This window comes from Lygodium microphyllum, chromosome 16, assembly GCF_053477565.2.
Source record: "Lygodium microphyllum isolate KBCC chromosome 16, Lygodium_microphyllum_v1.1.10, whole genome shotgun sequence".
Classification (NCBI taxonomy): Eukaryota; Viridiplantae; Streptophyta; class Polypodiopsida; order Schizaeales; family Lygodiaceae; genus Lygodium; species Lygodium microphyllum.
The window spans coordinates 127,343,338-127,415,426 of NC_141150.1; the positions used below are offsets into that span (position 1 = coordinate 127,343,338).

General features: G+C 41.1%; 1 protein-coding gene across 1 annotated transcript; it reads left to right on the forward strand.

Annotated features, from left to right (window-relative positions):
• Positions 1 to 4,638: 4,638 nt before the first annotated feature.
• LOC148023414 (uncharacterized) lies at positions 4,639 to 54,635 on the forward strand. The gene is made up of 9 exons (XM_087696360.1): positions 4,639 to 5,779; positions 26,382 to 26,511; positions 51,366 to 51,808; positions 51,921 to 52,001; positions 52,112 to 52,210; positions 52,928 to 53,077; positions 53,165 to 53,251; positions 53,819 to 53,890; positions 54,049 to 54,635. The coding sequence occupies exons 1-9, from the start codon at positions 4,943 to 4,945 to the stop codon at positions 54,340 to 54,342; spliced, it is 2,193 nt and encodes a 730-aa protein (XP_087552486.1). The 5' UTR covers positions 4,639 to 4,942; the 3' UTR covers positions 54,343 to 54,635.
• Positions 54,636 to 72,089: the final 17,454 nt, after the last annotated feature.

Below are 72,089 nucleotides of genomic sequence, written 5' to 3' on the forward strand. Positions count from 1 at the left end.
ATATGCACGTGGGTGATTCCATGGTGGGTGATTCCGCAAAATACATATTTAAATTAATGGATGTTTATGAGTTTAGAGTGCACTCATATTAAATTAAGGTTAGGACAGAGTTCCAACCTATTTATTTATTTTGTAGTTGAGGACTACTAGGTATTCACTTTTGTCGGTTTAATTTTATTATTTTCTAACAATTGTGAATGCTTCAGTTGATGTGTAGAGCATGTGGTGGTGGAGTTGGGAAGCACCGAGCAATAGCATGTATTCAAATTACCTAGAAGAAATTATCATTTTTTACGAGCGCGCGTCTTATCATTAAAGGTGTGGCGCTAATATTTATTTAGGCGTGCTTATTTATTGAAGTGCTTGATAAATATTTATTATTTTGTATGAACATGGACACACTGTTTAAATATTTCATTATGGGACATTGTATTTGGGCACAGCCCGACTTTTGGGCCGCGCAACTGCTTTATTCTTTATTTGGACAAAAGCAAACACAAAAGCTAAAGCATGCTTATTGTAAAAATTGGGCTATTTTTGAGCTTTGAGATAAATAAATTTATAAATACATGCCTTGTGAAGTGCTCACACAAGGCATGGGGGGAGATTGTACCCAATTTGTCTCTTCTCTTCGTATTGTGCAAGTCTATCTTCTTGCTTTTTGAGCTTAAGTAGTGTTCTTTTGTTCTTGGGACCTTCTAGCACTTGCTACATACGCATCCAGCATCCGATTTGCGCACCAGATAGTGCCATGCACAAGAGGGTAAGCCTACCTACAAACTCTATTGTAAACGGGAGTCTAGAGGCAACTTTAGCTAGAATGCTTGCCAAATACCATTCAAAGCACTATTCCAAGGTAAGTCCAACACCTAAAGAAGCCCCAGTGTAACAAATTATGCGACCTTTAGGAATTTTAGAAAAGCCAAGATGAGCCAACCATTGAGGGTCCTCACTCTAAGACAAATACAACAATTTAGATTTATGTTTGTTAATTCTAGATCTAGAGAGGATAGAAAATTCGTCACAGATATCAAGAAGAGATCTCATTAAAAGAGGATCAACATGGATGATATTTGAATTATCATTTGCAAACATTTGAGAACACAAGTATTGTCCATCAAGAAGCACTAAAGATTGGATCGAACTAGCTTTGATAGCTTGATCAACACAACACAAATAGTGGATGTGTCATAAGGGCAAATAGTAAGGAGCAACTATGTGCCCTTGCTTGATAGTTCTTTGTAGCTTAAAGTTGCTCATTGCATAGCCATTACTTGAGATAGTGGTTTAGGAATTTGAAAAGAAAGCCATAATCATATGACACAATTATATCCAAATCCTCCCTTCTACAATATAGCTAAAATAAATTCATGATAGACCTTATCATATGCCTGTCGACATCTATATTAATTAGGTAATCATCTTTCAAAGATACAACATAATCCATGCCAAGTAGAATATTTAAAATAGCATCGTAAATATGTCTTCCATGAACAAAAGCATATATATTCCTTTTCAAAATATATTGGATACAAATTACCATTGCCTTAGCCATGACCTTATAAGAGACATTAAGCATTATAAGAGGGCACGAATGGCTAGGCCTCACCTCTTCGATGATTCTAGAATGAGCTTAATGATATCTTTATTGATTGTAGAGGACAAAGATCTAGAGATTTTGATTTGATTGAGCATATTGCATAGATCATCAGCCCAAATGTCCTATATAGCAATATGGAACTCAATAGGAAATCCATCAGGCCCTAGAGCATGACCCTTCTTCATGGTCTTCATGGCATACAACAATTCCTTAGTATAGTAAAGGATGATAATAAAGATAAAGCAATATCCGAACTAAGAAAACTCGGCATATGTTGTAGAAAGCCATCCATTCTCTGCTCCCAACCATAAACATAATCAAAAGGTGAACTAATAATAGAAGATAGATGTTTCTTGAAAACTTCAAAAATCCATCTTTCCTCAGAATGGTTCTTCCCATAGCCATCTTCAACCATGACCAACAGTTCTTTCTTCTTTTTCATTTCAAATGCATTAAGGTACATGGGGGTAGGAGCTTCATGCAAAAATAACATATAAACCTTCAATTGTACCAGAATCCTTGCAACTCAATAAAGTTCGCTTCCCTAATAAAACTTTTAACATCTTGCAAGAGATGAAGAAGAATACGATCATCATGTGTGTAAATCAAAACATCAAGAATACCATTTCTACATTGCTATGTTGCATCAAATTGCATTTGCCCCAATTGAGCTTGGCACTTCCCATGATTCTTCGTAGAATGTAGTAATTGCTTGCAAGCACTAATCCCACCATAGTGAAGGAATAGTAGGTGTAGACTTGGGAGAACCTCCAGCTTTCTGAGCATTTCTTATGAAAGTAGCATTAGTAAGAAAACTTGCCTTGAACTTGAAGCCTAAAGTAATCATCAAGGGGAAATGACAAGAATCTAAACAATGACCAAAGACTTAATACCTAACATTAAGGGAAGCCAACTCTACATCATTATTAAAGTGAAACCTATCCAGGTGATCACATCTCCATGATGCATCTATATGTATGCTATGCCAATGAATCCATTTACCATCATTATTAGACATCATGAAAGCCAAATCAATTAGATCAAGTGAGACTGACATGTCCTTCGAGGACTCTCTTTCTTCTTCAATCATATTGCTTAATTTATGTGAGAGATCATTACTGCTAATGTTCACTTTCTTCTTCAATCATATTGCTTGATCTATGTGATTATTGCTAAGTGTCATGTTCCAATGCCCTAATGATAATGTTCTCTCACCACACACATGTGATTTAATCCATTACCATATGTATGCCCTTATCTGAGAGATATTGGGAGTGTCAACAACAAAATGGTCAAGTGTCTCTCCAAAAATGGTAATCCTTGTACCAATAACATTGGCAAATTGATCTTTAGCAATGAGTTGAGCCTTGAGATTCTCTTGACAAAGGTCAGCAAAACTCCTTGACCACTTTTGTATGTACTTGAAAAACAATAGCAACTAGGAATGTTAATTGATGAAGCATCATGCTTATCTAACTTAACCTCCTGCACATTGACCACATTTGGCTTGCAACTTCATAGCAACGTTCGAAGTGCATTTTTTCTAACCTCAAAGCAAAGGCTATGCACATTCTAGGTAAGGATTGATATCCTACATGAGACTCAAATAGATTAAAGGGATACCTCCGCCTTGCAAGTTTCTTAAGAGATACCTTTGAATTAGCATCCTTGTGCTTGACTTCCTACATGCGATTACTTGGTTGATTCTCCTTGCCAATAGCTTTATCAATCTCGACATGTCTCTTTTTATCAAAATCCCCTAGTTATAGTACCCTATTATAAAAATAAGAATCAATAGTTTTGCCTTTCTCACTTGATGTTGAAGCAGAGGGACTTCCCTTCTTATTTGAATTAGAGGTAGAAACTTGAGGAACCTTATTAGCAATTTGCTTCTCATCATCAACCTTTTGAACTTCATTTTGAGTCTTGGAATCATATGAAATTCTTTCCTTGGTAGATGTGAGATCTTTAGTAACATCTTCCTTATTAGACCTCTTTGGGCACAACTTAGCAAAATGATCTGATTGATTGCATATATAGCAAACATTTGGGAAATTTGAAAATCGAACTTCACATACCAGATCAAAACCCCTCTTATCATATATTTCAAGCACATCAAGAGGCTCAATCCTCCTATCCCAAAGAATACAAGCATGCCTTTCACCCTTAGGATTAGAAGGCAAGGGGAGGGACATAGAGTACCTTACCAAGGGTAGAAGCAATAGCTCGCATGTCAGTTCCAAACATTGTGTTCAAGTGAGGAAAAGTAACCCAAATTGGACAGTGCAACACTAACACATCCTTAGGAGAGAATGTTGTAGGGGCCATGGGAGGCAACAAACCAAGTTACCTGCAAAACCAATAGAATAGGCTAGAATCCAATTCCTTTTAGTTGGCGAACCAACAAGGACTTGATAAAAGCCCTTCCCAACAAACTTGAAATACACTAGATTGTAGTGTGCTTGGTAGGTACTAATAAACCAATGAGAAAATTCATTATTTGTAGGAACTTAGCGAAAATTCATTATCTGTAGGAACTCAACTCATGAAATAAAGGAATAGACCAAAACAAGGAAAATCAAAACATATTTTCCACAAATGCTCCATTGGTAGCTCCATTTCAACCTTATGGATTTTCTTAGCATTAGTAGAAAGAGCTTGCTTTCTAGCATTGTTAACCTTAAACATATTAGAGGTGAATGCATTTGCTATTGCTTGCAAGTTAGGGCCCTTATCCTTGGCATGAGAGGCACAAGACTCTACCTCCATGTGTTTGCTATTGCCTAACCTACATGACACTTCTCCTTGGTACGAGGCATAAGAGTCTACCTTTATGCCTCCATGACTTCTTGCCTTTAGGACCTTGGAAGGCTCCCTAGCTGCAATGTCCTCTCCGCCATGCTTGGCCTACATGCACGACAAGATAGGACTCAAAAGTTTTTTGCGAGCTCTCTTATCAGAGACCATCCACAACTTCTCTCAAATGTAAAATCGTGTTGATAAGTTGTATTCGAAGACTTATAAGGGTTGTAAAGTCATATTAATCTTCAGACTTTAGCCTCCCTATTTTCCGATGTGAGAACAGCGTCGGTGTAAAGACGAGTCGATCTCCTGCGTTTGCCTACCCAGAAATTCTATTTCATTCATGCAAGCTTGACAAGGAAGCAATATCTACCTCAGAGGGGCGTGGAAACGCACGGTTCTATCCCAGCTCCGAGCGAAACGATGGCGGGATGAACTTGATGGTTTGCGTTGATTGATGATCATTATGGCTTTGCAGCACAGGGATGAAGGCGAGTGAATGTCGCCATCTCCTCCTTCAGTAGGGCAGCATAAGACGCGATGGGCCGATCTGTCCAGAATGCAGAATGCCCTTCCTGCTCCAATTCGCCGTCCTCCCCTGCCGGCACCGAGTCAGTCGACCGCAAGAGCAATCGCAAAGGAGGCCGCCGCACTGCACCAGCTTCCAGCAGAGCCTCCTCCGGAGCGGGTGATGGTAAACAGGGAGAAGCTGCAGCTTCCAGCAGAGCCTCCTCTCGTAGGGCAGCAGGTGATGGAAATGGAAAACGCAGAGATGCCACAGCAGCAATGAATAATGTCTCCGCTCCTGGCCTTTCAGCAGGCCCCCAGAAGCTCTCAGATACAGCCAGTCCTGCAGCCGAGCCTGAGCCTGACTCAACAAGGGTTTCGAACCTCCAAAAGTCTAGCAGAAGCGTCCAAGCAGAGGAGCAAACCGTCAGTCTTGATGCAGAGTGCAATGGCAAAGAGAGGAATGGAGCTGTTAATATTTCCTTTCAATCTTCCAATGATGAACACAGGGTGAAGAGAGCTACAGAGGCTATAAGTCATGCTCTGGATGCTTTTTTTGCATGGTGTCGGCTGCAATTTATCACATTTTATCGGCAGAAGAAGCCTTACATGGATGCATTAAGTGCATGGCTGCTTGTTTGTAGTCGAAAGCTACAATCGTCTGCACTGTGTGCTTGGCCGCCTTTGCGAGCTTTCTTAATGATTGTCATTGGGATCACATTAACTTTGGGTCTTATGTGGCTTGATTGCACCATTCGAGGAGTCAAATCTCTCGTTAGACTGGGATCTGCAGCTTTGTTCCTGCTGGTTTGTTGTGTAGCACTCAATCTTGGTATCCTGGCAGGTTTTATCAAGCTTTTTGTAGCTTTGGTGAGCTTTCTGAACTTAGAAAATAATGACATTTTTCAGCTGTTTTTACCCTCTAAATTGCGTTGTATCTGTAATGGAGCATTGATTCTACAAAGTAAGAGATCTTTGAACTGTTGTCTCATGCATGCATAAACAAAGTACCATTAGGATTGTATCATGTAGATGTATTGAGCTAGAGCCTTACAATGGTTGGTAATAAGTTCAGAGGCACCAGAGCACTCATTTTCTTTTGTACATATGCAGATTTATGCATAGAGTTAAGAGCATTTACTAATAAATGTGGTTAAGCTTATTGTAACTCAAGTAGTAAGTTGGTCCAATCCCCTATGTGTTAGCCTAATTGCTAAACCGTGGACAAGGCCATGGTGATGTTGCTCACCGCAATATTACTCCTTTTGCTGTTTGAGGGACAATATCGTGCAATGATTTCTCGTGAGGTCATGTTGTTGTTGCTCAAGTAGTGAGTTGGTCCAATCCGCTATGTGTTAGCCTAATTGCTAAACTATGGATAGGGCCATGGTGATGTTGCTCACCACAATATTGCTCCTTTTTCTGTTTGAGAGACAATATTGTGCAATGATTTCTGGTGAGGCCATGTTGTTGTTGCTCAATGTTTTATCACATGCACTGGTCATTGTGCTTGTGTGACCCCAGCCAATGTTCCTAAGTAGCAAGCACCCCATTGTGAACATTCCTGCCTAGTAAACGAAAGGTTGTTCTGGCACTCACATTTCACATTGCCTTGAAATTGGAGAGAGAGAGAGAGAGAGAGAGAGAGAGAGAGAGAGAGAGAGAGAGAGAGAGAGATCCCTTTTTTACGAAAAAAAAAGAGAGAGATCCACTTTATGCTCTTACCCACTTGATTGCCTCATGGCAAGAAATTATTTGCTCCATTGTTTGGTGCTTCTTCCTGATTCTAGAAAGGAAGCAAATTTCTTGTAAGCGAAGGTTTTGGCCACATGCAAGTTGCTCAATTGATATGAGAAGTACATGTACAGGGATAAGTTCAATTGGATGGTAAGATTGGGCTTGAAGACTACTTAGGATGCTATCATTCTATGTTAGTTTAGGGTTTATACATATTTGTTAGTACTTCCAAGCACCTTGAGGCTACAAGTTGATTTGGTTGACCTTGGAGAATTGGCTTCAGCGGCATTCTCCCTTGCTAGCTTTTTGGCCCTTATCCCCATAGTTGGATTGGGCTTTTGTGAAAACGGAGGAATTCCTGAAACAGTCATCGTAAAATGGCTGAGGATAAGAGATGGGTCACTAAGATAGCACATAAAGTTCGGTTAGTTTGTGATAGTAGAGCTAACTTCTAAGTGGCATGGTTGGCTGCTTCAACTGTGGAAGTCTAAGCTTCCTTATTGGGGGCAAGTTTTCATATGGAGGCTCTTATGGGGGTCTTGCTACTGGGGATGTAGTGCGTGGTGGTAGGATCTCTCGCGGTAGATGTAACTTCTATACTACATGTGATGAAACCCTTGCTCATCTTTTCATCTCTTGCCTGGTTGCTAGACAAATTTGCACTTCATTTCTTGAATATGGACCTTGCTAACACGTCAGAGAATACTTGTCTGATCCTAGGGTTTGGGCAAGATACCGTCCATGGCTATGTTACAATCCCATCATCCTTGTCTCTTTCATTGTATATGATGGATTGGTCTTTGGCACGCTTGTTGGACTTGCAATGCTTTTATCTTTGATTCGGCCTCTAGCATCCACGGTCATGTAGTTCATGTGTAAGGATTGCGTTTATGACAAATTACTTCCATGTTTTCGGTTGGCTTGATACTTGGAGAGGTGGCTGCTCCATGCATGGATATCATTTGCTCTGCCCTTGTTGTGCCCACTTCATGATCCCCTTCTTTTGCTCCTATAGTGTTGTGTTTTCATAGCCTTTTGGCTTCACAAGTGTTTGCTGCTTGTCTTTGATCATGCTTGGCTAGCTAGAAGGCTTGATGTAAATACTTCAATACATCAATTTAAACTTCTTGAGAGAGAGAGAGAGAGAGAGAGAGAGAGAGAGAGAGAGAGAGAGAGAGAGAGAGAGATGGAGCATAGTCTACAGTACAATGCAGAGCAAAAGGAAACTTGCAGCCAGTTTGCTCACACATGCTATACCTCCTTAGCTCTTGGGCTCTTTTTAGTGTAGCAGTGAAAGCAATGGATAAGTTGGTTGACTATTGTAGCATAGGTGGCATAGTTGGGTCCTTCGTTTGGACTTTTGCTCTTGTACTTGTCGATTTGCTTACTTACTTTTGTGGTATCATTAATGAGTTTTTGGGTAGGGGGACAACTCCACACAAGATCCTTTACCCAAAAGATTGAAATGCCAACTTGCTTTGTGAAAGCTCTAAAAGTATATTGGACTTATTGAGGATGAATGCGTCTTGCAGTCCTCCAACCTAGGTTAGCATAGCCTTTAATTGTGAGAATGAAGGTGGATCATGGGAAAAAGAGAGGAAGGATAGACATCTAAAGCATGAGAGGGAGGGATTGACTGTGTTTTAAATATAGCATTTTGTGGCATAAGTCAATGCGTATCCTCAACTACCACATTGATAAATACTATACATGAACGCTGGATATAAAAGAAAAAGTATAGAAAATATATATTGTCATTGTTTGAACATAATCTTACCTTGTAAACCCACTTTGTGCCTATAGAATTCTTGCTAGGAGGCAAGTCATATACCTTTCTTCCTATCATTGGAGTCCAACTCTGATTGCCCGGATGCCATCCAATGCTAATCCTTTGAAGCTTCCCAAAGAAACAGGTTCCTCATTGCATGCAGTAGCTAGAAGTGCTTGGTGCAATGAAGTTGCCTTGTGCATGGTGAGTGGTGTCAGAAGTGGTGCAACAATGGAAGCATAGACAAGTGCTGAAATAAACTGCTGAACACAAGACAAGAAAAAGATAGAGAGAACACTGCAAAAAAGAGAACTCAAAGATGTGCTTGGGAAATGGAATCCATATTGCAAACATGAGACAATCGCGTACAACAGTGAGTCATTGGTTGTGTGGGCTCTAGCACCAGCTCCTCCCTCCAACAGAAAGTCCACTTGAAGAATGATGATGACCGTATCACCGAGGAGGAGGAGGAGCCCAATAAATAGGCAGAAAATAGGCCATAACCAGCAGCTGGTCAGCCAGCATTAAATGCTGGCTGATTGGCATAAAGACCAATCTAGCATAAAATGCCAAGCCTATAAAATGCTTGAAAAACTAGTAAATGTGCTCAGCCCATTATGTATGCATAGATTCACACATGAGTTGACAATCCTACGAACATCCTCTCTCAGATCGTGGGTGATTTGATACAATAGAATGATACAATGATAATGACTCATCATAGCCCATACAACATAGAACCACTGGAGTAGAACCATGGATGCCCAAGTAGTGGGTGATCAAGCCACCACCAAGGTGCCTTAGAGAGAACCTAATGTTGATGTTGATGGTACCAACTCTTGAAAATAGAGAAGAACCATAGTATGTCTCTGTGTCCGTCATCAATGTCTTGTAGTATCATATGAGATCATCTTGTAAAAAATGTCTTTGAACATATGTGACCATGGATTCCCCAACTTCTGGCTAGACCACTGAAGTGTCCCCTCTGTTGAGCTAAGAAATGCATTCCATGCTGATTATCACTTAAATAGCCCCAAAACAAGCTTAATTTAATGAAAACCCTAAAACGGGGAGCGGTTCAAGAGAGTTTAGTGAAACCCTAATTTGGGAGGGTCCATCCTCATCTATAAATAGACATGCTGCCCCCATTCAGTCCCATCTCTTTCGTGCAGGTTTCTCACTCTTGTTTGCAGATCTTAGCCATTAGTCTCCCACCACGTGGCGGTCCAACCTTCGCGACTACTGCCATCACCTCGTTCTACTGCCACGTTTTACTGCTGCATTTTACTGTGGTGTTCTACTATAGCATTTAACTGCGGCATTCTATTTCTACGTTTTGTTGCTTCGTTCATATTATTAGGCGTCATCCTCTGTAGTCGCCTCAGTCTCCTCACACTTTGGCAATTAGCGTTTGATGTTTCTCTCACTCCGTCACTCCAACTGGTGGTCCCAATACTTGGGATTCATCTCCGGTGGATGTCACTCTCCGACAGGCTACTCTGCCCTTGGGCACACTATATACTCTTACATTCATTCACTTCAGAGTTGTGTTCTTTCTATCCCTTCTTTTGTTTGTGTTTGAGTTTTGAGTTTTGCGTTTAGGGTTTGAGTTTTGTTTTCTGTGTTTGTGTTTGTCTTGTTGTGCTTTTGTCGCGGTTGTATACTTTGTGTTTCCTCAGTGCAAACCCTAGTAGTGCCTCCGCACTCTTCTTCACATGGTATCAGAGATGGTGCACTTATAAAGAGTATCGTGTGGATATTGTGGAGTGCTAGTCTTTGCACAAGGCACACAATATGACTCATAACCCAAATCATAATGTCATAGACACCTTCTTCTCGTGATCCCATGATGTCTTATCAGTCTTCTCCATCACTGGAGGCCCTAAGGAGGCATTATGGACTTGGCAAGAAAGACGGCACTCCATCACCCTCTACGTTTACACCCATACCAAATATTCTAGATTTCATTAATCTCACATAGGAGTTTGAAGAGTACCTATGCAACAAATGCAAACCTAAAGACATTCCTTCTTCTAGTTTTGCTACTCCTTCTAGATCGGCTGGTGAGGTTGGCTACCTTTCTAATCATGGAGGCAATACGATATTTGGAACGACTGGTGATCCATCTTCATCATCTTGGCTAGGCCCTGTGTCAGGTTCGTTCAACCCTTTTGAGTTGTTCGAATCTAAACCCTCTCTTGTTTTGTCTTTTGGTGTGTAGGAGCTAGATGGTCAAATGTATGTAAAACTTAATAGAGGGGGCTCAAGAAGTAGATATTCATCACGAGGTATACCTACATCTTTGCTTCATTTGAGCAAGTCAATTACTCTTCTTCTCTCTCTCCCATCCCACCCTCTTCTCTTGAAGCCATCTCACACTCATTTCAAAATCTCGGTTTACATTCCACATCCGCCTCTACCACACTGGGAGTTGGACCTTCTGTCTCCTCTCCTAGCACATTCTCATTCTCTATTCCATATTTACATCATGGTGTCTCGTTAGGATATCGCTTATCCTTTTCCACAAGCCATTTCACACTATGGGACTTTGTTACAGGGAATGCTATCCTCTAACACAGTTTCCTCAACCTTTCCTCATGTAGGTAGATCTTTTTCTACTGGGACAGCTGTGATAGGCATCCCCCTCACTATCCCCAACTACACACACTCCATGACCTCTCAAATGCAGGGACTTTCTTCCTCCGCTTATGGTACATCGTCTCACTTTCCATGGGTCACTCCTACGTAGGGATTTGCATCCTTTGCTTCACGTGTCCCTATCCCTCCAACATGGGGTCCTCATGCGGCGACAATGCCCATGCCTAGTCATGATTCATCCTATGCACACATTTGGATCCATCGTGCACACTTCTCGAATGCTTGGGTGGCACTATGGGACCCATTTCCAAGTGTAATCCTTTCCACCACAATATCCACTCTATCCACCTTATCCGAGCACTATCGCTCCTATTGCCTTGGCCAAGAATGCCTTCATGGATAAGACTCGTTTCAACGGGTCAAATTTCACTACTTGATCGAACTATATGCAACAAGTGTTTGAGTCTCAGGGTCTTTGGGACCTTGTTGTTGGTCTTAAGTGTATGCGTGACCCTCACCTAGCCCACCTTGATTACATCCGTCTATGGAGAGCTTCCTGAGTTTCACTCTCAGTTATAGCATTTTTCTCTTGCATCGGAATGTTGGAGTCATCTCATTGATAGCTATGCGGCCAGAGATCGTACTCGGCGTATAAATATCGACTTTGAGCTTTAAGAAATTTCCATTAAGGAAGGGGATGATCTAAAAGTCAAGTTGGCGGAATATTTGAGGTTACTGGCCAAGTCTGCCTCTACTAGCTTTCCGAAGTTAGACACCAGGTCACATTATTCTTGAACAAGTTGCTTGACAAATACTTCCATTTTATCCAACACATTATCTCATTGCCTAGATTGCCAACCTTCTATGAATTTGAGTGTTAGTTCTTGCGTTACATGAGGTTGCATGATCAAGTCCACAAGAAGTCCTCCACTTATATCTATTTAGAGGGGTGCGAGTTGGTTGCCTCTTCTTCTTCGAGAGAAAATCAAGAGTGGCTAGAACTTGCAAGATGCGAAGGCAAGCCAAAACAATGGTGATACCACTTCCTCCAAGGGAAACAAAGAACCTTGACCCCCTTGATAGTGAATTCCTAAGAAAAATAGATTTTGCACTCACTGTCAGAGGTTGGGCTATGTGGACGAGGAGTGTTGTACCAAGTCCCAAGTGTTGGGATAAAGGCCCTTTTTCACCTCTGTGTATAGTACATGTGTATTATTTAGTTGTACATGTGAATGCACCCTTGCATGCCCTAAGTATAAATACATTTTATTCTTTGTGTAGCAACAGTTTGTTGGTACACTCAAATCTAATCGTACTTTCACTCACTCACACACTCTCTCTCTCTCCGTCACTCTCACTCTCACTATTGCTCACTCCTCCGGCTGAGCTCCAACAATTGGTATTAGAGCACAGATTATGCACGCTTTTGGAGACCACTGACTGATAGGCAATAGTCAGCTTGTGAACATGTCGAGCTCACGACGGGCCACAGGTAGACGTACAGCAGCAAGCGTAGCGTGTATGTGACGAGGCAGTGAGAGGCGTGATGTGACTAGGCTGCAGCGGGCAACGAGACAGTGGCAGGTGCCAGCACGACCAGCAGTCAGGACTTGTGGGGCATGTGGGCACTAGACATGATGCGCTAGCGACTAGCGCAGGGGCAATGCGACTAACACAGTCAGGTGTGACTTGCGGCAGGCGATTGGCGACTGGCGGCAGTAGGCGGTGAGCAGGATGTGTGATGTGGTGGGTCAACAAAGCCTTTCTCCCCCCCGGTCTCTTCTTTTAAAAATCAGGAATTTCTCTAATTTCTGAATTTTCCTTTTGTGCTGATGGGAGTCGCGCTTGGAAGCACAGGTCTTAGACACGTGCAAATTCAAGCCAAAAAATTTGGGGATTTTCTTGGATTTAATCTCGTCTGTGCCTTGCAACGACATTAAGGTCAGAAATTGCAGACATTGTGCATGTTGACCTCAATCAAATTGGGGATTTTGGTAAATTTGTCGGAATTTCACTCTTTTGAGTAAAATTTCCTGACATTGGCCTCCGGAAAATTGGGGCTTTTCGTGCATTGGTAAAATTTTACTCAATTGGGTCAGATTGGCTGACATTTATGCATTGGTGGACCTGAAATTTTGGGGCTTTGTGCAGAATTTGGTAAATTTCTGTAGTTTTTTTGTCTGTGTGGTGGCTGATTCATGTACAAACAACAGAGATTTATCACTATTTGAGGAAGAACAGCAGTGTATTTGCTGGTTTAGCTTGTGCTTCTGCAGTCCAGGCATTTACTCTTGTGTTCGTGATAAAATGGCTGCAACCTCTTCCAGTTTAGACATCAAGAGTTTGATGGAAATCAAACAGTTTGATAGTCATGGCTTTGACCTTTGGAAAGATGGTATGTAGGGCATATTGTTCCTAAAGGATTGTGAGGATGCTTTGTAGGAAGATAAACCCGCACAAATGTCTGATGCAAATTGGGCCAGAGTTAACAAAAAGGCTGTGGCTTACATTAAGATGGGTGTCATTGATGATATTTTGACAGACATTAAGGGTTTAGATATAGGTTATGCAATATGGAAGAAGCTGAAAACTACCTATGAGATCACCACACCCGTTAATTAGGTGCATTTAATGCGCAAGTTGGTGAATATGCGACTGGATGAGTCAAAGCCTACAGCTGAGCACTTGAGTGCATTTACTGGCATTTTAAATCAACTCAAGGATGCAAAATTGGATTTTGATGATAAGTTGAGGGCGATCTTTTTGATCACGACACTGCCTAATTCTTGGGAGACCTTGGTGGTTTCTCTCACCAATAACCCCAATCTCTCATATGATGGGGTGAGGGGTTCAATCTTGAATGAAGAAATTAGACGAATGTCTAGTGGAGAAGGCAACAACCTAGCTTGTAATGTAAGAGGTAGGGCTGAAAAGAAAAATGCAAGTAGTGGACAGAGAAACAGAAGTAAAAGCAAAGGAAAAGAAAGGAGTGACATTACTTGCTATCACCGTGGTCGAAAGGGCCACAAGAAGCCCTATTGTAGGTATTACAAGAAGGAACAAGAGAGAGAAAAATGCAGGAGACAAAACGAAGAAAGAGGATAAGACAGATGTATCTGAGTCAGCCAAAGGCAAGGAAAAGGCCAATGTGACCTCCAGCGTAGTCATAGAGGAGCTTTCGGATACAGAAGCTGATGTATATTGTGTCGTTGATTATGATGCCCTTATATGTCACATGCAGGATATGCAGATTACCAAGATTGATGTGATTGATGCACTTTTGTCAGTTGATGATGGTGTCACTCAGACTTGGATTGTAGACTTTGGTGCCTCTTTCCATGTAACTCCTTGCTTGGAGTGTTTTGCTATGTTCAATGCAAGCAATTATGGAAAAGTGCACCTTGGAAATAACCATGCTTGTAGCATTAATGGGGTTGGCAATGTACACTTGTCTTTAGATAATGGACAAGAGCTTGTGTTGAAAGATGTCAAATATGTGCTTGGCATCAAAAAGGGTTTACTATCTGTTGGTCAGCTTGACATGCATGGTTACACTACACTATTTGGTGGTGGTTTGTGGAAAGTGAAAAAGGGTTCCATGCTGATTGCAAAAGGATTCAAGAAGAGTACTTTGTATTTTTGCACTGTAAAGCTTTGAATTGCAAGTTTCTTTTAGTTGCTGAAATTGGTTGTCATTTGGAATTGTGGCATAAGAGACTAGACCATATGAGCGAGAAACGACTTGATGTTCTTACCTCTTTGAAGAGGGTGTCAGAGTGTAGCGATGCGGAAGCATGGGACCAAGACTGAGAGAGAGAGTGAACAGAGAGAGAAGAGAGAGAAAGAGACAGTGGAAGATGAAAATCTGCTGTATAAGGTGTGCTGTGTACAAAGATATGCAGATATATACACGGGCGCAGTGCGCGGGACTGCGTGTCTCCACCTCGACGATGCAACCTGCTATCCACCTCGACGATGCAACCTGCTGTCCACCTCGAAGTATGCTGCAATCTGCACAAATCTCCAGCCTGAAATCTGCAAAATACAAGTGTGGAATAATGTGTAAGCTGCTTGGCTATAAATAGCCAGGAACAATGCGAAAAAATATGGCAAGTCGGCTGCATTAAATGCAGCTGATTGGTACAGATTTGTCCGACTGTACCAGATTGCCACGTGGCTGCCTGCTCCGCTAGGGGATGATTGACAATTGCTAACACCCCCTCTTAGAGCCTGGACAGGGCAAAAGCTTGAGGGATCTGGCATATCTCCAAAGTAGAGCCTGGGGAAGCGCCTTCGTAAACAAATCTGCAAGATTGTCCTCCGTCTTGCAGTACTCCACAGCTATGGTCTCATCCAGAAGCTTCTCCCTGATGAAGTGGTACTAGATCTCTATGTGCTTCGTCCGGGCATGGAAAACAGGATTCCGTGCCAAGGCAATGCAACTCTCATTGTCGCATCGCAGAAAAGTAGGACGAGTCTAGGGGCATCCAAGCTCCTCCACAATCGCCGAAGCCACACAGCCTTACATGTGGTGGAAGACGTGGCCCGATACTCCACCTTAGTAGACGAAAGGGCTACCGTGGGCTGCTTCTTGCTACTCCATGAGATAACACCTGCACCCAAGGTAAAACAGCAGCCTGTAGTAGACCGCCTGTGGTCCACATCGCCAGCACAATCCGAGTCGCTCCAACCTGCAAGTACAAGATCTGAACCACCTGTGCTTGCTGGATAATGAATCCCTAAGTCAGAGGTCCCCCTCAAATACCGAAGTATCCTCTAAGCAGCTTGCCAATGCACTGTCTGAGGATCACTCATGAACCCCGCCAAGAGACCTACAGCAAAATAAAGATCAACACGAGTGTTGAGGAGCCAAATCAATGATCCAATCAACTAACGGTAGCGGGAAGCATCCGCCAAGGGAGAATCTGAATGTGAAATGGCCTTTCAGATCGAATCCATAGGAGTAGAAATGGTCCGACAATCCTCCATCGCAAAGGAAACCAAGAGCTCATGTACATATCGTTGCTGAGAGATGAAAATCCCCCTCTGAGACTGATAAATCTCATGGCCCAAGAAAAAGTGGAGTAGACCCAAGTCCGTCATCTCGAACGTTTGATGTAAAGCTGCCTTCGTCTCTTTGACCTTCTGTGCATGATCACCTGTGACAATCAAATCGTCAACATACAACACAAAAAGCACACAACCAGCCTCGGAAGTGTATACATAAAGCTGCGGATCGGCCTTGGAACGCCAATATTCCAATTGTGACTGAAGGAACGAGTCAATCTTCTCGTTCCATGCACGCGGAGCCTGCTTGAGGCCATACAAGGCCTTCTTTAACCTGTAGACTTGTCCATCTGAAGATCCAAAGCCAGGAGGCTGCTCTACATAGATCTCCTCTTTCAAATCACCATTGAGGAAGCCCGATTTCACATCCAACTGGTAGACAGGCCATCTCCTATGGCCAGCTAAGGCAAGAACAGCGTGAATAGTCGCCATATGAGTAGCGGGGGCAAAAGTATCATGACAGTCAATCCCAGGGCGTTGTGCAAAACCTTTAGCAACAAGGCGAGCCTTGTGCTTGTCCAAAGAACCATCGCTAAGGTACTTGGTCTTGAAGACCCATTTGACGCCAATCACCTTCTTATGAGAGGGGCGAGGCACGAGGTACCAAGTGCCATTCCTCTCAATAGCCTCCAACTCGGCTTCCATAGTTTTCTTACATGGTGCGGATTGTAAAGCCTCCTTCACCGAGGTGGGCTCTCGATCTTGCATAACATGGGTCATCAAACAATAGTTAGAGCAAACAAGCTCTGTAGAATGTGCTTGGTGCCTCCGTGACTGCCCCGGACCATCCTGCGGTTCCCACTTCTCAGGGACCCCCTCGATCCCTGAATCTCGGAGTGTATCACGGGCCCAACGAGGAGGAGGCCGGACCTCTCCTCGTCGCTCTCCATCAGCTGAAGACTCTGGGATATCCATCGGTGGTAACTCCTCGGGGGTGACCGGTGGAACAGTAGACTCTGTATCGGAAACAAAATCGGAATCAAAAGGCGCTGGCTCCAAAGGAACTGTCTTGGGAGCCCAACTCTCCCCTGGATCTCCAAGAACGGGATGCTCCTCACCCGCTGCTATGGCCGGAACCTCCATGAACCGCACATCTCGACTGGTGTACACATCCCGCTTTACAGGATCATACAAACGATAGCCTTCGGACTGAGAGCTGTAGCCAACGAACACTTGTCTTCGGGAAGCCGCTTCAAATTTATGACGATGAGTCTTGGGAATGTGAACATAGGCATCACACCCAAAAACTCTAAAATAAGAAACATCGGGCTTAGTCTCAAGGTAAGTCTCAAAAGGTGTCATCCCATCAACAGCCGAAGTGGGGGATTGATTGAGGATGTGAATTGCAGTAGCCATAGCCTCGGCCCACAGAAACCGAGGTTTCTGTCGGTGCTCCATCATGGTGCGCGCCATCTCGATCACACTTCGGTTCTTCCGTTCAAGAATGCCATTTTCTTGAGGAGTGTTGGTGTTAGCAAACTCCTGGTGAATGCCTTTATCTGCACAAAAACGAGCAAACTCATTAGAAACAATTCACCACCCTTGTCGGAGCGCAAGGTCTTCAATCATCGGCCCGATAGCTTCTCCTCAAAGAGAAGCCAATCCTTGAAGTGGGAGAAAGCCTCCGACTTCAACGCCACCCAAGTCATCCTGCTGTAGTCATCTACGATCAACATGAAGTACGAGCTTCCTTTCAAGGACTCGTTCCTCATAGGGCCACAAAGATCCGTAGATACCAGCTCCATCGGGGAAGTAGATCGCCGCGAAGCTTTGTTGGGAATCGCATCCCTATGCTGCTTCCCACGAATACAGGAGACGCATGGCTGCTGGCTCACCACTATGTCCGGCAACCCTCGAACAAGCTGTCCACGTGACGCCCTCCGAAGATAATCATAGTTGAGGTGACCAAACCGAGCATGCCATAGCTCTGACTGTGTCTGAGAGGTAAGAAGAAGAGTAGGGAGAGCAGTAGAAGACGTCAATTTGTAGATGCCATCCTCCTCATATCCGGATGAGAAAACCTTCCGGGATCCACGATCAAGGACTGGTACCGAATCACTGTCAAACTCCACCAAAAGTCCAAGTGAACAAATCTTATGAACCGAAAGTAGATGATACCCTAAATCTGGCGCAACACCTCTGAGGTATGAGTACCACCACGTCCATCTGGAATAAGCTGCATCTCACCCCGTCCTGTAATAGACACCGAAGAGCTATCTCCGATGAGAATCTGCCCACGCGAAGGTCGCAACTGGGCAACACCAACTGATGAAGGAGTCATGTGCTGGGGGGCACCACTGTCTACGATCCACTCTCGAGCCTGGGGGGCTGTCATCACAGCATCAGAAGCCTTCGGTGTAGAGTCCTCAATGACTGCTAGATGAAGAAACGCAGTTGATGAGGGTGCAGCCACCGCTCCAGAATCCTTCGAGTCCTTGTTGGTGTCCTTCTTGTCTTTGTCGGGGCAATCCTTCTTCCAATGGCCGGTCCTACCACAAATATGGCATGTGGATTCTTTTTCCTTGGCCTTCTTTGACTTGTTGTCCTCCTTCTTCTTCTTTTGGTCCTTCCCCTTCTTCTGAGAGGCTTGACCTGTCAAAGCTTCCGACTTGGAAGCATTCTGTACCTTCAGTTGTTCCTCTTGGTCCAAGACCATAGGAACCAGCTCTTCCCACCGAAGAGTGGACTTACGCCCCGAAGCAATAAGGGCAGAGTAAAAAGCACTAAATCGTGGTGGCAACTGGGACAAGAGTGTGATCGCCATGTCTTCGGAGGAAATCGGCTTTTCCGCATTTTGAACCTGCATCTGAAGCTGTCTAAGCTTGTTGATGTGCTCCCGCAACGAAGAAGACTTATTCACGGACAAGGTCCGCATTTGCACCTCCAAAGAAATCCTCTTCATAAGGGTCATCCGGTTATACATCTGGTCAAGCTCCAGCCATAGCTCCCGAGCCACCGTCAAGTGCTCAATGTGGGCTATCACGGCTGTAGTACAAGACAGAAAAAGAAGAGAACGAATCCGGGCATTCAGTTTGTCCCAGTGAGATTGGGCCTTGGCCAACTCCGCACGAGCATCAGAAGAGAGTTTGGACTCATCTCTCACCGAGAGCCGGTCGATCTCCTCCTGTACAAGATCCGCCAAATCGTAAGACTCAAGGATGGCCAACATCATCACGCGCTAGATGCGGTAATTGTTGCCATCGAGCTTTTGATCTAAGGGAAGAGCCGGTAAGACAGGCACCTTCCGATCCATGATCGTTTGGAATTCCAAGTCAATCTTTGTAGACATCTTCACCTGTAATGCTTGCACAAACGCAAAAGCAGCCCCCTCTGACTGTGAAAATGCAGCCTGCTAGGGCTCTTTCTTCCGCGTCCTGAACCTTTTTCACCCGCCGGAGGCGATGAAAAAGTAAAACCTGCACTTGAAAGCTGAAAACACAGCCTTCCTCCTCTTCAAACAGCAGCAAACAGCAGCAAATCCACCAACTGGACTCCTTTTCCGTGCGCCCACGCTCGCTTCAGCCTTGTTCCGATGCGCAGCCTTCCCGCTCGCCCTCGAACGTTGGAAACGCAGCCTTGTGTCGCGATGGAATCTCCTCTTCAGGCAGGTTCTTCACTCAGTCAGCCCTTCTTCACTGCTCTGATACCATGTCAGAGTGCAGCGATGCGGAAGCGTGGGACCAAGACTGAGAGAGAGAGTGAACACAGAGAGGAGAGAGAGAGAAAGAGATAGTGGAAGACGAAGATCTGCTGTAAAAGGTGTGCTGTATACAAAGATATGTAGATATATACATGGGCGCAGTGCGCGGGACTGCGTGTCTCCACCTCGACGATGCAACCTGCTGTCCACCTCGAAGTATGCTGCAGTCTGCATAAATCTCCAGCGTGAAATCTGCAAAATACAAGTGTGGAATGATGTTCAGGCTACCGACTATAAATAGCCAAGAACAATGCGAAAAAATATGGCATGTCGGCTGCATTAAATGCAGCCGACTGGTACAGATCTGTCCGACTGTACCAGACTGCCACGTGGCTGCCTGCTCCGCCAGGGGATGACTGACAATCGCTAACAGAGGGTTGATGGAAAAGGCTCAAATCTAGACTTTTGTAATGAGTGTCAGTTTGGAAAGCAAATGAAAAATTCATTTTACTCTGGTCTCTCTCGTAAGTCCAATGTCTTGGACTTAGTGCATTTTGATGTATGTAGTATGCCCGTGAAATCGTTGGGTGGTGCTGCATATTTTCTCTTTTATTGATGATTGTTCCAGAAAGATTTGAGTTTATTTGTTGAAAAGGAAAAGTGAAGTGTTTGCTGTTTTTAAAACTTTTTCATGCATTTGTGACCAGTCAGATAGGTAGAAAGTTGAAATGGCCTCATATGACGATTTACACATATTTGGCTGTGATGCTTTTGTTCATGTAAGAGATGAGTTGAGGAACAAACTTGACCCAAAATCCACCAAAGGTATCTTCATGGGCTATGATGATGAGGGTGAATTTGGCTATAGAGTGTGATTACCTCAGTCCAAGAAAATTATTCGCAGTCGTAATGTTGTGTTTAATGAGGCAAAATTGCTAAAAGGTACTTTAGCCTCTAATGAAGATAAGAAAAAGGTCAAATTTCAGAATTTGCAGCCACCTATTACTTCAGATGATGATCTGTGGAGTTGAGAAATTATACTTTTCTTTGCCATAAAACTTAATCTACAGCAGAAATTAGGGTTTGATAGCAACCTCGCAAAGTGTGCCAAGAGATTGAAGTCTCAAGACTTGAAATTTCAAGGTTGAGAATTATTTCTCAATAAGATTCAAGTGAGGGACCAACCAACATCGAATTCGGGGAAAATTTCATTTCCCAAGGAGTTGGTGAAGGCCAATTGCTTGATCAAATCAAGGGGGCAAATCAATTTGGAGACTTGCTGGTCATTATTGGTAGCAAGGGGCTTTTGGATTGCGAAGGGGATTAAAGGAATCTTATTGTATTCTAATTCAATTGTAATTAAAAATAAAAAAAATACCGAAAGGGGCACCGGTTTTGGGGCAAATAGGATATCCAATGTCCAAGATTGATTGTTAAATGTTTGTGTTTCAGCATTTCATTAATTATTGTTTGTTGTAAGTAATTAATGAAGGCTAGTTTCATGGTTCTATTGTCGGGATACCATTAGATCCTTTGAATTGGTGGGCCTTGGGTACCTCATTGCAAGTCAGAAGCTTTGCATTATTGCTGAAATTGTGCTCAGCTGCTGATTACAACAAGTATGTCTTCACATGGTGATACGGGATTAAGTGTGATGCATCTCAGTTTGGTCATTCACATGGTGAAGGGGAAAATGCAATGCATGATCTTGAACAAGGTTTTCAACATGGACAGCAAGCTGAAAATGTGGGAAATGACCCAAATGCAGGGATTTCCATACCTTAAGATGCTAATGACCAGTAAGAGGGTGAAGAATTTGATGATAGGTTGAAAGATCAGATGATGACAGCAGCAAATCTCTTTGCTGAATTGGCAAAGGATCCTCATTGTACTTGATTCTTGAATGCCCCAAAGAAGGACAACAAAGGCAAAGAGAAGAAGACACCTTGTGAAACCAACCTTCCTCCTCAGATAGGGTGGTAAATAACTTGATTAAGCACTAATTATAGCAAGTATAAAATTCACATAAATTGAAAATACACACTTTATCACTTTAATCTTGGACATTGGACACCCTTTTGGTCCCAAAATTGGTGCCCCTTGTGGTATTTCTGTACCTTATATTGCAAATGGAAGGAGTACAATTGAGATCTATTGATCTCCTCTACTAATCCAAGTCTCTCTTGCTGTCAAAACTGACCAGTAAGTCTTCAAACCAATTTGCCCCTTGGTTTGCTTTGGGATTGGTCTTCACCTTGCTTCTTGAAAGGCAAATTTAGCCCCAAATTTGATACTGCTTGGTTAGCCTCTTGAATCTACTTGAAATTCCTCAAGTTCAGCTGTTGGAATTCAAGTCCTAGGCCTTCAATTTTGAGCATGAATCCCGAGGTGGTTGTCAAACCCTAATTTGTATTGTAAGTTAGGATTTACAATAGAGATTGATTGAAATCTCTTTTTCTGATGGCTCAAACTCTTGGAAAATGCTGAGATAACTTGAGAGATGGCTAGGGGATGTGAGAGAATGCTGTAGAGAGAGAAGTTTCAGAAATTCATTGCGAGAAACGTTGAAAAGCTATTGCTACCCTACTCAAACAGCCATGGAAGTTGTCACCTTCAGCTTGGGACCAAGACTGCTGCCCCCTTTTATATACTGTTATTTGCACTAGAAGGACCTTGGGCTATTGTCATCTGCTCTTGGAGGGCTCCAAACTGCTGTCACATACTATAGAAGTGAGCCCTAGTGGTTGTAAATTATATGAGTAGCCTCTCCTTGCTCTCTAACAACTTCCTTCTCGCTCACAATGGTTAGAATAGACTTCTACTAAGCCCCAAAAACGGTTTTCCACCACTTGTATGGGCAAGTTTTGCCAAGTGGTAGCCTTCTAATTCCATTTTTAAGTATTATTTAGCGTATTAAATTAATTTTTAAAGTATTAATTTTTTGAAAATTAATTTAATACTTATTCCGATGCTCAAAAAATTAATTTCATGAAAGAATAATTAAATTGACTAGGCCAATTCATCTTCCAAGTATCTTTGAGCAAGTATTAGCCTTAGATCGGTATTAATTAATTAATTAATGACTAGTCTCTAATGTCACTTATAACATTAGTGGCAAATAAATTGGTCTAGGCCCAAATCTGACACCGGGTATCACCTAGTACATGTCATGCATAACTTATTGTGCAAGTGACATTAGCACATTTGGTTAACTTTTAATCAAATGCTAAGAAAAGCAATAAATTTCACGTTCTCATGACACCTTCTAGAGCTTCGAGATAGCTAGAAGAATAGAAGGAAATGCCTAAGCCTCCAATGGAAGAGCCCAAACTTGTTGATGAGCACAAACAGTTGGTACCTATAGGAGATATGTGAAGTTTAAACCTTTCAGTGGTGCATAAGATAATCTGAAAGCTCTCACTTTCATACAACAATTTGATACAGCCTATTCAAGAGGCAACTTCACAAAGGCATCTAAAATTTGTAAGGTAGCCACATTTTTGAAGGGAAACGCATTATAGTGTTGGTCTACACTTCTTATTCCAGGAAGAGTACCTACCACTTTGGTTAAGTTCAAGTAAATGTTTGCTTCAAAATGGTTGACAAACACGTTTGAAGTGGACATAATGATAGCATGAAACCAGTTCAGTGTAAAAGGTTGTAAGAACTTGGACCAATGCCTACGAGGTGGTTGCATGATGCCTTGACTGTAGCTTCATGCGAAGGGATAGAAGTCTTTAGGGAGGAGTGGAAATTCTTGAGGGGATGTAGTTCGAAGGTGATCACATGCTTTCTTTATTGTTGTATCTAGATTTTATATGAGAAAACTAACCTAGCCGTTTCGATGTATAGTACAAAATCTACAGCGTAATGCAGCCACGTGGGCGACATTTTCAGGTGGAGCGTATCAACAAAATGCGCTCCACAACAGACTGTGGTGTCATGGTGAAGTTTGAGCAAGAGAGTTGATGGCATGCCATAGATGCGAATACTCTAGTAGATGAGATGGAGTATTTTGGCAACCTGCAAAGTGTTAATTCAGTAGATGTCCATAGCGTCTTCAGGATCATATTTGATGTATAGCGGTTTAAAGTGGTATTGGAAGGAGTAGAGGTAATTGTTATTGTACATGTGAAGTGCAATTGAGATTATTTCATATTTACAAGCCAAGGACACTAGGAAATCAGTGGATGTCAAAGGCAAAAGTTGTGAAGTAATGTTGCATAGATACTAGGTGGTATTTGGTGCTAGAAATCGGCTTAAGACATTTTATTAGCCATAAGTTTCGGTTGGTGACACTAGGGATTTGACATTTAATGGTACTTAATGCCAATTCGGGGGCTAAAGATTCAAAGAAGACTCAACAATACTTGGGAGATGAACTGGTCTAGCCAATTTAATTGTTGGTTGGTCAAACTAATTTTGTGGGCATTGAAATAAATATTAAATTAAAAACTGAAAATTAATTTAATAATGTAAATAATGTTGGAAAATGGGAATTAGAAGGCTGCCACTTGGCAAAACTTGCCCATGCAAGTGGGCAATACATTTTTGAGGTTGGGGGAGAGAGAGAGAGGGTCATTCTAGCCTTGTGTAAGCTGAGAGAGGCAGAGAGAAGGCTGCCATAGTTGCTACAACATTTGACAGCTACAACATTTGACAGGTCATTTTCAGCTAGCAAGAGACCCTCTAGGAGCTGGTGACATGCCTTGAAGTGACTATAGCAGCAGATGATGGCAGTTTGAGGGCTGTTTCAGCCAAACAACATCATATTTGGTGTGTTTCATCAATGGAGACAGCTTTCATGGCTGTCTAGACGAGGCAGTAGCTGATTTCTTTCATTTTTTGCAATGGAAGTCTGAATTTTCTCTCTATTTAGCATTTTCTCTCATTCTCCAGCCATTTCCTGGCCTTGTTCTGAAGATCTTAGCATTCTAATCCTTGGAGGTTGAGAAATTGTACTTTTGTCTATTGTAAACCTTAATTTACAACAGAAATTAGGGTTTGATAGTAACTTTAGGAAGCGTGCCCAGGAGATTGAAGCCTCAACACTTGAAAATTCAAGGCTGAGAATTATTTCTCGTCAAGGTTCAAGTGAGGGACCAGCCAACATTTGAATTTGGGGCAAGTTCTATTTCCCAAGGAGTCATTGAAGGCCAATTGCTCGATCAGGTCAAGGGGCAAATCAATTTGAAGACTTGCTGGTCATTATTGACAGCAAGGGGCTTTTGGATTCTAAAGGGGATTGTAGGAATCCTATTGTATTCGAATTCAATTGCAATTAAAGATAAAGAAATACCGAAAGGGGTGCCAATTTTGGGGCCAACAGGGTGTCCAATGTCCAAGATTGATTGGTAATTTTTTGTGTTTCAGCATTTCATTAATCATTGCTTGTTGTAATTAAGTTATAATCAGGTTATTACCACCCCTTAAAGGAGCGATACGAATCATACATCTTCAAAGGAAGAGGCACTCCTTAAATGGTACTATTGCTGGCCCTAACTTTAGTGTTTTCAACACCATTTGAACCCATTTGAACAACATAATGTATACAATGCTAGAGTGCATTGGCATGCTTAGACATCCAAGGCTCGTGTTGCAAAAGCATACATTCTTACACACACAATAAACTTTTGATTTGATTAGCCAGCATCTATTGAATAATTTGTAAATCGTTGGCATTAAGGTTATTGGCTCCAGTTGGAGAGTCACAAAGCTTCTTTTTGGATAGTTTAACTAAACCCTTTTCCATGACGTAGGCATAAGATCATCATTCCACACCTTATTTATCATGAATGGTAGTGATTCATTAAGCAAAATCTAGTATGCCCTAAAAGGCCACTGTCAAACCATCCCAACCAGGTGAGTTTCATTTGCAAAGCATCCTCTAACTCAATCATGGTAGATGGATTTTCTAAAATCTATGTATCTTGATGAGAGATAATGGGCTGACGATAATGGAAGAGAATTGATGTAGCCCCGAGCATAGCAGCAAACAAATCAGCATGACACTGCCTACTAAAGTCCTCTAATTTCATTAGAGCCTTTATCTACAATACTTGTTTGTCTTGTTCACATCATCAGAATTTCCCAGTTATGTAGATCATTCTGCAGGTCCCAGGATGACATGTTTGGATACGGCAATGCTTCTTCCTCAATATTATGCACTTGTTGAGTTTGAGCAGTTAATATGAAAAGTTCACATGTATGTGTGCTTGGCTTTTTAAATGTTATGGTGCATGTCACCGATATACCATTGACCATAGTCCTGAATAATAGTCTGCATATTCTGAACAAATTGGGATCAACATCTTCATATATCTGTTCATGCAATGAAGCAATCACCACTTGCACTATACTTCCTCAAAAAAAAGAAAATGCTTTTTGCAACTGTTTGTGAAAGTGTATATCTGGAGGTCGTTTAACTTATAAATATGATTTCGTAGTATTGATTTGCTTTCACAATATAGATTTGACACTCATTGGCTCTTCATGTGTTACATTTTTCCATGTTAATGCTTTGGTTTTCAAGTTGTTGTTAGTGAAGACACCTGCAACAGTTTTTGCCCACAAAAGCTCATCACATGATTTCCTGCAAAATGTCTCCCCTGAGTGGGAACATCATCATAGTTGATGATTTGCTGGATGTGGTTGTTTCCCAGATTTTGTCTCTGGCCGTGGCCTTTTTTTTGGGTTATGTACCTGCAGCAGCAGTGTTTGGCATCTTTGGTAGCATAGTTCTCTGGATGTATGGCAGTTTCTGGTTCACTGGTGGAGTTGTATTTGTCGGAGGTAAGCTGTTGTAATTTGGTACGATTTTGAATATGTCAATGGAGCTTATCTCAATTTGCTCTTATCTGTGGAGGTACATGCATCATCTGTGCATTTGTTCCATTATGAATATAACTTTAATGTAAAAAACTGCTCCTTGTCAAAACAACATTAGTTATTACTATGCCACTTTTCATGCTTTGAATCATTGAGAATTGGCTGGAATAAATGCTGCTATAAATAACACAGGTGGCAGCACTCAAAGCACAGCAGTACAGTAGGCAGCAGTTTGGCTAAGTGACGTACTGAAAATTGTGCAAACTGTAGGTCAACTTATGCCTACAACAGCATCCGCTGTTAGGAAACCCAAAGGTCAGTGAGCATAAAATTAATCTGCAAAACACTGAATCATGAAATGAGCAATAAAAGAGTGAACACACTCAACACAAGGGAGCTAGAATGCTCCTACTCAGATGACACACAACACAGACTGGCACCAAAGCTTGGTGCCGCTTGTGGTATTTTTTAGAGATTGCTAGAGCTGTTCAATCTGATTACAGAGAACTTGTTTCTACTTTGAAACCTTGCGCCACTAGCAAATGCTAACCACTATCATGTTCTTGTACCTGCTCTTCACAAATCAGTCCAGCCTTGCATGCTCACAAAGTCGCAAGTTGCTCTCACCAACACTGAATCATGAAATGAGCAATAAAAGAGTGAACACACTCAACACAAGGGAGCTAGAATGCTCCTACTCAGATGACACACAACACAGATTGGCACCAAAGCTTGGTGCCGCTTGTGGTATTTTTTAGAGATTGCTAGAGCTGTTCAATCTGATTACAGAGAACTTGTTTCTACTTTGAAACCTTGTGCCACTAGCAAATGCTAACCACTATCATGTTCTTGTACCTGCTCTTCACAAATCAGTCCAGCCTTGCATGCTCACAAAGTCGCAAGTTGCTCTCACCAACGGTGGACTAATGGAAACTATAACTGACTAGATTTGCATTGAGAACTTTGATTTTTCCACAATTTCTTCATAAAGCGCTTGCATGTATACCAAGACTGCTGTCTACAGCAAACTCTGTGCCCTTTGAAGAGAGTGCTGCACACAGCTTGCACACAACCATAGACAGCAAGTTGATGCTGAATAAGAAGCTTCAAGCTATCATTAGTGCCAAACGCTTCAACTCAGCCTTGCACAATGCTATCCAGTCTTGTCTTTTGCATACAAAAGAGAGAATACAGCCAGTCCTTTGTGACAAAACTATGCAAACTGGAAAAAGTACATATGTGCTGTCCAAGACAACTGCCAACATTGGTGTCCACCGAGGGGGGAGAGAGAGAGCTGCACACAACTTGTATGCAACCCTAGACAGCAGCTCTATGCTGTGCAAAGCAGCCCATAGTAGGCTTTGTAGCGACGGGAGAGGCTCGAAGATTGAGATAGTAGGTGTTTGTTCGTTGCGCGTGGAGAGATAGAGAGTGAGAGAGAGCAGAGTAGAGAGTGTGCACATTTTTAGGTACAATGGCAAGAGTGTACCTTTAGGTTTTTAGATAGATATATATGTGTAAGTATAGGTGCTAAGGGTGTGTTCACACCCGAGCACATTTAAAGGCACGAGGCCTTTATTCCCAACAACCTCCCACCTAAAGGCAATGTGCCTTAAGAGGAGAAAAGAATCAGCTAAGTCTAGGTATGCACAAAGCTGAAATACATATATCTATCCAACTCCCATCATCTGTCGGCAATGAGCAAACAGCTCTGCTAGAAGACCCTTCGTGAGAAGGTCTGCAGGGTTATCATCTGTATGCACTTTGACAAGCTCAATGCTCTTGGTGTCAAGTACATCTCTAATGAAGTGATACTTTATCTGTATGTGCCTTGTCTTTGCATGAAAGACAGGATTCCGTGCTAGCGTGATAGCACTGTGATTATCACAATGGAGAATAGGTAACTTTGTGATGCCAAGCTCTCCCACCAGATGCGAAAGCCATGAAGCCTCCTTGCATGCCTTAGTGGCAGCCACATACTCTGCCTCTGTAGTAGACAATGTTAAGAAGACTGCTAGGGTTTGCACTGAGGACACACAGAGTGTACTACCACGACAGAAACATAAAGACACAGACACAGATACTGAGGGCAAAACTCAAACCCTAAACGCAAAACTCAAAACTCAAACACAAAACGCAAAACTCAAAACTCAAACACAAACAGAAGAAGGGAGAGAGAGAACACAACTCTGAAGTGAATGAATGCTGTAATTGAATGTAAGAGTGTACAGTGTGCTCAAGGGTAGAGCAATGTTGGAGTGTGACGTCCACCGAAGACAGATCCCAAGTCTGTGACCACCAGTCGGAGTGTAGGAGTGCTGAATAGTGAATGGCAGCAGGCTGGTCACCAAAACGTAGCAGTCTGGAGGTTGGAAACTGGTAAACGCAGTAGTGTACCACTGATCGGGGGTTGGAAACTGTGCACAGTCTGCTGTAAACAGCAGGCTGAAACAGTGTTTGAGAGTGTCAGGGCCTGCAATGCTGAAAACGTAGGCTGGCTGACCCTGGAGATGATGGACAGCAGGCTGAACAACAGTCTGGGACAGTTTGGAGCAGTCGCCAGTAGCTGAGAGCTGTCGCCTACAGCAATGGACAGGCTAAAGATGATGTGGCTGTAGTCGATGATGGCTGGACAGCAGATGGAGGCGGGCTGCAGGCTGGAAAGTGGGCGCCAACAACAGTAGAGGGTGTGGGGGCTGGTGTAACCTGCAAAACAAGGATGATGGCTGAATGGAGGCAGCCTGTCTATTTATAGATGTGGAAGGGTACCCCAAAAATTAGGGTTTCCACTAAGCTTTCTCGAACCGCTCCCCGTTTTAGGGTTTTCACTGAACTCTCTCGAACCGCTCCCCGTTTTAGGGTTTTACTCTAAAAGAGCATTTTTAGTGTGTTTTGGGGCTGTTTAAGAGGCTAATCAGCAAGTAATGCACATTTTAGCTCAACAGACAATGCAACACACTTTTGTAGCCTGGATATCCAGGAGATTGCTCCTCCTGTGAAAGTAAACACATACCCAGAAGTGGACTTTCTGCAATCCACATGACCAGCATAGTTTGTATTCGTGAAGCCAACAACAGATGCCTTTTGCTTCCCAAAGCAGATGCACAACTCCTTTGTGCCTTTGAGATATCTCATAATACTTTTCACTGCATCCCAATGCTTTTTGCAAGGGGTTGCCATGTATCTGCTAACCACTCCCAATGCAAAGGCAATGTCAGGACGTGTAGCAACCATAGCGTACATTAAACTGCCAACAGCTGAAGCATATGGTACCTTGGCCATTTCAGCCTTCTCATCATCAGATGTAGGGCTGTCCTCTGCATTGAGTTTCACATATGGAGGCAATGGAACCTCGATTGTTCCCTCTTCCCTCCATATTGAAATGTTGCAAAACCTTGGAGATATACTCCTGCTGAGATAGATAGAGTAATTCTTTTGACCTATCTCTAAGTATTCGCATGCCAAGAATGTGATTTGCATCACCAAGATCCTTCATGTTAAAGCTGCCATGAAGACTTTGCTTTAGTGAGTCTTAAGGCATGAGTATCCTTGCCAACAATCAGCATGTCATCTATATACAAAACCAAGATAATTAGGCTGCCATCTGTTGCCTTCTTGGTGTACAAGCAGTGATCCACTTGACTTCTATGGAAACCTTGAGACTGCATAAATGTATCAAACTTATGATACCATTCTTTGGGTGCATGTTTCAACCCATATAAACTCCTTTTGAGTTTACATACCATCTTTTCTTTCCCTTTTTTCACAGACCCTTTAGGTTGCTGCATATATATGTCTTCATGCAGATCACTATGTAAGAATGCAGTCTTTACATCCATTTGTATGAGCTCCATATCTTCAGTTGCAACCAAGCCCAAAATGGTTCTCAATATAGTCGTCTTGACTAGAGGAGAAAAGATCTCATCAAAGTAAATTCCATGTTCCTGCTTAGACCCTTCGCAACCAATCGTGCTTTGTATTTTGGCAAGGATCGAGAAGGTAACCTTCATCTTGTAAACCCATTTGCATGGAAGGGTTTTTTGCCCTACAGGCAATTGCACCAAATCCCAAGTGCTATTTTTCTCAAGAGATTCCATCTCTAACAACATGGCTTTGTACCTTGCTGTCTTGTCTGTCCATTGCTTCCTTGAAGCAAGACGGTTCACCATAGTCTGTCAACATAACATAACCAGCCACATTGTTTGCACCAGGAATGAATCTTTCAGGTTGTCTAGTAGCCCTAGACGATCTCCTAACCCAATGATCATTGTTTGCTGGCTGTTCTTGCAAATTTCCATTTTCAGCATGCTGTCCTGGCATTTCAGCCTACAAATCAGCATTAACAGCTTGCTGTCCTGTCCTGGCTGTTTGTGCACATGTAGTGGCTCATTATCATGGGCAATAGCTGGCTGATTATTTCCAGCATCATCTTCTGCATTTATAGGTTCATTTACAGCAAGTATTTGTTGCTGTACAGCGGGCACATTTTATTAGTCCAAAAGGTATTTCTTCCCGGAATACAACCCTACGGACTTCCTTAGTCTTTTCGGGTTGTTTATGCATGTGATCTGCCCGGAAGATTATGTCATTGCTGCGTATTACTTTCCTTTTCTCAAGATCCCACAATCTATATACTATTTCACCCTCGTCACCATATCCTAGGAAAATGCATTTATAGGACTTTGTCTTAAGTTTGCTGCGTTTTTCTTTACGAATATGCACTAAAGCCTCGCAGCCAAACACTTTTAGATGAGCATACGAAGGTGGCTTGCCCGACCACTCTTCTTGGGGAACCCCCCCCCCCCCCCCCCCCCCCCCCCCCCCAAAAACCCAAAAAAAAAAAAAGACCTGTTTGGTGATCGATTAATTAAGTGAACGGCTCTCATAACAGCCATTGCCCAAAAACCATGGGGTAATGTAGCATGAGACAACATCGTACGGACCTTATCTTGTATGGTTCGATTCATACGCTCTGCAACTCCATTTTGGGGTGGATTATGAGGGGTAGTGAGCTTCATCTTTATCCCTTTGCTGTCATAAAATACTTGAAAGGCCTTGGACACATATTCCCCACCATTGTCAGAGCGAAGACATTTAAATGTCTTATTTATCTGATTTTTCAGCCAATGCCAATTATTTTTTAAGCTTGTTAAGCACTTTATCCTTGCTACGAATAGGATAAACCCATACCTTCCTTGTAGCATCATCAACAAAGGTGACAAAATATTTCTTTTTCCCTAAAGGTAATCCTGGCATCTGACATACATCCGAATGTACTAACTCTAGAGAATAAGATTTCAAAGAAAGAGACTTGTGAGATGTCTGTGCATGTTTACCATAAATACAATGATCACAATGCTCAAAACTAGCATAACGAAGATAAGGCAAGTAGCCCAAACGAGAAAGCACTTTTATTCCTGTTTGACTTATGTGTCCCAATCGGGCATGCCACAAAGAAACGCTCGGCTGCTGGGTCACGGCAACAACATGGTCACACACACTAGATACATGAAGTGGATACAAAGTATCACTCTTGCACCCTCTGGCAATCACTCTAGATCCCTTACAGATCTTCCATTTTCCATCACCAAAGGTGGTAGGAAAACCATCATCATCTAGCTGCCTTGTGCTAATTAAGCCCTTCTTGAGTTGAGGTACATGCCGTACATGCGGAAGTGTGAAGATAGAGCCATGTTGAAACTGCAACTGCACACTGCCAATACTTGCAATGTCACATGCATAGTTGTCCCCAAGATGGACAACACCATGTCGGCCCCCTATATAGTCAGGGAACCACTCATGATGAGGGGTGACATGAAAGGAAGCACCTGAATTGAGAATCCAGGTATGCATGTCATCAGCTATATTTGCAAGTAAAGCATATGTACCAAAGTGTGAAGAGACAAAGAGTACGTCACTCCCACTATCATTGCCATGAGTGATTACATTCACCTCTTTAATTTTTACACTACGCTTCTTAGGCTGACTGTCCTTCTCTTCCTTGCTATCATCTGTCTTCTTGCCCTTTTCTTTCTCTTTCTTCCATTTGTAGCAATCACATTTAAAGTGACCCTTCTTGCCACAATGATGGCATTCAACATCTTTGCCACGTGATTTACTGCGTCCCTTGCTATCATATTTGCCTTTTTGCTATGATCTGCCCCTAGTATGCAAAGTACTGGAAGACTTACTGGATGCATTGTTCTGTCGATTCATTTCTTCCATGAGTAGAGCACTCTCTACATTAGCATACAAAAGGATCACATTAGAATTGCTCATAGCAGTCTTGAATGTATCTCAACTCTCTGGAAGAGTGGAAAGCAAGAAAGTAGCCTTAAATCCATAAGCTTTTTCAGCCAATACACTTTGCTTGTAGCACTCTTTTGTGCATACAGTTCTTCCAGTCTAGTCCATATAGCATATGCAGAATCCAAACCTTCAATGTTAAATAGCAAGGCATCAGAAATCGATAGCTCGATGGTTGAGCGTGCAAGCTTATTTAACTCATCCCAATCGTCCTGTTCCATATCTGCGGGCTTGGCCCCTTGTGTTTTGATCGGCTTTGCCTGCTTCTTTTGCAAACAGGATATTGTAGCACTGCTTTTCCCAAACTGCAAAGTTATTTGCTCCTTCAAGCTTCTTTATGTGCATGAGATTACTGCTGTCACTGCAGCCAGCCATGATTTTCAGCCCAAATATGACCAAAAAATCAGCAAATGCAGGCCCAAACTGTCACCCAAGTGACCAAGGTACAAACAAGTACCAACCAGCAATAAATGACCACTTAGAAGCACAGATTTCAGATCTGTAATTAAATTTTCAGAAGCACCAAACCATGTGCTACAACATTCCACAAATGATTACAGCTGTTCCAAGGGCATATGCATCACATTACATGAGAAATCCCAAACTTTAGCTGCAATTTTTGTTGTACATGTGCCCACGAGCATAAAATTTGACACGCACGGTCAAAAGCCCCAAAATTTTTGTGCTCAAAGCATCAACCACACGTGTGCATTTTCTCTGTCATGTATAGAACATGCCAATTTTGCCAGAATAGAGCAATTTCAGCAAAACCCCCAAATTTTGTCAAGTGTTGATGTCCAAATTGCATGGAATTCAGTATTTAAAATGACCAAATGCTGCACCGATTTTGCCCAAATTGCAAAAGCCCCAAATTGCACGGGGTCCAATGTGCATTAATGTTGAAAAATTGGGTAAATTTCAGCCCAATTTGTGCTTGTACATGAAAAGCCCCAAATGTCAGGGACAAAATGTCACAAATTCCTGCAATTTCTGAGACAGTATTACTGTTGCATCTTGCTCGCACCAAATTTGGACAAATCCCCAAATTTTCCAAGTCGTGTGTGCACTAATTTTAGTCAAATTGAAAGAATTTCACTAAAATGTGAAAAGCCGCCCCAAATTTCTCGGGCAGATGTGCACCGACGTCCGTTACGCCTGTACTTGACCAGTCGCTTGGCACGTCGTGACTGCTGCTGCCCTTCGCACTTCTGCACCAGTCGACTCTCCTTTGCTCACAAGCATGCCTGCCGCAACCAATTGCTCGATTGTGACAACTCCTGCTGCTGCCCTTCGCACTCCTGCACCAGTCGACTGTCTCCTTTGCTCACAAGCATGCCTGCCGCAACCAATTGCTCGATTGTGACAACTCCTGCTCGTCGAGTCCACTTGGGACTCCTGCAATACTTGAGCTCTCTCTTGCCAGCTCTGATACCAGTTTGTAGTGATGGGAGAGGCATGAAGATCGAGACAACAAGTGTTCGTTGCGCGTGGAGAGATAGAGAGAGCAGAGTAGAGAGTGTGCACATTTTTAGGTACAATGACGAGAGTGTACCTTTAGGTTTTTAGATAGATATATATGTGTAAGTACAAGTGCTAAGGGTGTGTTCACACCCGAGCACATTTAAAAGCACAAGGCCTTTATTCCCAATAGGCTTAGCTGTTACTAGCACAACACGACCCCTTCCAGCCTTGCACATTGTTGTTCCGCCTTGACCGCATTTGGAGGACATGAGAAAACAACTTGTCTTTGCATGCATGCTCATGGGGAAGAGAGAGAAAACTGCCACTATGCTGTAAAAACAGCCATAAACCCTTTTTTGCATGCCATGACTATTACCAAGACTACCTACATTCACCAAAGTTGGTATACAAACTTGACTTACGTTTTTCAACTTTTTCCTTGATGTTATCACATAAAAAGCATAATTTTATCTAAAAATACTAGTCCCTAGGTCCAAACCTTGGCCCTACTGCCAAATTTGGCACTAAGGTTCAAGAAGCTCCAATTATTAAATGTGCACTTTGCACTTGCACATCAAACAATTTATTACTCTCTAGCTCTCAATTATTTAATAATCAATTGTAAGCTTTAGCCTTTCAATCAAAACATTCATTGATTAAAACATAATAGAATTGGTAAAGTTGTTTGAAACATGTGCAAACATACCCCATATAAACATCAATCATAAGCTTTTAATCTCCTTAATGCTTCACACAATTGTTAACGATAGGGTTTGTGAGGAGAAACACAGAGTGTGTATATCAAACACTAGGACACAAAACTTTGAAACATAGAAAATGAATGAAATGATAAATCATTTACAATGACGATGCAATGGAGGATCCTTGTCAAGGTTTTGTGTCTTGGGGATTGGTATTTGTAAAGAAATACTCGTCCATGGATAACAAACACAATCATATGACAAAGCATAGAGTGATATAAGAACTTAGTAGGTTTAGGGTAACTCAAAGACTGAAGATGAATGAAGAATAATGAATAAATACAATGCCCATGCTGTAAGCACACTATGTAAGGTGAATATAAAACCTTGAACTCCCATGTTTCTAGGACTGGGGCAGAGAGTGTGAGTTGGTGAGTGTGTTGCTAAGAACTTAGTAGGTTTAGGGTAACTCAAAGACAATGAAGATTGAAGATGAATGAAGAATAATGAATAAATACAATGCCCATGCTGTAAACACACTATGTAAGGTGAATATAAAACCTTGAACTCCCATGTTTCTAGGACTGGGGCAAAGAGTGTGAGTTGGTAAGTGTGTTGCCCTTTGTACAGATCCCAAAGCCCAGCAAGCAGCCTTCGAAAGTGTATGGCTGCAGCAAACACGGATTTGTAGCCAGAGGAAGATGGACAGCTTGGAGGAGTGGGCAGCAAACTGAAAACAGTCGGGATGATGCAAGCGACAACTGCTGCCGCAAAATGTGTCAGAGTGAAGCAATTTGGAAGTGATTGACCAAGAGTAAATAGAGAGAGAAGAGAGAGAGAGAAAGAGTCAGTGAAACATAGAAAATCTGCAGTGAAGAATGCTGTATAAGGATGCAGAATTATACATGGGTGTAGAGAGAATATTTGTGTATGTCTCCACCTTGAAGATCTCAGTCCCTATCAGCCCCGAGGGCAGTCTCCACGGTCTACAGCCTGAAATTTGTGAAAATAACTGAAAGAGACTGCTGAAATCAGAGCCTATAAGTGGGTTGGAAAAAATGCCACAAATAATGCAGGTCGGTTGCAATTAATGTAGCGAATTGGACAACACCTGTCCGATTGCACAGTCCGACTGACCAGTTGCCACGCGGCACTCAGCCAACACCTGAGGCTTGTTGCACTAACTGCTTCTCCTACTCCTACCTATCCAGGGAATATCCAGCTTTAACACCCCCTCTTAGATCTTGGACACGACAGAAGACTAAGGGATGTGGAGCGTTGTTGAAGTAAAGCTTGGGGAAGCGCCTTGGTAAACAAGTCTGCAAGATTGTCCTCTATCTTGCTATAGACCAGGGAAATGGTCTTATCAAGAATCTTTTACGGAATGAAATGATATTGGATCTCAATATGCTTTGTTTGAGCATGAAACACATGATTCTTGGCCAAGGCAATGCAACTCTCATTGTCACACTGTAGAACAGTAGGACCTGTCTGCGGGCAACGAAGCTTCTCCAGAAGCCCGCGAATCCACATTGTCTCACACGTAGTAAAAGACACCGCCCGATACTCCGTCTCAGTTGAAGAGACGGCAACTGTAGGTTGCTTCTTGCTGCTCCACGAAACAACATCAACACCCAAGGCAAAACAATATCTTGTGGTGGACCTCCAATGATCCACATCACCAGCCCAATCAGAATCACTCCAATCTGTAAGGACCAAGTTCGTTGCACCTGTACTAGCAGGATAATAGATCCCAAGATAAGGAGTCCCCCGTAGGAACCGCAAAATCATTTGGGCATCCTGGGCTCACTCATTAACCCAGCCAACACATCCACAACATAACATAAGTCAACACGGGTATTAAAAAGCCAGATTAAGGAACCAATCAACTGCCTATAACGGGTAGTATCCTCCAAAGGAGAATTGGAATGAGTTGTAGCCTTCCAATTCGGGTTCATAGGAGTTATAAGAGACTTGCATCCCTTCATCTCACACGTAGCCAAGAGTTTCCGTGTCATGAGGACATGTATTTTTGAAACCTCACTTAACATGTGGATTAATTTTCAATCACATAGTTAAGTAAATGTTGTACATGTGAGGTGGAACTGGGGTTAGAGTAAATTTACGAGCCCAGGACTTAAGGAAATCACGGGATGTCAAAGGCAAAAGTTGCTACAAGTTATGGCGCACAGGTACTTAGTGGTATCTGGTGTGAGTTGTTGGCCTAGGTCATTCATTTGGCCATCAGTGTTAGTTTAATGGTACCTAATGCCAATCTAATGGTCATAATGGCGCAGAGATACTCAGGAATGGAAGTTGCCTAGCCAATTTAATTATTGGCCAATCAGATTATTTTTCAAGGCACCAAAATGATTATTAGATTAATTTTCAGTATTTAAAGATTTAGCCTGCAAGAGAGAGTGAGGAGATGCTACTGGTTTGATTTGTAGCCATTGGGGGATCTTCTGAGGTAGCCAAGGATAAGAGAAGAACAATCAACAGCAGGTGACAGCATCTACAGGCTATTGAGACAGGGCAATAGTAGTAAATGACTGATTTTTTTCGTTCTTTGCATCTAGAAGATGTTGAGACAAGGCAGCAAGAGTAAATGACATATTTTCCCCAGTTCTTCGCGAAGAAAGTCTAAATTCTCTCTTATCTCCCAGCCTTGCTTTGAAGATTATAGCATTGAGATCACCAGAGGTTAAGAAATTTCAGATTTCTCTGTTGTAAACCCTAATCTGCAGCATAAATCAAGGTTTAGCAGTAGCCTTGGGAAGGGTGCCAGAAATTGGAAGCTTCAAGACTTGGATTCAACAAGGCTGAAGCTGTTTTTAGTCAAATTCAAGTGGAGGGACCAACAAATCAATGAATTTGGGGCATTTTTCATCTCCATTAAAGCGAATGAAGGCCAATTGACTGCCAGAATTAAGATACAAACCAAATTGAAGACTTGCCGGTCATTTTGGACAGCAAGGAGAGTTGGAATACTGAAAGGGATTGGGAGAATCCCATTGTACATCAACTTGTTCTTCAATTAAGTTAAAGAAATATTGAAAGGGGCACCAATTTTGGGGCCAACAGGGTGTCCAATGTCCAAGATTATATGGTAAAGTATGCATTTCAGATTTATGAATTTGTTAATTGCTGTAAATAGTGCTTAATCAGGTTATTTACCACTCTATCCGGGGAGGAATGTTGGTTTCATCTTGTGAAAACCATTGCTGGGAAATAAAGATCCCCCTCGGAGTCTGATAGATCTCATGATCAAGAAATAAGTGAAGAAGTCTCATGTCCCTCACCTCAAACTTTTCATGAAGTGTTGCCTTTGTTTGCTCGACCATCTGAGTATGGTCTTCTATCACAATTAAGTTGTCCACATAAAGGACAAAGAATACATGACCTCCACCTGAGGTGTCTACATACAACTGGGGTCGGCTTGGGAACACTGATATCCTAATTTCTCTTGGAGGAACGAGTAAATCTTCTCATTCCAAGCATGGGGAACCTGCTTAAGGCCATAAAGAGCCTTCTGCAACCTTGTACACCTTACCATTAGAAGAACCGAAGATAGGAGGCTGCTCAACATAGATCTCCTCCTTCAACTCTCCATTCAAGAAGGCAGACTTCACATCCAACTGATAAAGCGGCTATCTCCTGTGGCTAGCCAAGGCAAGAACTACATGAATAGTGGCCATTCGAGCTGTAGGGGCAAAAGTATCATGGAAATCAATGCTTGGGTGCTATGCAAAACCTTTAGCAACAAGGCGGGCCTTGTGCTTGTCCAATGTGCCATCACTGCGGTACTTGGTCTTGAAGATCCATTTGACTCCAATGATCTTCTTATGAGGATGTTTTTCGGCATGAGATACCAAGTGCCATTTCTCTCAATGGACTTCAGCGCCTTCTCCATCGCTTTCCACCAATCATGCTGTAAAACCTCCTTCACGAAATTGGGCTCCCAATCTTGCATGACACGAGTCATCAAAGAGTAATTAGTGTAAACAAGCTCAATGTGGTGTGCTTGGTTCCTTCGAGAACGTCGCAGGCCATCTTGCAGCTGCCACTCCTTAGGGACCCCCTCAATCCGTGCATCACGAAGAGTGTTATGAGCCCAACAAGGAGAAGGTCAAATCTTGCGTCGTCGCTTTGCATTTGCTGAAGTTTTTGAAAAGTCCACTGACGGCGGGGGAGCAATCGGTGAATCCGATGGCTGGAAACTAAGCTCCTCATCTGAAGAAGAGTCCTCAAGAGACACAAGCTCTAGAGGAACAGTCACTGGGGTCTAGCTATCACCGGGATCTCCAAGAATAGGGTGTTCCTCACCCCCCCTCTAGGGCTGAAACTTCCACGAACCGAACATCATGGCTCGTGTAGACATCACACTTAACAGGATGTTACAATTGTTAGCCTTGAGATTGCGAGCTATAGCCCACAAACATCTGTCCTTTGTAAGCCTTGTTAAATTTGTCACTTTGTGTCTTCGAGATGTGAACATAGGCATCACATCCAAAAACCTTGAAATAAGAAACATCAAGCTTGGATCCAAAGTATGTGAATTGCATTAGCCACAGTCTCAGCCCATAGATACTAAGATGCCTGACAATGCTCCATCATGGTACGGGCCATCTCGATCGCATTGCGATTCTTCCGCTCCAAGATGCCATTTTCGTGAGAGGTGTTTGTATTGGCAAACTCTTGGTGAATACCACGAACTGCACAAAAACGAGCAAACTCATTAGAAACAAATTCTCCACCCTTATCTGATTGTAAGGTCTTCAGCTTTCGGCCCGATCCGTTCTCCTCAAAGAGCAACCAATCCTTAAAGTTGGAGAAAGCCGCCGATCTCAGCTTCAAGAAATAAGCCCATGTCATCCTGCTGTAATCATCCACAATGAGCATGAAATACAAGCTCCCTTTAAGGGACTCTATTCTCATTAGTCCACAAAGATCGGTAGAAACGAGCTCCAAGGTTGCTGAAGATTGCTGCAAAGCCTTGTTGGGAACAACATCATGAGTCTGCTTCCCATGGATGCAGGATATATAAGGCTGTTGGCTCACCGCAATATCCGGAAAACCTTGAACAAGCTGTCCCTTTGACGTCTTGTGAAGGTAATCATAATTGAGGTGGCCAAACCGAGCATGCTAAACCTCGGACTGAGTTTGTGAGGTAAGAAAAAGGGAAGTCAAGGCAGAAGAAGACCGAAACTTGTAGACTCCATTCTCATAACTTGAAGAAAGAACCTACCTCGATCCTCGATCAAGAATCCGAAAAGAATCCACATCAAATTCGACCAAAAGGCCGAGGGCATAAATCTTGTGCACCAAAAGAAGATGGTATCCCAAAGCTGGCACATAAAGTACCTTGGATGAATAGGCATCACCACATCCATCTAGAATAAGATGCATGTTGCCCCGTCCTTGTATAGGAATAGACGAACTGTCACCAATGAGAATCTGGCCATGTGAAGGCCGCAAATGAGCAACACGTGCTGAAGGAGTCATGTGCCAGGAGGCACCACTGTCAACAATCCACTCTCGAGTGTATGGGGCTGACAACGCAGCATCAAAAGTTGTCAGGGTTGAATCTTCAACCACCTCCAATTGGAGGAAAGTAGTTGATGAGGGAGCAACCACCGCTTTGGAATCCTTCGAAGATTTCTCCTTCTCCTCCTTCTCCTTGTCGAGGCAATCCTTTTTCCAGTGACTTGTTTTGCCATAAATGTGACAAGTAGATTCCTTGTCTTTGTCCTTCTTAGATTTGTCCTCCTCCTCCTTTTGGTCCTTCCCTTTTTTTGAGAGGACTGACCAAAGCCTCAGATTTCGAAGCATTGGTCCCTTTCAATTGCTTCTCTTGGTCCTTCCCACTGAAGAGTCTCAGACCGTGTGAAAGCAATCAAGGCAGAATAAAAACCACTGAAGTGGGGCGGTAACTATGAAAGAAGAGTTATCGCCATGTCTTTAGAAGTGATCACCTTCCCTGTGTTTTGAACCTGTGCCTGAAGCTGCCTCAGCTTGTTGATATGCTTCTGCATAGAAGATGACTTGTTGACACTCATGGTCCACATCTGCACTTCCAAAGAAACTTGCTTCATGACGGTCATTCGATTGTACATCTGATCAAGATCCAGCCATATCTCCCGGGCCACCGTCAAATGCTCAATATGAAAGATAACAATTGTAGTACATGAGAGAAATAAAAATGAGCGAATGCAAGCATTGAGTTTATCCCAATGTGCTTGCGCCTTTGCCAACTCCACCTTTTCACTGGAAGAGAGTTTGGACTCGTCTCGCGAACGACAACGATGAATAGCCTCCGTAACAAGCTCTCCCAAATCATAGGACTCCAAGATGGCAAGCATCATGACCCGCGAGATGTTGTAGTTTTGGCCATTGAGCTTTTGATCCGATGGAAGAGTTAGTAAGACAGGCACCTTCTGGTCCATGATTGCCTGGAACTCTGTCTTAGCCTCAAAAGACATCTTTACCTACAATGCTGCACAAAACACAAAGAGCAACCCCCTCTGACTGTAAAAATACAGCTTGCTAGGGCTATGGTTCTCTCGTCCTGCTCCTTCTTCACTTGCTGGAGGCAATGAAAAGGTAAAATCTGCACTTCAAGGCCCAAAACGCAGGCTTTCTTTCTTCTCTAACAGCCAAAACCAGGAGCAACTTCAACAAATCTTCTCTTGACTTTCTCGCACGCCCACGCTCGGCTCAGCCTTGTTTTAATGCGCAGCCCTCCTGCTCACACTTAAATGCTGAAAACGCAGCCTTGTGTCGTGCTGAAATCTCTTCTTCAGATGGGTTGACAGTCCTTCAATGCTTTGATACCATGTCAAAGTGAAGCAATGCAGAAGCGAATGACCAAGGCAAAAGAGTGAACAGAGATCGGGGAGAGAGAGAGAGAGAGAGAGAGAGAGAGAGAGAGAGAGAGAGAGAATGGCAATTGCCTCTGGGTCTTTGCCATGATTGGTGTAACCTTTTTCGTGGATTAGTATTGGGATTTTCCACACGTTGGCCTAGGGCCCTTGTGTCTTTTGTAATCATGTAATCTTGTACCTTTTTTCGTAATTAATACAATTACCTTTTACGAAAAAAGAGAGAGAGAATGTGCAGTGAATGCTGTATTAGGATGCAGAATTATACACGGGTGCAGAGAGAATATCTGCGTATGTCTCCACCTCAAAAATCTCCGTCTCCATCAGCTCCGAGGGTAGTCTCTATGGTCTGCAGCCTGAAATCTGTGAAGACAACTGACAGAGACTGCTGAAATCAGAGCCTATAAATAGGCTCGAAAAAATGCCACAAATAATGCAGGTCGCCTGCAATTAATGCCGCTGACTGGACAGCAGCTGTCCGACTGCTGTCCGACTGACGAGCTGCCACGTGGCACTCAGGCAACACGTGACGCCTGCTGCACCAGCTGCTCCTGCTACTCCTGCCTGTCCAGGGAATGTCCAGCTCTAACAAAATACAACAGATCTGCTGATGTGGTAGGCTGCATGGTAGGGCTGGATAGTAAATGCAGGTGTAAATAATAATGACATCAGCAACAGGCGACAGCTGCATAGTGGTGAATGCAGGTTGGAACAGGTAGACAACAGCCAAACGTAGCTTGTGGATGATGGCAGTGGGCTGAAAACAGTTGCCAACAGTAGGAGACAGTCTAGATGCAGGCACCAGCTGATGGAGAGAAGCCTCAAACTGAGATATCAGCTGAAAGGGGTGTGGACAGCAGAGCATAGAAGCCATGGCCACAATATGCCTAATTTATACGGAATTTTGAAGCAAATAAATAAAGATTAGGCATTTTTGGGAAATAAGTGCAAATAAATACAAATCGGGCCTTTTTGGGGCTGCTAATGAAGACTGAAATTTGGAACTGATGCACTGCATTTAAATGTTAATGTATGTGATGATTTTAGTTGCTGAACATGTACAACCACACAGGCTGTGGGCAACTAGCTAAGTGAGTGCCCATGGACGACTCCTCTTGCGCAGGATAATGTATGCGAGAATGATACTATACATGGAGGAGATGAAGCCTATAAATAAGCTGAGATGGAGCCATAAAATGATCAGATCAGCTAGCCACCAGAAGGGGCAAAAATGTTGGGATAATTCCTGGTTTAAACCCCCCATGTATAGTACACGCACATTGTACATGTGAATGAACCCTTTACGTGCCCCAAGTATAAATACATTTTATTCTTTGTGTACCGACACATTATTGTTGGTACGCTCTTATTGATTCGTACTTTCACTCTGCTCTCTCTCTAGCTGTCACACTCTCACGCTCACTTCTGCTCGACTCCCATCTCTCTTGGCTGTGCTCTTCTTTCAACATCTAGTATTAGAGCACAAGTTGTGCACGTTTCTCAAGATCAAACCAGCTGCCGACATGCAGTACTGCTTGACAAGTTAGGTGTGACCTGACGGGACCAGCGACACGGCTGGCAACTGATAGGCTACAGTCGCAGGAAGAAGTCGTGTGTAGAAGACCAGCACGCGCGCATCGTGCAGAAGACCAGCTGGTAGCGAGCGGCAGGTCAACGGGGGGACAAGGCGACAGGAGACGCAGGCTGTAGGCGCACGTGAGGACTAGCGTGGAGGCCGTTGCGTGTCGACGAGGTCCAACGGGGTGCTAGTGCGTTGCGACGGGGTCCAATGTGACGCAAGCTGCGGGAAGGCAATGGGCTGCATGGACGCAACGTGACAGGGCAGGGTCAAAACACTCACCACTCCCCCCCCCCTTCCCCCCCCCCCGGGCATTTTTTTAAAATCTGAAATTCTAGCTCAATTTACTTCTTCCCTTCCGAGTGTTCACATGCACAAGCACAAATCATAAATCTGTGCAAATCTGCTTCGGGAAATTTGGGGCTTTTTCTAGATTTGATGCTGTTTATGCTTGACAGTGACATTTGTGTCAGAAATTGTAGACGTTGTGTATGTTGACCTCAGTTAAATTGGGGATTTTGCCAAATTCGTTAAAATTTTGCTCATCTAAGTAAAATTTCTTGACATTGGACCTGGAAAAACTGGGGCTTTTCATGTATTGATGAATTTTTTCTCAACTGGGTTGGATTGGTTGACATTTACGCACTGTTGGATCTAGAAATTTGGGATTTTGTACGGATTTTGGTAAATTTCTGCATTATTGCCCAGGTAGTGGCTGTTTCATGTACAAACAGCAGAGATTTATTTCTGGTTGAGAAAGAATATCAGTGTATTTTGCTGGTTCAGCTTGTGCTTTTGCAGATTAGTGCATTTACTCTTGTGTTCGTGATAAAATGGTTGCAACTTCTTCCAGTTCAAACATCAATAGTTTGATGGAGATGAAACGGTTTGATGGTCATGGCTTTGACCTTTAGAAATACCGTATGCAGGGCATTTTGTTCCTAAGGGATTGTGAGGATGCTTTGCAGGAAGATAAACCCGCACAAATGTCTGATGCAAATTGGGCTAGAGTTAACAAAAAGACTGTGGCTTACATTAAGATGGGTGTCACTGATGATATCTTGACAGATATTAAGGGTTTAGATATAGATTATGCAATATGGAAGAAGCTGAAAACTACCTATGAGATCACCACACCCGTTAATCAGGTGCATTTAATGCGCAAGTTGGTGAATATACAACTGGATGAGTCAAAGCCTGCAGTTGAGCATTTGAGTGCATTTACTGGCATTTTAAATCAACTCAAGGATGCAAAATTGGATTTTGATGATAAGTTAAGGGCGATCTTTTTGATTACGACACTATCTAATTCTTGGGAGACCTTGGTGGTTTCTCTCACTAATAACCCCAATCTCTCATATGATGGGGTGAGGGGCTGAATCTTGAATGAAGAAATTATACGTATGTTTAGTGGAGAAGGCAATAACTTAGCTTATAATATAAGAGGCAGGGCTGAAAAGAAAAATGCAAGTACTAGACAGAGAAATAGAAGCAAAAGCAAAGGAAAGGAAAGGAGTGACATTACTTCCTATCACTATGGTTGGAAGGGCCACAAGAAGCTCTATTTGCATCTTTGAGCTGAGCACTTGAGTGCATTTACAGGGATTTTAAATCAGCTCAAAGATGCAAATTTGGACTTTGATAAGCTGAGGGCGATCTTTTTGATCATGACACTGCCTGACTCTTGGGAGACCTTGGTGGTTTCACTCAGCAATAACCCCAATCTCTCATATGATGGGGTGAGGGGTTCTATCTTGAATGAAGAAATTAGACGTATGTCTAGTGGAGAAGGCAACAACTGAGCTTATAATGTAAGAGGCAGAGCTAAGCAACGCAAATGCAGGGCTCAGAAACAAGAGCAAGAGCAAAGGAAAGGAAAAGAGTGACATTACTTGCTATCATTGTGGCCGGAAGGGCCATAAGAAATCTATTGTAGGTACTACAAGAAGGAACAAGAGAGAAAGAAGAATGCAAGAGATTAAAAAAAAAGGAAGAAAAGACAGATGCATCGGAGACAACCAAAGGCAAAGAAAAGACCAATGTGGCCTCTAGTGTGGTCATAGAGGAGCTTTCAGATGCAAAGGCTGATGTATTATGTGCAATTGATTATGATGCCCTTGTATGTCACATGCAGGATATGCAGATTACCAAGGCTAATGTGATTTTTGTTAGTTGATGATGGTGTCACTCAGGCTTGGATTGTAGACTCTGGTGCCTCTTTTCATGTAACTCCTTGCTTGGAGTGTTTTGCTATGCTCAATGCAGACAGTTATGGAAAGGTGTATCTTGGAAATAACCATGCTTGCAACATTGATGGGATTGGCACGGTACACTTGTCTTTAGACAATGGTCAAGAGCTTGTGCTGAAAGATGTCAGATATGTGCGTGTCATTAAAAAGAGTTTACTATTTGTTGGTTAGCTTGACTTGCATGGCTATACGAAAAGGGTTCCATGCTGATTGCAAAAGGAACCAAGAAGGGCAGTTTGTATTGTTTGCACTGTAAAGCTTTGAATGGCAAGTTTCTTGTAGTAGCTGAAATTTGCAGCCACTTGGAGTTATGGCATAAGAGATTAGGCTATATGAGCCAAAAAGGACTTGATGTCCTTACCTCTCTAAAGAGGGTTGATGGAAAAGGCTCTAAACTTGACTTTTGTAATGAGTGTTAGTTTGGAAAGGAAATAAAAATTTCCTTTCACTCTGGTGTCTCTCGTAAGTCCAATGTCTTGGACATAGTGCATTCTGATGTATGTAGTATGCCCGTGAAATGGTTGGGTGGTGTTGCATATTTTGTCTCCTTTATTGATGATTGTTCGAAGAAGATTTGGGTGTACTTGCTGAAAAAGAAAAGTGAAGTGTTTGTTGTTTTTAAAACTTTTCATGCATTTGTGACAAGTCAGACAGGTAGAACGTTGAAATGCTTGAGAATTGATAATGGGGGTGAGTTCACATCGACCGAATTCAAGTCCTTTTGTGACTTGCATGGTATTAAGAGGGAGCTTACAGCCCCTTACAGCCCTTCTTCAAATGGGGTAGCTGAAAGATATAATAGGACTTTATGTGAAAGAGTGTGGTGCATGTTGTCCACTGCTAATCTCCCTCATGCATTTTGGGGAGAGGCACTCAAAACTGCAGTTCACATTTGCAACCGCTCTCCAAACAGGTCCTTAAATAATGGCATCCCTGAGGAGGTTTTGGTTTGGCAAATCAGCCTCATATGACCATTTACTCATATTTGGTTGTGATGCTTTTGTGCATGTTAGGGATGAGTTGAGGAACAAACTTCATCGAAAATCCCCTGAAGGCATTTTCATGGGCTATGGTGATGAGGGTGAATTTGGCTACAGAGCGTGGTTACCTCAGTCCAAGAAAATTATTCGCAACCGTAATGTTGTGTTTAATGAGGCAAAATTGCTGAAAGGTACTTTAGCCTCTAATGAAGATATGAAAAAGGTGAAATTTTAGAGTTTGCAGCCATCTATTACTTCAAAAAATGAGCCTCATGGTGCTGTACCACAGGCTGAAACTGATCATCAGCGGGTTATTTTTGAGCCAAATGATGATGGATAGCAAATAGGAGCATAAGGAGGTCATGGACGGCAAGATAGGCTTTTTGATTATGAAAAGGCAGGTGCTGGAAATGAAAATGAAGGTGTGTATAGCATGAACACCATGCTGAAAATGGCTTACAGGAGCCAATAAATGTTGAAAATAATATACCTCCAGATGTAGACCCAATTCCTGAAAATGTTGATCATTGGAACGTAGAAGGCAACCACATAGGTTTGATCCCTCCTCTGCATTATGTGATGCTTACAGATGAGGGTGAGCCTCTTACATACAAAGAGGCCAAGTCATGTGAGTTCAACAATAAATAGGAGCTTGCTATGCAGGAAGAGATTAAATCTCTATATGCAAATGATACTTGGGATCTTGTGTCATTGCCTAAGGGAAGAAAGCCACTTCCAAACAAATGGGTGTACAAAGTAAAGACAGTTGATGGGAAACCCAAGTACAAGGCAAGAGTAGTTGCCAAAGGGTATGCACAAAAGGAAGGGATTGACCTCCAAGAGGTTTTCTCACCTGTTGTGAAGATGACCACTTTACGTGTGCTTTTAGCTCTCACTATTGAACTGGACTTGGAGCTATATCAAATGGATGTAAAAACAGCTTTCTTGCATGGTGACATTGATGAGGAAATCTACATGAAATAGCCTGAGGGCTTTGTAGTTCTTGGAAAAGAGCAAATGGTGTGTAAACTAAAACGCAACGTGTATGGCTGAGGCAAGCACCATGGCAGTGGTACAAAAAGTTTGACACTTTTATTCTATCTCATGAGTTTACACGTAGCCATGTAGATCATTGCTTGTACATGAAAAAGGATACAGATGGCAGCCCCATCATACTTGTTTTGTATGTGGATGATATGTTGCTAGCTGGGAAAAGGAAGACTAGCTTGAATGCTCTCAAAAATCAGCTGAAATGAGCCTTCTCCATGAAAGATTTGGGGAATGCAGAGGATATTTTGGGCATGAGGATTCGTAGAGATAGAATGCAGAAATTGTTGTTTTTATCTCAAGAAAAATACATTGAAAAGGTACTGGACAGATTTAACATGGCTCAAGCTAAGCCTTTTGGGGTACCCTTACCTCCTTATCTCAAGCTTAGCAAAGCCAACAGCGCGAAAGATGATGTGGAAGCAAATGCTATGAAGGGAGTTCCTTATGCATAAGCTTGTGGCTCTGTTATGTATGCTATGGTTTCTACTTTGCTCATGCATTGGGAGTTGTTAGTTGGTTTATGTCAAATCCTAGCAAAGCACATTGGGAGGCTGTCAAGTGTATTCTTCGATACCTAATTGGTATGCAAAGAAAAATTATTTGCTATGGGCAAGGTGTACTTAGTTTGCAGGGTTATTGTGATGCAGACATGGGAGGAGCACCTGGACACTCGTAGGTCCACCAGTGGGTACGTCTTCACAGTTGTTGGTGGAGCTGTTTCTTGGTGTTCCAGGTTGTAGAACATCGTTGCATTGAGTACCACTGAAGCTGAATACATATCAGGTACTAAAGCTTCTAATGAAGCTATATGGTTGAGTAGACTTGCTGAAGATATTGGCATATCTATGGGTACTGCAGTTTTGGTGTGATAGCCAGAGTGCTGTGTATCTGGCTAAGAATGCCATGTATCATTCACGCACAAAGCATATAGATATGCGATATCATTTCATCAGACAGATTCTGGAAGATGGTCAACTCACATTGACCAAGATTAAAACACAAGACAACCCTGCAGATGTCCTCACTAAAAGTCTAAGCAAAGCTTAGTACGAGCATTGCATGCGACTAGTGGGAGTTGGTTAGCTAGAGGTTCACATCGGACCTTTAAGTGGGAGGTTGTTGGGATAAAGGCTCGGTTTAAACCCCCCGTGTATAGTACACGCACATTGTACATGTGAATGCACCCTTTACGTGCCCTAAGTATAAATACATTTTATTCTTTGTGTACCAACACATTATTGTTGGTACACTCTTATCGATTCATACTTTCACTCTGCTCACACTCTCTCCAGCTGTCACACTCTCACGCTCACTCTTGCTCGACTTCCATCCCTCTTAGCTGTGCTCTTCTTCCAACAAGAAATACAAGTTCGCCAGGCTGAAAATGACACATCCATACAATAATAAATGGGACGGTGGTTGGGCTAGCATATATACTAAGACAAGATTACAAGTACATATAAATCTTCATATAAGAAAACCTGTGTACAATTATGTTTATAATGTTCAACTGGAGCTGAATTCAGGTTATCCAAAAAGCTCATTGAAATAGCTAGATGAATTGTTGGAATCAAAGAGGTGAGGCAGAAATATGGTGAGACTCAATGAGTGAGAAACTCATAAGAGTCTCCCTTGATAAACTATGAAAAAGACCATAAGGATACAATGCATATGGCCTTGTTTATGTAGGCAAAGAGTCACATGAACTAGCTTGACCTTTATGGATGTTATTAGAATGCATCAACTTTATATTTATGCTTTCATAGAAAGAAAATAAAGCCTCCCTAGAGAGGCCTGAATAGAGATTTCTAATTCCACCTTGATATTAGGCAGTGTATCTAACAACTTAATGTGGAGGAGGTAGGAATCCCATAGCATTAAGATGGAGTGGGATGTGGGATATCATAATGGAGTGTTTGTGGTAGTGTTGATGTCAGTCTTCTAGTTTAAGAGAGCAATCTAGACACGTATGGAGTAGAAAATTTACTCAGTGAAGATTTTTGATGAAGAACATTCTCCAAATGAAGAATCCCAATTCAAGGTACATGTAACATACCCAAGTGGATGCACATCCCCAAATCTAAAAGCGTTATGATAAGTGTGAATATATTCAAACTCCTTTGCGGCAGGTGATGATGTCCTCTTCTTCTTTTTCTTCTTCTTATTCATGTCATTGCTGCCTTCAAATTGTTCGAGCTCTGTACTGCAGGATGAGCTCATGCAAGATATCCCATCGCAAGTTTGGATAGTGCCTGCTGCATGGAATGGCACACATGATTAATTACACACAAGTTCTTGCATGTGATGGCATCACTTCCTTTTGTACCAGCAGTGGTCTGTGCAACTATTGTGGCTTCCACCCCTGCTACCAAAAAAATAAATCCGTTAGAAAATGTGGGTCTGTGACCACCACCACCTCCATGCATGTTGTCCTTCTTTGCCATTGCTGTGAAGAGATATAGCTTCTAGGAGAACACATGGTAGAGCAGCTCATGATTGAGGAAGGATGTGAAAAGGCAGTACTTGGCAAACTTGCTCTGTTACCCTGAATAAAAATACAGTAATAAAACATGAAGCACTAGATGTATGAGAGGCAAATGAGCAACAGTGGAACATGCAGTGACTGAAGTGATACCTCTTCAAGAGGGTGCCTTTGTATTAGGCAGTGCAATGTTGAAATGACTTAGTGCTAGGCACCGTTTGGGCACCAAAAACACGACCCTGGCTGAATATGCAGGTGGCGAAGGCCTGAATGGAGGCTAGGACATTCCAATTCAGCTTAGACTCCAGGTTGACTTACATGTGGAGATGCCTTAGAAACTTAGCTTCTAACCCTCCTATTGTCCCAGTGTGCACCCATCAACCTCTGTCTAAATCCTCTAGCATATGCCATATCATGTGGAACTCAGCCCCCTTGAATCTCACTTTCATCATTCAGGGTGAACAGCCTTGCATTTCCTGAATGATGGGACATGCTTTGCCCATTTTGTGGGTGGCAGCACTTCACAATAAACATTTCAAATCTTTGACACTTGGCCAAGTCGTACTCTTTTCCTTAGTTAAACAGTATTGTGAATGAAGTATGTTCATGGATTATCTTTGGAATCTCAATCCCTTAACAGCACCAATGAATAATGGGGCAAATACTATATCTATTAAAGCTACAGATGGACGTACTCGGTCAGCATTCTGTCATGTGAACTGTGAGCAAAACCACCCACATAGTATGTTCTAGCCTGACCACATATGTTTACGAAAGTTTGTGGAAGACATTCTAGAAGCATCAAGTATGACAGTCAGTACAATTAGGATGTGACGCATGTTGTCCCTTCATTATTCCTATCAAGTCAAAGAGATTGGTTTAGTCATTAGATGCAAATGATCACACAGTCTATGTTTAAGGGCTCTGGTCATTCTTTGACTGCATGTAACACTTTATGAAGGAAAAAATCAGTAAGTACTAGGGAACCATTGCTGAATGTTTTGGAGAGGGTGGAGAAATGACAGTTTTGGTTGAGTTTTTGCCTATGGAGCATCAATCGGCAATCAAATTCTCATGTATTGTTGCCGGACAAACATGTAGGTCTGAATATTTTTCTTTTTATTTGCAGGGTTTCTTTTTATTGCAAATCGTCCTCGGCTAGCAATATTAGTTGGGCTGCTTTATTCTACCTACTCTGCAAAAAGAGTTGGAGGGTGGTTGGGATTAATCATATGTTTGAATATGGCATTTATATCCAGCAACTTGATGATTTATTTAGTCCATTCCAACATTTCTGATAGTGAGGGGCAAAGTTTCAGTGGAAGAACTCAAGGTCGATCCAATAGTAGAGAGGAGAGCAAGAAGGGTAAACAATCTGGGTTTCCTGATGTTCCAGCCTCTGCTGATGAATGCCCAGCTACTGAGGCTGCATCTACTAGTGATAAGGAACCCACAGCTGTTGATAAGGAGGTTGAACGAGTCTTGAGCTGCAAGGATCATTATGCTGTTCTAGGCTTGTCACGATTCGATGATGTGGATGGTGCTGTCTTGAAACGAGATTATAGGAAGAAGGTGGGCATATTAATAGTTCTTCTCTGTGCTAAAGTTTACAGCTAATGTTTTACTTTTTGTGGAGGTTCTATAGGCTTTTTTTCCTCAAGCTGTTTGTCACCTGTAAACTCAGGCAATGCTAGTCCATCCAGACAAAAATCTCGGAAACACAGTTGCAGAGGAGGCTTTCAAGCGACTGCAAAATGCCTATGAGGTAATGCTTTGCATTCAGTACAAAGTATTTTCTTCTTGATCGTTGGCTTTGACCAGGCCAAATACCTCTCCTGTGACCTGTCTTAGTACTGCATGGCTCTTGAAAAGCAGGTATTATTGGATCCTCTGAAAAAAAGATCTTATGATGACGAACTAAAGAAAGAAGTGGTCCTTATCGCTCTGAAGCGTTGTCAGGAAGAAATGCTTCGGGTGCGTTCTCTATACGTGTTTTATTGAATCTCATACCTTGTTTCTGTAGGTGTGGGTGCCCTGGCAGGACTTCTGCAGGAATTGTATTGTAACTTCAGAGTGTCATTTCTGGTTGAATTTTCCTTTCTGTCTGGTGACAGTTAGGATAACTAACTAGGATGTCCCTGTACTAGTAACCATAGGTGCACAGACTTTTACACTGAATCTTGAATATGCAGATATGCAGCTATATAGATGCAGAGCTGGTTACATCAAGGAATTGAGATGTTTGCTGTTCGTGTTATCGTTACTATATTGCTTTTTCTTTCCTCCTCAATGCACGTGCACATTCTTTTGCCTTTTTTCATGTAAAAGCACTATCTCAGGCATAATGAGGTAATGCCAAAGGAAGTTGCAAAGTTTCTCCTGAAAGACGATAGGCACATTATCAGCTGTGTTCACCGTGCCCTTTGTTCATAGAACAGGCCTTTTGGCAAGAAAGCTATGTACAGATGTAACTAAAATCATATTCAATTGACTCTGTAGGTGGATTTCCAACATTTTGCATCTTATTTCAAGTCAATAAAGTGCATCTCTGTACCGATGCACATCATAAATTCTTTGCTCAAAACTGACAGTTCATCTGTTCTCCTTTTGGTTCCTCAAGTCTCTAGACTCTCTTAACATGGAGAGCGTATGTGTTTTAAATCTCTAAAATCTCTGAAATGCTGTTTGCAGAATGGTAGGTTTGGGAACCCAGAGAACCTGTCTACACATCAAGAAGATGAAGGTGATGTAGGTTCAAGAAGGATAGTTTGTAAAAAGTGCAACAGCACACACCTTTGGATTTGCACCAACAGGAACAAGTCACATGCCAGATGGTGCCAGGTTTCAGAATCCGACTTTGATTAACCATACAGTCTATATAAATGTGAATCTTGGTTGCATGATGATGGATAACTTAATCTTTGACAGGAGTGCCAGGACTACCATCAAGCTAAAGATGGTGATGGTTGGATAGAGCAAATGGGACATTCTTTCTTCTTTGGATTTTTTCGAAAGGTAATTTAAGAGACTGCTATACTTATATGCTTACACCTATATGAAATGAAAAAAACCATTTGCTGTTTGATGCCTTGCTGTCTATTTCTTGTGTTACCTGATTTCTATAAAATCTAAGGGTGTGTGTATCCTGAATGCTCAATAGTAGCTAAAAGCAAAGCCAGAAACAGCTTCGCACCTGGTACAGCATCTGCCACATTGGATGAAGGGTGGTTATAACTTGCTTTTTAATGATAGGGACACGTCACTTTCATATAGGTAACCCATGAGAAATCATCCTGGAGAATGGGAAGACTGACGATAACTTCACATTTGTCATTTATATAAGCATATTATACAGGAACAGGACACTCAAATGCGTGAACCAGTGGTGATGTCTCTCAATTCTGCTAAGGATACAATCTAAGAGTTTGCCGTAATGGGGGCCTAGACCGAAGTAAAATGCTGTAGTTCTACAGAAATATTGCTTCTATTAAGTGAATCCTAGAACAAAAATCTTGTTGGTTGAACGTGATTAATTGAGCTTTAACATAAAGTCAATATAAGCGTTTCTTGCTGCTTTTCTAGGTTGACGTGCCTCGAGCATATGCTTGTGCTGACAGTACAATTTATGAGGTCTCAGAATGGGTGAAATGCCAGGTGTGAATTAAGTGGTTGCATGTTATAAATTTGTGCTTCCTTTTGCAACTAGGCTTTAAGCTAGATTCCATACATGTGGTCCTTAGCGAAAGCATGAACAGCAGGTGGTTTTCATTTTTGGCATGCAAGAGTGTGACATGGTGCTTTATGATAAGCAGGGAATGAAGTGCCCGGCAAACACACACAAACCCTCTTTCCATGTTGCTACTGCTGGCATGGTCAAAAGCCAATCGAGAAATCCACGGGCAAGCAGAGGCAACTATGGGGACAGTTTCTCTTTTGCACATTTGAATGAGAACATGACTGAAGAAGAATTTATCAAATGGCTGGAGAATGCCATGGCATCAGGCATGTTCAATGATATAAACAATGTACCAGGGAACACCGGAGCTAGAGCTGACAATCATGCCAAACCTAGCAAGAAAAAGAGGAAAGGCAAGAATAAATGGTAGATTGTCTGCCTTGGCTGTTTTTGTAAAGTTTTGCTCCAATTAGGGCAAATCCTTTGTAAAGTCTACAAAGTCACACCTGTATTTGTAAAAGAATCATTGAAAGCAATGCCTTCTGCAAAAGTGTATTAGGCAGTTAATTAAGCTGCTGGAAAAGAGCTGTTTCTCTAAATCAAAAGGAAACATAGTTTTATTGTCAGGTAAGAAGGATTATAAAATAAATCCATCCTTCTTGCAGTTTTTCCTTAACATGTCTCAAGTGGTTCATGCTATATGCACGATCATGAGCAGTTTGTGTGTGATCATATAATTTCTTTTAAAGTAATGTTCCTATTATGGTGATTATATGATTGCCAATACCCATCAAAGTGGGCCACTTTGCTGTGAGTTGGTTTCTGAAGCCATGCACACAAGATAGCACAAACATGAAGCCCTATTGTGCCAATTGACCATTTATGCTAGAGACATCCTGTAAAAAGTTGAAACCAGCTGTCTCTCTCTGTCAAAACAAAGGCCCCTTGGGGCCCTGCCTGCCCTTTTCCCTACATGGAAAATATAAATGAATAAATGGTACTGCCCTCCTTTAACCTTGGGTGTGATTAGTGGAAAAAAGTATTTGAGCGGGGTAACTAATTTGGTTTACAAGTAAAAAGAAATTGCAAACTTTGTCATAGCTGCCAAAACATAAAGATGAATGTATGGCTTCTCATTAAAAACATTTATGGTGAAGTGAATAGAAGCACGTGGAATAAGTCAAATTAAACATTGCTTTCAAGACTTCAAGAGGCGAGAGTTGAGAGAATGCTTTGGTTGCCTTAAAAGGAAATATAAATTCTTGTGTGGGAGCCGTGTGTAAGGTGTGCAACATCCATCATTAAGAAACTGTATGGTATGATAGACATCATAATGAAACACTATTTTAAGGATGTGACAAGCTTATATTGATATATGCATTTTTCCTTGTCTTAAATGAATAAGTGACTTGGTAACTTGGTAAATTTAAACCAAAGCTGGCATTATATCACAACAATAAACTTATATTAGAACATTGATACTATGAACATAAGAAATGATCTACCATCTTCATCTTGAAATACATAAACCTTGAAATTTGGTAGGGTATTTTAACAATCTACGTTTTATTGACATTAGGTATAAGAGCATTTTAATGTAAACATTTGAGGATACATAGAGTGGTGTTTCTTCATGACATTTGACATGAGCTTTATGAAAGTGTTCACAAGGTTATTATCATGATGATGTGAAATTTCATTGCTTTGCTTAGTCTTTGATCAAAAGATAATCAAATGTGCTAATGTGACTTGCTTATGTGAGGTGCAAGTCAATTATTTTACAATGTGGAATTCAAGACCTCTAAATATTGGTTGATATCAAAGGTAAAAGTTGTAAGGAATTATGTATGATAAGTGTCAAAATTGGACTTATATTAATTTATTGGTTACTAATGTTAGTGGTGATATTAGAGATTGGATATTAATTAATTAACTAATGTAGGTCTAAGGATTAATAATTGCTCAAGGACATTTAGGAGATAAATTGGATTAGTAAATTTAATTATTGTTGGTGAAATTAATTTTGGAGTATTAGAATAATTATTGAATTAGCTTATAAATTTAGTATTTTAAAATTTAATTTAATACGTTATATAATGTTAAAAATGAGATTAGAATGCCATCACTTAATAAAAAACTTGTCAACATAAGTCAGAAAATGTTTGAGAGAGAGAGAGAGAGAGAGAGAGAGAGAGAGAGAGAGAGAGAGAGAGAATCATTTCACCCTCAAGCAAGTTGAGGGAGATAAAGAGAAGGTTGCCATGCTTGCTACAATAGTTAACATGCTAATTTTAGCTAGTAAGAGATTCTCTAAGAGTTAGTGATATGTTGTAGAAAGTTGATAGTAGTTATTGATAGCGGTTTGAGGGTTGTTTTAGCCAAACAATATCATACTAGGTACATTTTATTAGTGGAGATAACTTTGATGGTTGTCTAGACAAGGAAACAACTAGTTTTTTACATTTTCTCACGATAGAAGTATGGACTTTTTATCTATTTAGTATTTTCTCTTATTCTTTGGTCATCTCTTAGGTTATCTTAGTAAAATCTATGAAAGGTAGAGGTATTGAAAAATCTTTGTTGTAAACCTTAATTTATAGTAGAAATTAGGATTTGATATCACATGAGGATACATACTTAAAATTGAGAGCTTAGAACTTGAATTCTAGCAGTTGAAATTGAGGAAGATTCAAGAGACTAGTCCAACCAATGTCAAATTTGGGTCTAATTTGTTTCGCAAGAAGTAAGGAGAATGCCAATCCCCAAGTAAAGCAAGGGAAAAATTGATTTGAAGGTCACTTATGATAGTAAGAGGCAATTGGAGAGCAAAGGAGATATAGGCAATCTCATTGTATTTTATTCAGGTTGCAATTTAAGATAAAGAAATATCGTAAGGATTGCTAGTTTTGAGACGAATAAGTTGTATATTCTTCAAGATTGAAGTAGTAAAATGTGCATTTTAATTGACATGAATTAATTACTTGTCAGAATTAGTGTTTAATCAAGTCATTTATCACCTTATCTGAGAAGGAATGTTGGTTTCAAGGTTTAAATGTCAGGATGCCATTAAATCCCTTGACTTGGTGGGCTCGAGGTACTTAATTGGAAGTTAGAAGCTTTGCTTTAGTAGTGAAATTGTATTGAGTTGAGTATTTACAACAGTAATGTTTTTAGTTAGTGAGATGTGATTAAGTAGTGATGATGTATATGATTTTGAAAATGCATATATTCAAGAGGAAAATGCATTACCTAATCTTGGACAAGGCATGTAATATGGGCAATAAGGTGATAATATTAATTTAGATCAAAATGCACGCCCTAGGTCCCTTGAAGTTGATCATCAGCAAGAGGAAGAGGAATTTGATGGCCATTTTAAAGATTGGTGGTTAAGGACAACATCTAAAATGTTTGTGCAATTTGCAAATGATCATTTATTCATGTGTGTTTTGAACCCCTTAAAGGAGGATATCAAAGGCAAGAAGAGGAAATCATCTTCAAGAGCTACCAGACAATAAGATACACTGAAGGAAGAGTCAATACAATAGCATGAATTACAAACATGGATAGTGAGTATAAGAAAATAATGCTGGTGGGGTAGTTGATGCATATATAAGGCCATCTTGGTAGTGCTAATCCAATGGGCTTTGGACAATAGGATATGTATGCAATGATGGGGCAGGGGGCAGTCCAGATACTTCGGTAGTGGCACTAGTTTCCATGATATGGTGGGTCGGTATAAGTACTGCATACTTAGGTATATAATACAACTCCTTATGGTATGCAATAACCAATGCATGGTGTATAAGGCCCAATTTATTTGGGTATTGGTTGGTAATATACATAATCCCATGTATAAAAATGTTAGCATGATATTGGGGTACAAAGTGGAAAGTTTGATAATGCATATATATAGCCCATTATATTTGGGACTCATGATATTAATCTTGGTTATGGAAATGCTCTATATAGTGCTAGTCTTGAGGGAAATGCTCTATATAGTGCTAGTCTTGAGGGAAATGCAACTATTAATGCATGTAATGTATCGAAAAATGTATCTTGGTATGGTTGGTAGTATGCAAATTCCCTTGCATAGTCACATTGCAACAGTCCAAAGTATGCAAACAAGAATGTTTCCTAATGCATTTGGTACTCCTAGCATATCGATACACGTGAGGGGCTAGTCAATTGAATCCAATGTTGCACATTAGTTAAGTTAAAATTGTAGTAGTGAGAAAGTATAATGCGAAAGTATAAAGTATCGCAATGCTTAAGAGGAAAAAGTGCCTAGAACCTAGCGGGGGTGGCAAGTAAAGTTAGAGGTAAAGTTTTCATGTGCTTCTTGGTGAAGCTTTATCATTCTTTCATTTATGAAAGAATGCAACTGGATGGAGGAGGGTGACTCGGTAGATTATCCTTAGACATGCATTCTACCTTGATGTGTTTTAGTTAGAGTTGATTTTGGATTGGGGCTCTTTCATGATCAGTAGAGCATAGAAGATCTAAAGTATTGCTTGATGCTTAATGGGGAGGTTGCATCTCCACTCCCCTATTGATGGACAACTCGATTATATAGTGGATCTCGAATGTACTTGGTTTGCATCCAAGGTATTGTATACTAACAATATTTCTGCCATTGTGCTTAATTGGTTTGTACTAAAAAAGTTGAAGATTCTACTATTATTACTTCTAGTATTGATATGTAGAGTTTCATAATAATAATAATCTAAGGGAATGTCTTATTGATTTAATTATAAGTGTTACATTTAATTAACTTTGTATGATTTGTATCATGTGTTATCTTCTTTACACAAAAATACTCAATGGAGTTGAGAAGCTTAAAAATTTTTATTATTAAAAATATATTAATGCATGAAATAAGTTATTAATTTAATATTAAGATTTAATTCATTGATGGAAATGCTAACTGTACTGATAAAACAAGAAGGTTATATATTGAAGATATTGATACAATTTGGAATGTTAAAAATCATGATCTAAATTTTCGATTTGTAAATCAAACATATCAATGCATGTTGCATAAGTAAAGCATTATATCCAATCAAGATAAGAGTATTATTAGGAAAAGGAGAGATATAGACAAAAAGAGATGATAACTAGACTAATATTCTCTAATTACATGTGGTTAATATCTTATATATTTTTTGATTGTGTAGAATACATTGAAAAACTTATATAATTTGAAAATAATAAAGTGAGATAGGGAGATAGATAGACGAAAATGGATGCAAACGAAAAAACATACATGAACGGAACTTTATGTTTGTCTCTTATTCTTAAATTATCTTGTTTTCTCATATTTCTTTTTCTTTCTGCATGTCTTTTTTCGTATTTATTGTGTTTCAAATAGAGATACTATCTTGATGTGTATTCAACAATTGAATTAAAAAGGAACTGTAAACAAATTGTATTGTGTTTTGTCAATAGCTTTTGTCTTTTGTTCTCTAATTTCAAATCCATTAGGGATAAAATTTAGATCCATATTCAAATATGTACTAGAATCACACTCCTTGTAATATATGTTTGGATTTTCTTATACTTTTATAAAACAACCCAATTGAATTTGAAAGTCTAAAAAGTGTTTAATGATAGAAATAATATTGATAAGTATTTAGACTTTCATTAGAATACATCTTTTATTATTGAGTTTTCTGAATATGCTTTTAAAATTGCGAGTTTAAAGATACAATTTGCTTTATCACTATTTCTGAAGGAAGGAAAACATTGTTTTCTATGATAGGTGAAATGGAAATATAGTTTAAAGCACAGCATATTAATACGAATGCTATTAGATATAGAATAAACCGTGAGTTGACAAAACATACAAGTAATGAGGAGATAGAAAAAGTAATTGGTAATAATATTTATGCGCATAACTTTGAGGACTATATATTGAAAAAAACAATTGAAAAAAGAAAGAAAGCATATACACATATATATCTAGTTGAATTAAAAATATTAATGAGAGATGAATAATAGTCATCTCCTGTCACTCCCTCAAATAAGCATGTACAAATGTAATGAAGTGCTTAGAAATCTATCTTGGAGATACATTTGAAAAATACTTGGTGCTATATTGGCCTAGTTATACAAGATGCAAGAGACTTATTTTTCATATTTACCTTCATCTTTTTCTTGTCCAAGCTTTTATGGCATGTCTTCTCTTTCTCTTCTTTCTATATTCTCTCTCTTGTTCTTGTATTTCTCTCTCGCACTCTTATTTTATCTCTCCTCTAGCTGAGTCCCTTACAAGTGGTATTAGGTACGTTTTAGATCCATCTCTATCCCATCTCTGTATCTCATTTATGAGAAAACAATGTGGGTGGCTAAGATGTCCAATTCAACAAAACAATGAACCCTTTTACAATAACTTTTCTCTACTTTTACAAGGCTTTAATACTAATTTAATACTCATTGGATAGTGCTTTTACAATGGTTGAAAGCACTCTATAGTACTAAAAAGTAATTTGTGCATAGTTTTGTATCTTTAGTAAAAAGTGGTAATAAAATATATTGAGATGAGATAAGGCACTACTACAAGTGTCAAACAACTCTGGAATGGATAAAAAACACAAGCTTAATAATAGTACTATTTATGTAGAATAAAAGGGTAGCAATGGCTATTAGTACAAGTGATGGGCTAATTCCCAAACCCAAAACTAGTAGTAAGGAGCTCAATAAGGTCTAATACAAATGCATAATGTTGAGAGCATGAACACTTAATACTACTCAATAGTACACCTCTATGGTATCTTTTATCTATTATCACTCTCATAGTTTGTGATATAACTAAAATGTGTTGGTGGGACTCCACTGGGATTGCTTAAAAAAAATTGTTATAAATTTTTCTTAGGAGTGAATCTCGAGTAACCCTTTGGTAGATGGATGATCCATTAAGTGGATAACAACTCCTTCACACTTCCACATGAGATAATAACTGTAACTCTAGAATACAACCAAATACCCAGGTCGGTAGGTGAGATCCTAAATTTTTTGTGGTTAGGTGACCAACCAATTTTGTGGCTATATAAATGATCTAGAGATTAGATTTAGAAAATCCCAACCATCAACTCACACTTTTACTTCTCCAAAAGTTAATGGTTGGATTTCGAGATCTCGGCTGCGCAACTCGACTTCTTGCAAATGTGGTAATGATAATTTTCTCCTTGATTGAAAGAGACTTTTTTACAATCCATGCCCATGTGTTGTGTACTATCAAAGTGTACCTATAGGTCAAATATATGACCTTAGGACTATATTTTTACATCATAACATCATCCTTGATCTTTGCTAACCCAAAAGCATTGATCACACTTTAGTGAAGAGATGGTGTGATCTTACATACTTTAACACCATCCCTCAAGCTCAACACCATCTTTGAAAACAATTTGAAAATGTAAATAATAGAGGAAATCTAAAGAGCTAAGTAATCTTAGGAAGATTTTTATGCCTTCCATGATGAGTCTTCCCTTACTCCTCCAATTCGTGCCTTTAAGAGAAGCTTCATCATGCCAAGCCTTGCTCTATGTTTGTAGAAGAGCTCTTTGCCTAGAGCTTCAGTAAAGATGTGTGCCACATTCTCCTTAGTATTGCCATAATGCAACACTATATCACTATTATTTTTCCTTGATAAAGTGCTTTCTAACTTCAATATGCTTGGCTCTTTGATGTATAACTTGATTCTTTCCTAAAGATTCAACTGAGATGTTATCATTAAGGATAGACATAGGATCCAAGGATCCATCATGAACCTAAGTTTTTGCAAGCATATCTTTAGCCATATAGCTTCACAAGATAGCCTTTGTAGATAAGAGACTGCCTATATTTTATTTCTTGAAGCTCCAAGAGATTGCTCCACTTCCAAGGAAGAAATCATTGCCACTAATGATTTTTCTATCAATAAACCAAATATACTGTAGAATCAAAGTCATCGAATCCATGTAAATTTAGCTTTTCACCTGCACCTAATATACCCTAATGCCAAGTACCTTTTAAGTACCACAGTAGCTTTTGGGTGCCATCCAATGAGACATTATTGGGATCTACATTAACTAAGTAAAATAATTGATTGTATAATAAATACCAAGCCTTTTAATGCTCAAATAGATGAGGGAACAATGAGTTGTCTATATGTAGTAGCATCACAAGAGGCACTATTTTTATCATTAATTAGCTTGAGGGTTGATTCCATGGGTGTAGAAATAGCTTTGGAGATAGCCATACCAAATTTTTCAAGAATTAATTGAAGAAATATCTAGTAAGAAATAAATATATCTTATGACTTCAAGAAGCAAACAACACAAGACTAGCTTTGAGGTGTAGAGAATTCACCAATTTACCTTCCCATGTTGTAGTTTGACAGCTTGAAGGCTCGAAATTGGTTCCATGATCATAACATAGCACTCTCTTAACTCCTTTGCATTCACAAAAGCAAGCATAACCATGTTGAGAGAAGAAGACAAAGAACATCCTAGTTGGATTCCTCACTCTCAACTTTCAATCCTCACTCTCTCACAACTCAATCCTCACACACAACCTTTAACTCAACCTCTTTTCAATGTGGGAAGAAGGAGAAGAAAAGCAAGAGATGGATAAGATCTTCACTATCCCAAGTTGCTCACTAATACACACATGTTCACTCTGTATGTCTCTCACTCTCAAGCAATGGTGACACAAGATGAAGAATCGAAGAAGAATAATAGTTGCTCAAAGATTGCACTAGCATGAATTTAGTAGCATGGATGCGATAACATGGATGATTACATCTATGGCCTCCTAGCTTTATATATGCAAAAATAAGGGTTAGATTTAAGGTTAGGTACCCTATGAATTAGGGTTAGGATTTGCACCCCACTTTGGGATTAGGGTTTTTACTACTTTTTGGGTACCCTACCACTTTGTGGACTCTCACTAGTCCTTCCTTGATTAATTATGATTTTTATAGCTAAAATCCACACAATCTATTGTGGGTTGGAAAATATACATGATGAGAACAATTATGATTCACATGGGTGTGAGCTCGAAGCTTACAAAATAATACAACAATAAATATGATGTGTCCATGTGATAAATACAAGTACTCAAAATAATCTCATGAAGCCCAAAGGATAATATATATTCTAAAACTAAAAATTTGGCACTTGCACTTTGACCTTTCTTTGAATACATTTGACTCTTCCTTCCACAATTTACCATTAACATTATTCCCTTCGCTTCCCTCCTTCCCCCAATGAGTGCCAATCCCATAGCACTCATGTCATGAAGATTTTTAGAGTTGGTGGCTATTGGAGGAGTTTAACTAATAGGCAAAAATGATTATCTATTATATATGAATGTAAATATTTGGATGTTCTTTTAATGTGAAATAATTTCTACTCAGTAGCAACTAAACTCTGTTCTTTTACAGTCACTCAAATCACATAGCCTTATGATAGGCAACTATCTAGTATGGTTAGAGAGCACTTGATTCTATGTGAAAATTAAAAAAGGATTTTGAATAATTTATGAATGCTTTGATGAAGCTACTGAATGATAGCTTGATATTCCTAAGTTGGAAGAGCTAGGTTTTGTCTGTGGAGCGGATGCATTCACATTTAGAATCTTAGGAAACTTGTACCTTCCATGGTTCTTACTTATTGTAGTTCTTTCCATATATTTTGGCATACAAACAATGTATCACATCAACTTGTTTATGTGACATTGAGTAGCAAAAGGAAAACCATGCAAGCTTGTTCGTCTCAAGGATAGCATATCACCATTTTGGTTAAAGCTTCAATGCAAGGATTCATTGTGAGATAGTTCCTTTTGTTCTTGTTATTCTGGAGTGTATAGGCTTCATTGAGAGTAGTTTTGTCTTGTTAGTCCATCCATCTCTTTGCTATGCTTTCATCTACCTTGATGAGTGTCTGCACTATGCTTAGAGGCAGGGATTTTCTAAATCTATCTTCTTGATAGACATTGAAAAATGCAATAACTTACTCAACCTTTTGTCTCTAATGGTATTGTTGCAATGTTTCCTTTGGATCTCCACCTCTTGTTCTTCTGTCTCTTGGAGTTCAAGTGGATGGTTTGCACTTTCTATGTAGAAGTTGTGTAGGACCTGGATCATGCTTGTATAGTGCTTTTGAGCATCATGTGCCACTTCAATTTCCTTTTGTAAGAAAAAGATATTTTTGTTGGAGATTGAAGTTACAAACTACTTGGCTCAAAGGACTATGATTGTCAAAGTCCTATGTCTTTCAACTCGTGATCGTTGTAGCCAATATTGTATAGATGAACAACCAGACTTTCCATTACAGGACTAGAAGTCAAGAGTTTGAGCTCTCTACCATAATCTAGCTTTTTAGTTGCAGTGGTAGCAAGGACTTATTGAGCTGCCAATTCCTCCGCATCATTAGTTCTACTTATGGAGGCTATTAAAATGTTTTATTGATAAAGCTCCCATTATAGAGAGTTGACACGTTTACAAACTTCCGGTTGTTTTGACTTTCTCTATGTGGAATTGTTGCTAAATTTGAGCCAATTTTTGTATGACTTATTTATATGTTCTTTTACCTCCCTCTTTTACTTGGGTGCATGCACTTGTTAGGCTTGTTCCAATGATACCTTGCAAAAAGGATCTCTTAAATTGAGCTTGAAGCTTATGGCTTTCCTCTAATCCCCTTGCAAAAGTGACTGATTTGGCTTTCTCTACTCTAGTTAGATAGTGGGATATACTACTTGAGCTCTTGCTATACTATTTTATTTCTCTCGTTATCTCTATTTTTTACAACTCATTCTCAGTTCCTCCATTTCCCTACTACTTACTTCGAGCTAGCTTTAGAGATCATGGAGCTATTGAGAAGATTAATAAACCAACTTGATTGTGATATCGAGGTTATCATACCACCATTGGGCTACCAAAGGGGTTCTTTCTAGTTTCTCATACTTCCTAGACCCCTATTGGATACCTAAGCATGTTCTATCGATTATGGAGTGAGAGTAACTTTGTCTTTTTTTTGTGTATTTCCTATTGTATACCCCATTAGACTAGACGTAGTGTTAGGATTGTAGTTTCGGGTGAAATCTAGGAATTTTATAAAGTGACTTGGGCCACCTATTGCCTTAGCATAATCACGAAGCCCACAATTGGTCACGAACTCCCTTGTCCTTGCATACATGTTCATGATGTTTTCAAGGTTTGTTGGTATCAAAAACCTCGAATCTCCAACACCTTATAAGGTTTTATAAAGATTGAACTCACGTCCTTCACCGTTTGATGGTAAAAAAATTTCTGTCTTCGTTGCAAGGGTCTTTGATAGGAATGAGAATAGGTGTTGCAACATCTTTGAACCTATGAAGCTGCCATCTACAAATGCACATAAAGAATCTTTCATGAGAATTTCTCAATAGAGCTAAAGGAAACAAAAGATTCCAAATTATTTGATATTAACTTGTTACCAAAATAATGACTGTGCACCATAGTACTCCTTCCTGCAAAAGAAAGTTGGCAAGCTTCCTAGTTTTTGTAAGAGTGATAGAAAGAAGGAAAGCAATCTAGAGGTACAATCCACAAGTAAAAAACAAAAAATAACTAGAAGTATATACACTACAGTCCTAGGTTAGAGTTATACAAGAGTTAAGAGGATGTCTTAGGTAACCACTAGTTCTAGAAATTAGGGTTATACATTACAACTCTACAAAAGCATCTAAGTCAAAAGGACACATGGGCAATCCACACAAATATGTGCCCATATCATTAAGTAGAAAAGGTCCTACAAAGCAACTGATGACATGCAACTCCTCTATTAGGATTTTCTTTTACAAATGATGATTTTTAAATTAGATGGTGAGGTTTATGTGAGTATATGGTTTTGTTTGAAGCATATGCTAAATAATGGATTGTTGGTTGTAGATATCTTTCCATCATCAAGTTTCGAGTGGCAACCTATGGAGAGCCTCAACGGAACATTCCATGCCATTCATAAAGAATTTGCAGACATTATTTATGTTGATCAAGACCACAAGTTTTTTTCATGAAAGTTGAATTTTTGTGTATTATGCACAATTTGTGGTTCCTTCAAGAGCATGTGTGTATGGATACCTTGAAGATCTGCAATTACCAAGCCTCTCATCTTTGGATTGGGAGATACCTGATGAAGCAACAATGGAGAATTTTAAACTCAAGATTGTTCAAGATTTTCAAAAGGCTATGACTTGTGGAAGGATCTTGAGAAGAGTACCCTTATCATGGATTTTACCCTTGCATGTTTTTGTAGCTTGCTTTAAAACAACATGTTTATAATGGACAAAGGTTTCATGGCTAAATAGAAATTTTTCAGATGAAGATTTGGACAAAATTTGAGGTCTATGTTGGAAAGTCAAGGAATTTGACCACAAAGGTGACTTTATAAGGTGCAATGTGTGCCCTCAATCATTGGGTTTAGCCTATAATATATCTCGACAATCTCTCATCATAGGTTTTGATTACAGAAGATGTAAACTTAGATTGGGTGCTTGGGTTCCTTTAGATTCACATATTGATTGTAAGACATTGAAACTTACAGTGCAAGTTACCGCAGAAGAAGTAAAGGAGGTGAACTCATCCAAATTTTGAGCTAGGATGATGGAATGGAGAGAAGTGGTGGCTAAGTCAAAAGTTCAAATGGCCAATCCACACAAATATGTGGCCACATCATTAAGTAAAGAAGGTCCTACAAAGCAATTGACAACATGCAACTCCTTCTCTATTAGGATTTTCGTCTACAAAGGATGATGTTTAAATCAGATGACACGTCCAAATTTTGAGCCAGGAAGATGGAATGGAGAGAAGTGGTAGTATAAAAGGGAGGATTAGTCTATAGCGCACTGATTGCATGTTATTTTTAGATATAATCATAAGCTAATTGCCATCACAAGCAAGTGCAAGTTGATGGCCATAACACCTCCTTAACAAGGGGGCTTAAGTGTTGTGTTTCTCTCTAAGGTCATGCAATTTCTTTTATTATAGGTCTTTGATAATTTTATATAGATAGGGATGCTTTTGTAGAAGGAATGCTCATTCTCTTTCCAAGTGGGATGTCATTTGGAAACTACATCATATCACTATTGACAAGTCCCATATCGATAATAGCAAATACTTTAGAAAAGGTGCCAAAATTGGAGTCTGATTGGAGAAAACACTCAGTTTCGAGATAATTGGTCTACTTGGTTATATAAGCAACCATACTACTCATAGATCGGAAAGTATAAGTTGAAGACTAGTAGGAGGATTAGGTTTTGTGGGATTGATTGAGAGGTAAGTTTGAGCAACTTCCCCATGGGCATGTTGAAGCTTAGTCTGTTGATCTTGGTTTAACTAGTTCTGCTCCATTACTCAAAAGTGGTGGAGAACAATTTGAAAGTGGTGTACAACCACCATCAAATGGTGACACAACCATTGTTGAATGTTTTTCCAATGCTCAAAGAGGTGAAAACCAACTCTGGAGACCAACATCAAAGTGGTGGAGCATCAATTTTCAAGTGGTTCACATGAGCACTCAAAGTGGTGAAAACCAACTCTAGAGACCCACTTCAAAGTGTTGGAGCATCACTTTTTAAGTGGTTCACTAGTTGAAAGCTTTCTAGTTTTGTTTTGCCACTCAAAAGTGGTGGAGAACCATTCAAAAGTGGTGTGTGAGTCGGGAATCAAAAGGGCTAGGGGGTTAGGGATGGAGATGGCCAATTGAAGCCACTAGACTCACCTAACTTAAGAACCCCTAGCTGCAGTGCTTGTCGTCTATGTGAAGTGAGGTGGTCCAACTGCTTTGCTTGTGAGGTGCTTCTCTTTTCCTCCCTTTTTTTTGTGATTATGACCTTCGAGAGGTAGTACAAAATAGAGGATCTATTTCTCGGGCTCTTGAGTGTGAGATGGGGAGATAGGGGGCTTCAATGATTTACTAAGGAAGCTCCTACTTAGCATATACTCTTTTTGGCCTATCCTAACATGGAGAGGGGGGTGGACAAAAATGGATGGCTATAAATGACTGTAGTTCATGTCCTCAAGGAGGGCCATGCAAAATGACGGGAGCAGAGCAGCACACAGCATCAACCGAGTCATGGCACAATTATCTATTCCCGCATTAATGTCAAAAATGAGCAGCAGAAGATGGTACTCTGCCCTAGTGTGGGGAGGTTTCTTGAGGAGTGTCCTAAGTAATCAAATATAGCTACATGTTGTTACAAATGCGAGATCTGGGTGGTATAGGAAGAGAATTCCATTAAGAAATGGGCCGTGGAGTGCCATAGATCTTGTTCTGAGAAAGTGAGTGCTTCCTCGGTCTTTGTGGCATTGATGTTGTAGATCTTAGGAAGTCATATTGGCCATGGATGTCAGGATCAAAATCTACTCCTACCCTCCAAGGATACGGTAGATAGGTTGGATCATTTTTCTCAAAAAGGGTAAGGAGTCACAAAAGGACATCCATGCATCTACATTTCCATTACAGACTATTCTCCTCCATTTAGGTTGGGATTCATAGCCCTTCACCTTGTGGGGTACCTCCTCAACCTTATTTTCCCAGTAGGCTAGAGATTCCGCCCCCCATGCGGTTGGATTCTTCTCTCTTTTGGTGAGCCATCAGTCACCAAGTCTTCCTCCCATGGTGATCACTTCCTTTACTGCTTTAGTGGATAGCTCTTTGCTCAGGGCCATTGGGTATCGGAAAGTGAAATCAAAGGGCTGGCGACAATTTTCCCACTACTCCCATACTGATAGCTCTGTGTTCCAGTTCATGGGTGAGCAATCTTTCTTCAGTGGCATGATGGGAGGCTCTGGGATTGTAGGTGGTTGTGCTTTTGCCCTTTTGTGTGCTTATTCAAGCATTCTAGCTCTTTTCTTTTTAGCCTCTGCTTTCCTTTCTGCTATGGTATCTTGCTCTTGAGGGAGTTCTGGTTGTGGTGAGCGAGGTGGTGGAATCCATTCCTCATCTCGTTGCACCCCGATCTTGCTGCTGCTTCTTGTGGTTGTTCTTCTTGGAGTCCTAATGTGTAGCCTCTTATGGCATTAAGCCTGCTCTCAACAGATTTTCTTCATTGATCTTGCCAAGTCAGATTGAGGCTTGTGTCCTATATTTGGGAGCACTACCCTTGTTTTATCGCCTTGTGAGCTATTTCCAGTTTTCTTTTAAGTGCATCAACTGCCTCATCCTATTTAGAGAGTGTGACATCCAAGATTGTGTTGAGGAAGGCATATTATTGGACCTCTAGACTGGCCTGAACGGTGTCTGCCCTGCTTTCTACTAGTATTATGCTTCCTTCCGCAAACAACTTGCTAGGTCCTTCACTTTCTTCTTGCTTTTGGCCTCCCATTCCTTTGCCTTCTTTTTCATTTCTTCCAAGCCCTCCCTTTGCCTTTATGATAGGGCCACTATCATGTCGGCTCTTGCCCCTTCCATTTCTATGCAATTTCTTCTCTCTCCTTTGTTAGGCACTCAATCTCTCTTTCCAATCTTGCTTGTTCCTCTCTTTTCCTTTGCACTCTATACTCCACTCTTCCCTCTCTCTTTGACGTTCCTCTTACTCTTGTGCTCTCTCTGCCTCTAGTGCAGCAAGCTCTTCCATGTCCTCCTAGAGCTTTCTCATTTGCATTTCGAGCTCCATCTGTTGTAGGACTAGGAGCTTGTACTCCCTTTGCATTCCAACTATCTCCTAGTTCTCTTCTTCTAGTATTTTTTGCCAGTGTTCCTCCTTATCTTCATTGGCCTAAAGTTCCACTTTTATCTCCTTGATTTCTTTTTATTATATAGCTACTTGCTGTGCTTTTTCTAGTTGGAAGGTAGCCAACCTTTCTCTTTGAGCTTCTAGCTTTGCCACTGCAGCTCTCTTCTCCTCCTTGGCTCTTTCCAATTGAGCGTAAAGCTTCTTGACATGCTCGTCCTGATTAGTGGGTGCTGCGGCCCTGTGGCAGTGGTGACCTTGACTCTTTGCCGCTTGGGCTCCTGTTGGGATTCGGCATCTGCAGCAGCTGCTGACGGTCTTTTTCATTCCTATCATTGGGGTCCCTGCACTAGAGTCGGGCATTGGGGTATGTGCATTATCGACTAAGAACTGCACCCACACCATGAGGTTACTGGCATCAAGTGTGGTTAGGGTGCCTAGTGTTGCTGCAATGATTGGGGTGGCTAGCAAGACGGTGGGTGGGATTGAGCGGAGTGTAGCCTTGCCTTTTCTTTTTGGAATGGGTGGAGGCAAGTCTTCTGGTACTTGGCTACTAGTCCCTAGCATGTCTTGCCTTAGCAGGCTCATTGCTGCCAACTCCTCGTACCTGCATTGCAGCTCAATGGACATGTACACAACTTATGTGAAGTCCTCTTCTTCCTTTCTTCTCAACTCCTCGTATTCTCCTTCTGCCTTCCTTTGCCTTTCCTGCTGTACCCTTTTCGATTCTTCTGTTATTCTTTGTAGTTCAGCCTTCTCTTTGTTTCTTCTCGACTTTCTTGGACTTTCTTTGCGCTTTTATTAGCTCTTCCTTCTCCTTTTTCGTCATTCTCTCTTCCTGCTTCTCCTGTGTTGTCTTTTTCTTGGGTATTTTTAGTTTTCTTTTGCTGGATTGGGCTTCTGGTGCTCCCTCCTCATCACTAACTATTCTTTCACTTTACTGTTCTCGTTGTTGAAGGGGAGGTGACCTCCTTCCTTTCCATTCCGCCCCTCCCTTATTGCTTTCCAGATGAGAGTGGTCAAGATTCCTCCCCCATATTTGATGAATGGGGCTTTTGATGATGTTTTCTTCCCCTTAGCTCTCTTTGATGCCAGGGATTCCTCACCAGCATGCTTGCTTCCCAAGGCCAGTGAATTAGTGGATTGATCAATGGTTTTTTACACATAGTCACTCTAGTTTATTTCATCCAATGCGTGAGCTGGAAAGCTCTCCAGCATGGGCACACTGATTTTGTGCATGAGGGAGTTATATCGTTGGTTGGAGAAGAGGGAATGGATGACTTTCATCTGCATTCTAATTTTTGGGTTGGGGATGTCTTGAATGCTTATGTCATCATTTGTTATGGGACTTGCTTCCTCTTCATGTTGAGCATGTCATAGATAACCTCCTTTTGTTTCCTTTCCTCCTTGGATTACAGAACCAGTGCCTTCTCCACCAAGGCCTTACTGAGCTGAATTTGAACTTGCTTCGCTCCTTCTCCCCTCCCCACAGTCATTGTCCCACATTCCTTGTTAGGGTTGTAGGTCCTCAAGAATTCCACACATTTGGTGTGGTCGGGGCTCTTGTTCAAACTTCTTGAAGTACTTGGCTAGGTTGCATCGCTCCACGATTCTTTTTGTGGCCTCCTCCTTAGCCACCACCTCTGCAATGCTTTGGATGCTTCGAAACTTCAGCTGGTTTTAGGCATGATTTTCGAGGGGAAGAGGCCATACTTTGCTCTTTCCTTGTCTGTGAATGAAAGATGGTGGGTACGATCTTGTTGTGCTACTATCTTAGCTCTGGTCATAAAACCATGGTTCACCATTAGTGTTTTTAAGACACTTTCTTGCTGGAAGATAAACTAGAGTTGCTCATGCTTTTATGGAAAGAAGAACATGCTTAAGCATAAAAAAGAGAATTTTCCTTCAAGCAGTTCTATTCATTTCCAAAATTTTATGACACTTTTCCTTAATCACGAGTTGATTTTCAACTATTTTGGACTTTGATTGAGACTTTAAATTTTCATTGCGCGTTTCATTCCCCCATTACATATTCCACCAGTTGCTTTCACCTTCACCTTTTCCCCTCCCCTCTTGGGAATGAGAAGAATCCTTCCTAGGATTAGAGGTTGAGACATCAAGAGCCTTCAACGCGTGTTCTTGGGGCTTTACTTTTGCATGAGCCAAGTATAGAAATTGGGATTGTATTCTAAATGAGCATAATGGTCCATGTCAAAAGGACGGATGCCTACTTGAGTGATGTAGGTGAGAACATCCGTGGGGAAGTCACTAGAGTTTACCCAATTGGTAATGTGTAACTCCTCCTCAATCAGAATTCGATTTAGATATGAGTGGGTTAGGAGGTGCTCTTCTAGGGGTTGGTTACAAATGGTGGTCAATAGCCCTCTAGCTCCCATTGAAGTCAGAGAGCATATCATTTCCTCAAGAAAGAGGAGTCGGTGCTAGCGAGCTGTTTTAACTCCTCAATTTTTCTATTTGTGGCAA

What these genes read in the sequence shown, in the direction of transcription:
- LOC148023414 (XM_087696360.1), top strand. Translation starts at nt 4,943, where the DNA reads ATGGGCCGATCTGTCCAGAATGCAGAATGCCCTTCCTGCTCCAATTCG. An exon ending in AACGAGATTATAGGAAGAAG is followed by an intron (nt 51,809 to 51,920) that starts GTGGGCATATTA and finishes CTGTAAACTCAG; the next exon opens with GCAATGCTAGTCCATCCAGA. An exon ending in GACTGCAAAATGCCTATGAG is followed by an intron (nt 52,002 to 52,111) that starts GTAATGCTTTGC and finishes CTTGAAAAGCAG; the next exon opens with GTATTATTGGATCCTCTGAA.